General features: G+C 38.4%; 3 protein-coding genes across 11 annotated transcripts; all 3 read left to right on the top strand.

The window, feature by feature from the left end:
• The first annotated feature begins 1,658 nt into the window (after nucleotides 1–1,658).
• On the top strand, nucleotides 1,659–3,733 carry LOC103145507 (cell death-inducing p53-target protein 1 homolog). Its single transcript, XM_016676787.1, has 4 exons — nucleotides 1,659–1,883; nucleotides 2,079–2,224; nucleotides 3,367–3,511; nucleotides 3,628–3,733. Exons 1-4 carry the CDS (start codon nucleotides 1,726–1,728, stop codon nucleotides 3,731–3,733), a joined length of 555 nt encoding a protein of 184 aa, XP_016532273.1. The 5' UTR covers nucleotides 1,659–1,725.
• Nucleotides 3,734–6,743: 3,010 nt separating this feature from the next.
• LOC103145460 (lipopolysaccharide-induced tumor necrosis factor-alpha factor homolog) lies at nucleotides 6,744–13,947 on the top strand. The gene is made up of 5 exons (XM_007562907.2): nucleotides 6,744–6,912; nucleotides 11,397–11,637; nucleotides 11,775–11,810; nucleotides 13,370–13,514; nucleotides 13,628–13,947. Exons 2-5 carry the CDS (start codon nucleotides 11,412–11,414, stop codon nucleotides 13,731–13,733), a joined length of 513 nt encoding a protein of 170 aa, XP_007562969.1. The 5' UTR covers nucleotides 6,744–6,912; nucleotides 11,397–11,411; the 3' UTR covers nucleotides 13,734–13,947.
• Nucleotides 13,948–15,617: 1,670 nt separating this feature from the next.
• On the top strand, nucleotides 15,618–39,351 carry spag9a (sperm associated antigen 9a). Of its 9 annotated transcripts, none has more exons than XM_016676864.1 (32): nucleotides 15,618–16,126; nucleotides 19,404–19,524; nucleotides 21,577–21,647; nucleotides 21,732–21,820; nucleotides 21,943–22,093; nucleotides 25,050–25,136; nucleotides 25,824–25,959; nucleotides 26,696–26,789; nucleotides 26,872–26,993; nucleotides 28,134–28,145; nucleotides 28,612–28,626; nucleotides 28,872–28,929; nucleotides 29,017–29,169; nucleotides 30,068–30,119; nucleotides 30,210–30,340; nucleotides 30,427–30,483; nucleotides 31,360–31,524; nucleotides 31,603–31,732; nucleotides 32,398–32,487; nucleotides 32,608–32,724; nucleotides 32,799–32,976; nucleotides 33,065–33,280; nucleotides 33,540–33,750; nucleotides 33,876–33,992; nucleotides 34,208–34,288; nucleotides 34,760–34,827; nucleotides 34,983–35,131; nucleotides 35,218–35,389; nucleotides 35,545–35,658; nucleotides 36,487–36,663; nucleotides 37,432–37,569; nucleotides 37,873–39,351. In XM_016676864.1, exons 1-32 carry the CDS (start codon nucleotides 15,827–15,829, stop codon nucleotides 37,989–37,991), a joined length of 3,891 nt encoding a protein of 1,296 aa, XP_016532350.1. In that variant the 5' UTR covers nucleotides 15,618–15,826; the 3' UTR covers nucleotides 37,992–39,351. The 9 variants fall into 9 exon arrangements, with proteins under 9 accessions (XP_016532350.1, XP_016532351.1, XP_016532349.1 ...); XM_016676865.1 differs by having other exon boundaries at nucleotides 25,047–25,136; nucleotides 32,802–32,976; XM_016676863.1 differs by having other exon boundaries at nucleotides 25,047–25,136.
• Nucleotides 39,352–59,046: the final 19,695 nt, after the last annotated feature.

Genomic DNA, 59,046 nt, shown 5'->3' with positions numbered 1-59,046 from the left:
CTCACCGCTTGCGAGCTAGCTTTCACAACGCGATCTGGAGAAGAATCGTTTCTGATGTTTGTAAAGATGTTCCGATGCTTTAAAATTAACATCCATATTTTCTGCTTCTTGCTCAGCCCAGTAAGCTCACACTGTTTTTGCCCAAAGCGCAGGATCAGTACTGTAGGGATTATCCGTGGTCGTCGCTCCACCTGGCGTAGATGTTCCCCCTTTCCGCCGCCTCAGTCCAGGTTCTGGCGGACCATAGAACCGCTGTTGGCAACAGCTCAAGGGACGATGTTTCTGTCCAGTATGAGTTTAAAAAAACAAACCCTGTTGGCTTGGATATTTTCTTCATATCCTCTCGGTCGCGCTCTTCTTTTTATTTCGTTCCTGCGCTCGGCTGATGACTTTCACCATACTTAAACATTTAGGGCAGTGAACATCTTTGGTTAAAACATATAGAAATTGTTTGTATTTGTCAAACTTTTGCAGGTTTATTACTCGGCAAAAACTGTTTTAGCTAACAGGTGTGATACCACAGGAAGATGATGACTAGACAGGAAAGAACTGTGGTTACACACTGGGTGTTTGGTCTAATAAGGTTTAAAATGGAAAATAAAAAGATTTGAATGCGTTTTGATCACTGAGTTGTTCTTTGCAGTAAGCTTTTTCACTCACAGATTTGGCTGACAGTTCAGCTTCCAAGAGAACAAGACAATCTTGGACAGATAAAAATCCACTGCATGAAATGTTCTATTTTCATTTGATGTGCACGTTGCACTGCTTATTTTTTTAGTGCAGTCTATGCCTGGTTACAAAGGTGGAGAAAAGAAGAAGGTGGAGCCTTGTATAGTTCCAGGAAATAAAATCAGTTGTTTTACAAGAAGTGTCAGATGCTCTTTTATTAATTAGCCACTTTTCAGCCTGGGATTTTCTTGAGTTTCTCATCACTCAGGACTAAGAAGACTCGCTAGAAAAACAGTTTATCCTCCCTTTTCTACAAAAAATTAACTTGTAAGTTAAACTTATTTTATATTTACCCAATAACGTTGAGCTGCTACTGTCATGTTTATTCATTTCAGTGTTTTGAAATGCCCTTTTATACAGATGCATTAAAAAACAGGCCTTTTCTCCTGAACCACACAGGGGGATGCAGATACACAATGTTCCACAGAAAGAGGCTGCTTCATGAGTGGACTGCTCATTATGCTTTATTTGATTTAGGAGAAATTCACATTGAGGTTAAAGCAAGGCTTTTTATCAACACAGTCGGCCTGTCTGCAATGAAACAGGGATATTCCATCAAGAAAGTGTTTCTTTTTGTTGTTGTTTGAACATTCAACCTGGGTACATTTGTGAAAAGTGCAATTTCCTCTAAATGACTTAAATTTCAAAAAAGAATGCTAAGTTTGTGCTACTTAAATCTTCATTGGGAGTTAGCTTATATAAGAACAAAGTTAAGCCACAACAGGCGTTTGCACAGGATTAGTTGCTTAAAAAGGCCATTAAAATGTCAACATTTTAATGGAACCACATACCCACTTGCATCATTATGTGGCTGATCGTTCTCATATAATTTGAGATAAAAGCATTCCGTGTGTGAATGTATGCATGAATGACTGAATGTAGTGTGAAGTTTGCTTTCATTTGTTTGCTCTTCCTGTACAACACAAAGGTCATAGTGGATGGTGTTCATAAAATGGTTAATAAATAATATTTGATTTATAGGTTGGATTTCTGAAGATGGAAAAAGAATCCTACCCACAGGAATCGGCACCACCGTACCCTGGCCCTCCAATGGATTATGGCCAGCCACCAATGTACGCTCCACCAGGCTTCCCCACTCCACCAGGCTTCCCCACTCAACCTGCTGTTCCTGCTGGACACCATGGAGGTATGTGGTCATTCCTTTCGTTCTTGTGTTTAACAGCATTCTGTATTTTACATAATTTTGACAAAAATATTGAAAACGTATGGATGTTATTTAAAAAAAAATATAAAAATCCATACCCACTATGGTGCATATGCTTGTTATTTATAGTGTTTTGAGACGCTTAGTTCCTTGTTTTGCTTAACTGTGTCTGTCATCTTTGCAGGTATTGCTTTTGGAAAAAGGATCCCACCCACAGGAATCTGCACCACCAAACCCTGGCCTTCCAGTGGGCCAGGGTTTGGTGGTGCATGTTTTGTACAAGCATGCAAAACTCCTACTCCTGCAGATACTGGTTGAGAAGCTACAGCAGTAGGTGTTTTGATGGTTTGTACAGGAATATGCTAAACAAAAGCACGCAAAACGTTCTACTTCAACTTCAAATGACGTATTCACATGGTAACATTTCTGATTCTGTTTCCGTTCTATTTTGGAAACCACAACCACTGAAGCACAGTTGCAGCATGACTGATATATCCCATTTTGAAAGAATGAAACTCTAGAGAAGTCTGAAACACTAGCCAAAGTCCTAATTATTATTATTTTATTTTTTTACATTTTTGACTTGGGTTCTTTTATTTCCCTGCTCATTAGATCACAACATATATTTAGAGGTCTCACCATGAAAAGTTGTCATTGCTCAGAGGATTATCACAAATTGTTGCACCTCCGCCCTCTGCTGGTGACATCTAGTCACTGCAAACACTGTTTTATCCTCCTATAATTGTGACTTCCTATGGGCCAGAGCTAATTAACCAGTAGTGCCTTCTATGTCATATTTTGCTTCCTTGCAAAATATTCCTCACACAAAGGTTCACTGCAGTTGCTCTGAGGCAACAAACTTCTGCCTACATCCACTATGGGGCAGTATTTCTCCTTATAATGAAACTCACTGACGGAATGGAAACATGATAATGCCAAAGGTCCGGTAACACATTTACTGTCCAAAAAGAACCCATTAGATTCTTGATGATAAATAAAATACAGTATGTATCGTGCAGTACCTTGCAAAAGTATTTATAACTTCTGACATTTTTTTTCTTTTTTTTTTTCATGTTTGATGAGTATATTTGTATTTTATAAGGATTCTTTGGGACAGACCAACACATACTGGCACATTATTGTAAAGTAGAAGTAGCATGATTTATGGTTTTCAAAGATTTTCATGAATAGAGCTCTGAAAAATGTAGTGCATTTTCTATTCTGGCCTATTTACAATGACATTTTAGAGCAAATGAGTGATTTCATAGAGTAAGAGTATCATCTGGGGTAAAATTTATAAAAGCTTTTGTACATTTTTATACAGATTTATTATATATACACTACTTCTAATGAAAATCATTCTCATCTTAGAAGAGAAAGCAAGAAAGAATTTGACAAACTTTTAAATTATTTAATCATTTTTGAAAGAATATGTATGTATTTTTAATTAAAGTGTGTTTTGTGAATTTCAGTAACTCCTATGGTAGTATCAACTGTACTGTCAGATGTTCCTGGACAAACTTTATGTCCTCACTGCCAGCAAACGGTGATGACCCGTACAAGGAGAACTGCAGGACTGTTCGCCTGGGCTGTCTGTGCAGGGTTGTGTTTGCTTGGGTAAAAACCTGTTAGATATTTAACACCTTACAGGAGAAAACTACATTTCTTTAAAAATACAAATAACTGTAGTTGCAAGAAGCCTAACAGAATCCAATATTCATTTCCCCGTCCAGGTGCTGGCTTTGCTGCAGTATCCCGTTCTGCCTCGATTCCTGTAATGATGTGAAGCATCATTGTCCAGTTTGCCAGCATGTCCTCTACATTTACAAACGGATGTGAAACTAGTCCTACGAGGGATTGGGGTGGTTAGGAGGATGGCACTGCTCTTATTTTACTTAAAGAAAAAAAGAGGAATAATATGCATATACAGACTAAAACCAGATATGTGAGTTGCTCTTGTACATGTGGGCAGGCATTTTAAAATACGTTAGGATTAGGACATGAGAGTTAACTTTATTTTCACTTTCACAAAGAAAGGAAATTGCTTGCTTTCAATTTCAAGTATTTTAATAGTATTTCCAATTCTATGCATGATTTTGTTTATTTATTATTATTTCCCAGATTTGCTGTGAAAAAGTAAATTTAACACAAACTTATTTTATAAAATTACATTGTAACATATAATTAATTTTATATATTTTGTAGAGGACATTTCTAAACTTGAATATCTCCCACCCACTGTGTACTACTGAATTAATTCCTTTTGGTATCTGGAGAGGACACTTAGGGCTTTTCAATGATACCACATGTGAAGGGGGGGGACTGTTGTCCGTACCTTTTTCTCATTCATAAAAATGGCGTTCATCAGCAAAAGCACATTTTATGGGAAGAGAAAAAGTAAGTGCATAAAACTTTTTATTGTGCAAATTTTGGTTTAAAATTTTGTTGGAATATTCTAAATAAGTCTCTTGGCAGCATAATAAAACATTCTACGAATTTTTTTTCACTGTATTTTATCGTAGTATTTAAAAGTTGAAAAATTGTCCTCTGTAGTGGACATTTGTAATTATGTTCTGTTTTTTTTCTGTATCCATCCATCCATCCATCCATCCATCCATCCATCCATCCATCCATCCATCCATCCATCCATCCATCCATCCATACATCTATCCATCCATCCATCCATCCATCCATACATACATACATACATACATTTTCTGTACGCACTTGTCCCCTACTAGGGTCAGGAGGTGCTGGTGCCTCTCCAGCTAATGTTCCAGGCGAGAGGCAGGTCGCCAGTCTGTCGCACACAGAGACAGACAGGACAAACAACCATGCACACTCACACCTAGGTAGAATTTAGAGAGGCCAATTAACCTGACAGTCATGTTTTTGGACTGGGAGGAAGCCGGAGAACCCAGAGAGAACCCGCCATGCACAGGGAGAACATGCAAACTCCATGCAGGAAGACCCCAGGCTGGAAATCAAACCCAGAACCTTCTTTCTAGGCAACAGTGCTCAGTTTTGTCAATGTTAAATTCATTCTTATGTTGATGTTTGGATATTTTCTTTGGGACAAATTGGTGGCCATCAAGGTTCAATTTCAAATGTATGGGGTTCCGATGTCCACTGCAGTGGACACATCATATTTCAAAAATACAAACGTTTTTCCAAAACAATTGTTTTCAGTATTCTAATTACCTTACAAAGATTGTGGAATTAAAAAAAATGGTGATTGGACAATATTTTTTTTCCTTACCTTACCTAAAGTTTAAAAGCTTTATAAAAGACATTATGGCATTGGCTGGTTGATTTATTTATTTATTTGTTTGGCACTCTGGTTCCCCGTGCAGATGAATGAAATAAAAAAAAAAGACAAGGTTACAGACTTAAATAGGAGGTTAGCTTAAAATATTATCCCAAAATTTGGATTTAGTTATATTTCTTGTTTTTGGTTCATAAAAATCTGTCACTCATAAGGAGATTACTGAACATATATATTTTTAACACTTCTATGTATTGCATTGGACATAAATTAAATATATGCTTTGCAGAGAGAAGCATATATTTATTAAAAATATAGAAGTTGGTCAGTTATGTTCCCTTGACTTCAACAACCTTAACATGTTGTGCTGCGCAGTTCAGTATGTTTTTGTTCAGTTAAATTAAGGCGACCCTCGCACCAACTCTCTGACAGATGAGTGTTATAATTTTATATATGTTATAATTACTTATTGATTTTGGAACACAAAAGACCCATCTGAGAGCTAAAACAGGGTCATCACTTGGACTACAATACCATAGACATCAGTAATCCATAAAATAATCTCATAATCAAAGTGTTTCATCAGCCAAGTCAAAGTCCATCTCTCTAACTGATAGAAAAACTGATGGTGGACCTTGAGAGAGCTACACAGAAACAAAACCTGGGGAGAACTGAAACAATGTTGCAAAGACAAATGGGACAAAATTTCTCAAAAACAAGAGAGACTGACAAAGTCAAGCAGTAGTCAGCTACTTCAAATTACTGCAGGTTAAGCTTGTCCTACACGCTATTGATTAATAGGAGGCACTTTGTGTTACTCATGATTGCATTAAATATCATGGAAACTTTATTTATTTAATTCCATCTTTCAACTTTAAATGCAGAGAACACAAAACACTTGTTCACGAGACGGTACCTATGCTTTATGAAGAATGTTACTCGAGTTAAATTAAATATCAGAGTGCAATAAAGCTACTCCTAAAATTAGTTTTTTTTTTCCCCCCCGCCAAAAAAACTTACTCAAGGAAATCTGACAGACAACATTTAACTAGTTACTACCCATCTCTACTGAAACTTAATATAAGCAGAGACACAACCAAAAGCTACATGTTTTCATCTTATAATAATTGCAAAACATTTCTAAAACAATAACAATAGGTAATTTATTCTTGCTTAACATAGAAAATATTGTATTTTAATTTGCAATTCACTCCCTGGTGATTAGCATGAGGTTTCCATGACAGTCCTGTGACCTTTGAAGCACTTTAGCCTGTTTTGCTGTCACAGGAAAATCATGTGTTAAGATGAATCATTTTCACTTAAGTTGTCAAAGTTGTGGCCATAGTGGGGAAACTGACAAGTATTGATATGAGTGCAAGGTAAAGCACTGAGGGTTATAAGACATTTCAGCTTGTTTAAAAAATGTTGAAATCCACTGAACATGTAACCGTTATTGAATTGATTTGATTTGATAATGAGAGATTTACATTTGAAAAGCTTTAACCTGAATATGTCACTGTTTCTTTTTATTGCTCTCTGGTCCAAGTCACATGGGAGGAGGGGAAATAAAAGAGGGCGGAACATTGTCGGCTCTGGTAAAAACCACCGATCTGTGAAAGGCAGATCTTGGTTCTATAAGCTGTTATTTAGTCTGGGATTTCCTGCACTTCCTCACCATAAAGGATCAGACTTAACAGAAAAAAAAAACGTATCGCTCTCCTTTGTTGCTGTTTTTTCTAATTGAAATTTACTGGTAAGTTCAACCAATTTTATTCTTCTACCCTCCTAATATTGAGCTGCTGCTGTTATAGTAATTCCTATTGGTGTTTTCTACTGCTTTTATATTTAAGTACAGTAAAAAAAAAAAAAACAGGCCATATCTCCTGAACCAAACAGGGCGAGGCAGATACACAATGCTCTACTGACAGAGGTTGCTTCATGAGGAGTTTGCTCATGTTGCTCTAATTGATTTAGGATGAATTTACAATGATTTGTACTAATAGAGTAGGCCTGTTTGCATTGCTATACTCCCAGGAAAGCACTTACCCACTGTTGTTTGGATAAACAACGGTGGTCAAGATGGGTAAAGTGCTCTAAAGCTCCAACTTCGAGCCTCTCCCACAAAGTAAATGACTTACAGAGTAAATTACTTCCTTACTATTGCTGCATACTGCCATCGGTGTTTCTCCATTTTGCGTATCATTTTAGCTGTTCTCTAACAATTTTGAAGTCATATTATAGTACAGTTTGAGCACTTTGGTTAAAAACATGCGCTATTTGAAGAAGAAATGTTAGATAATAACAGCTACGTAAAATAATACAATAAACAAAAGTTAGACAGCTTTCATATACACCAGTTAAATTTTTAAAACTTCAGCAATGGGAACAAAATGAAAAAAGAAAAAAGAAAGAAATCAGGCCTCTTATGTAACACCCTGATAAGTAGAATTGACTTCTCCATGTCAACATATAGCGTTTTGTGACAGAGAGCACAACAAAAAAGGGAAGGGAATTACCAATTAAAGGTGAAAAAGAGGACGTTAAGTTCATTTTAGAGTTTGTATATTTAGAAAACAATTAAGTCACGTCTGGTTAAGCGTGACATGAAACTGTTTCCTTAAACAGTTTCATGTTTCATAAAAATAAATACTAAGCTTCATCTGCTACCAGCATTTAAATTGGTGCCTCTTCTTGGTCCACAGACATAGCAAAAAATAAAAACAGTAAAAAAAAAATGTCCACTACTATTTATTTCCTTGCAACTATGACGGAAACAACTATGAAGGAGGGGTAGACAACTTGGACAAGGTCACAGGGTCATGTGTGTCATTTACGCCAATGCGTAGTCATTGGTCATCGCTTGCATCACTGATGTATCAGCACTGATGTGTCAGCATACAACACGTTTGTCATTTGGGCGGAAACCTTTCCGGAGTGGAATGTGTCAAAGCTGTACCAGAGGCGCATTTTCTTAGATGAGGTGGGCAAGGCGCTTGTGGTACCACAACGAAAACAGCAACTACTGCAATAATAGAGGAGATCCAGGAGAGGACTACAACCAGTATAGCAATGCACGAGGTAAGTAAAAGTGTGTGTTTGTGTGGGAGCATGTTGTGTGTGGCTTAGGAGTATCAAAAAACATAGTAACCATTTTATTCTTCTTTTGAGGTTGCTACGGGAGGAAAAAGGAAGAGGAGGAGGTACCAGGTTTAAAGCCTTCTGATGAAGTCAAGATGACCTTGACTTGTGTGAAGTGTGAAAAATTCATTTGCACAAAGCGCACTGTGATGACATGTCCCTCATGTGCCCTGCAGATGACAAAACTAAACCCTCTAGTTCATTTCCATCAATCCATTTTTGTGGTATTTCAGAATGTACTCGTTGCACATTGTTTACTATCACATCATGGTGACAGATTACTTGTGGGCTGTAGAGATTCACAGACATACATGCACTGTGTTCGTGTTCCTAATATCTTATTTTGTTGTTGTTTTGTTCATTTGTGGTTCAAAAACAGTGGTTGAATAAAGTTTACTTTCAATACAAATCTTCATGACTCATTTGTCTTGACTTTTAATCAGTCAGTTTGACCCAGAACAGAACAGGGTGTCTCAAGTTCAAATATAAAGTTAACTCCTTAAAAAAATAAATAAAAAAATAAAATTGGATATAAAAAAATCTAAAATAATAATAATAAATAAGAAAGTCAGTTTCAAGAATAATCATTGTTTTTTGTGTCTAGGTTTTTTTTCAGTGGACATAAAAACTATAATGAACATTTTTAAGGAAAAGTGTCAATTGTTGTCATTGATTCTTTATCTGTGAGAAAAAAACAAAACATCAATGCACAAAAATAGACTGAAATGGTTAGTATTGGAGTTTTGGATACAAAAATGTCTTGGGGAATTTTTTTTTTTATTTTTGGTTTCTGACAGTACTGCATGATTAAACATTTTACTGGTCAAATTGACCCAGGAATGTTCCAGAGTTAAGAAATCAGCATGGTCAGCATAGAAATCAGCCAGTTTAGAAAGTTTTCTAATTCTGACTGGAAGAGTGGTCAAACATCTGAGCAGAATTATATCAGAAACTTCTTCATTGTTACAAATACGAGCATGGAAACAATGGTAATTATAGTGTTTAACAGGTTGATCATTTTGCACTTGTCAATAGGATTTTATGACCTTCGAATTGGAAAAGAGTTGAACTAAAATTCTCTCAGAAGAATGAAACAATAAAATAAGTTGAGTTCCCCAAGCAGCCCTGACCTTAACATCAAAAACTGCTGACACTGTGGCAAAAGAAACAAAATATTCCCACAGCTGGAGATTGACATCTCAAATAAATCAGTCACCGACAAAGTCATTCAACAAGTCTGAAGGAATACATTTTCTGGTCATTCAGCACAGCAGATCCTTTTTGTTCTCCTTTAAGGAACTTGAAATTTACATTTTTTTATATACAATCTGTCATTATGCATGTTTCTTTTTAAAATGTCAATGAAATGCTATATATTCTCTCTATATAAAATAAAAAGAGGTAACACTTTATTTGAAGGGGTGTGCATAAGACTGACATGACACTGTCATAAACATGACATAAAGCCTGTCATGAACATAAAGAAGTCTTTATGAATGTTTATGACAGTGGTCATGAAGTGTCATTTGGTAATGCAAAGTTGCTCTAAAAGTTGCATTGAAAGTCCATTAAAAATGCCAACTTTGCATTAAATTATCATAATTCACAAAATCATGCAAAGTTGGCACTTTTAATGGACTTTTAATGCAACTTTTAGAGCAACTTTGCATTACCAAATGACACTTCATGACCACTGTCATAAACATTCATAAAGACTTATTTATGTTCATGACAGGCTTTATGTCATGTTTATGACAGTGTCATGTAAGTCTTATGCACACCCCTTCAAATAAAGTGTAACCTAAAAAGGTCTAAAGGTCTAAAGTATTTTCCACTCATCGGTTACACCCTCTAACAAAATGCAACTGTAAATCCCCAGAAGGAAATTGAAAAAAAGCCTCCCATATTGCATAAACAGAGAAAAACCAGTATAGCAGTCTTTTACAGTGTCTCTTTGGGACAAGCTTGGGATGATTGTCCCGTGTATTGGCAAAATAGAAACTATGTCTTAATTACTGGGAAAGAACGGAAGCTGATAACAAAAGTTTCAGTCAAATGTTTTTCTTCTTTAGCGAAACTCCTTTGAGCCAGGCTTTGGTTCAGTGCCACAGGCATTTTAAGAAGCCTGACAAAAAGCAGTAGCAAAACATAAACAGTAAATACTGGTTTGACACATTTGTTAAAAAAAACGTAATACTGTCCATTATATTAGTAGATAAACTAATATGAACATTATATAAATGATGCATACCCTTGATAAAAATATATGTTCTCCTTTTGATAATGGGGCTCCCTTTGCATTCACTCAGAGGGAGGCACTACGGCCCAAAGCCTTTCATGCACAAACTGGGCTTAAATGTTTAGATGACACCAAGTTACCAAGTTTTATATGAGGCCACATTATTTAAAACAGATGCGTTCAAGCAGAAAATATCTAAGACATTAAAGAGACTTGAAACATCACGTTTCCGAGCATCTGTTTCCGCCCTCAGTCTAAATGTCATGGGGAATTCATGATGTCGGATGGACCTTTGGGACTAGTAATTTGTCTGACTGTGCCTTGTCGTTCAAAAGTGGGATATAGCTACGCTCACATTTCCCTGCATCTATTATCAAGAAAAAACTGAACAACTCAGAAACAGAGTCAATGCTGTTAAATCTACTTTTGCAAAAAAAAACAAAAAACAAAAACAAAACAGAGCATGTGAGTAATAGTAAAAGAGGATGCAGTTCAAAATGTACAGTTTCCACCACTTTGGTTAAATGGTTATAAAAAATGTCTTACATCCTCTATCTATTGGTCTTCAGCTCAGAGGCGTCTTCACACACCTTCATCACATGACATGAAGCCCCTTTTTTTCACTCAAAACTCGAAACTGTCAGTTGTATCAGGTTTGCATGTTACAAAGCATGTGCTCTCACTTCTCCTTTCACATGTTTAGGATCAAAACTTCAGTTTCAGTGACACAAATAATTAATGTTCAAATGAGTTTGCATTGCTTTGTTTGTGCTTTCTGTATCATCCCAGAAATGCCACAGTCTGTGGTTTTAATCGTTAACTTTTATATAGTGGTTTCATAAATCATATTTGTTTTACAGGTGGAATTTCTGAAGATGGAAAAAGGAACCCAACCACAGGATATGGCTCCACCCTACCCTGGCCCTCCAATGAATTATGGCGGTATTGCGCCACAACCTGGCTTCCCCGCTCAACCTGGCTTCCCCGCTCAACCTGGCTTCCCCGCTCAACCTGGCTTCTCCGCTCAACCTGGCTTCCCCGCTCAACCTGGCTTCCCCGCTCAACCAGGCTTCTCCCCTGCTCCTCCTGGATACCAGGGAGGCATGTGGTCATTTAAAAAATCTTAAAATATGGGAAATTTATGGGTGTAAACTTCAAAACAAAAGTTGAAACATACACTTTTTGTTTTTAGAGACAACCTGTCCTTGTTTTGCTGAGCTATTTCTCTCCTCTTGCAGGTGTTGCATTTGCTCCTGCTGTAGCTGCACCTGCAGGTGAGGCAGCCTGCTCCAGCAGCACACTGTTACATTGACAACACATGTCTTCCTATGAAAGCAAGCAGAACTTTGCAGTTTAGGTCACACATCACAATAAAATGCTCTTTCCGTTCCACCACCACTCCAGTGGGCCGACGCGTGATTGAAATCTTTCATCTTGAAAGAATGGGGCTATTTGTGGCATTTGGCACTTCACAGAAAGCTTTTGTTCTCAGTGTATTCCCAGCACAGTCACATTCTCAAAATTGATTTGTTGACAGGAAATTCCCAATCTTATTTTGTTTGTCCATTAAAGTAAAAGTGAAACATTATTTTTCCACTAGTCTGTCAGCAATATTTTGACCAAAAAGAGCAGTCTGACACACTCTAACCAAATTCCTAATTATCATATTTCACATCTTCCTCTGTTCTTTCCTCACTCTGTAAATCCTAACATAATATATGTTAAGACAAATGGCTGAGTGAGCGATACCAATCTGCCATTTCTTAGAGGATGTTTATATTATCACATAACAATTGTTACATCTACATCCTCTGCTGGTGACTTTTAGTCACTGCAAACACTGTTTTCTCCTAAGATATAATTGTGGTTGCTTATGGGGGTGGGGATTTTTTTTTAATTTATTTTATTCCCCATAAAATACAAACTGGAACTGTTTTAATATAAATTCCCACACAAAGGTTTACTCATTGAAGTTGTAGTTTTCCACATACATCCACTAGGGGTCAGGATTTCTCCTTATAATGAAAGTCACTGAAAGAACGAAAACTTGATATTGACAAATGTTTGACAAACAGCACCACAAAGATGCTGTTCTTAAAGAAACTCTCATTACATTTCTCATGTGACGAAGGGCTTTTTCAGCATACTGGAAAAATAATCATAACCATATCATATTTTCTTGCTTTCTTATGTTGCAGCCTTGAAATTTATGGTATTTGTTGTGACAGACGAGCACATGGTAGGGCATGATTGTTAAAGTAGAAGAATGACTTATCGGGAATAAAAATCTGAAGATTGTAGACTGTATTTTTATGGAGTCCCAGTTACTATGACCGATGGATTCCGGTAAATACAAGATATTTATGTGAAGCTTCACCTTCTCTAAATATACAACCACAAGCCTCTGCATATGTTAGAATGGCCCAGTCAAAGTCAAGACATAACGTTTGTCACAAGAATCTGTGGAAACGTTTAAAATAGCTGTCACAGAAGCTCCCGGTCCAGTCTGACTGAGTCTGAGCTAATTTGAACAGAAGAATGGGCATAAAATTAATTCCCTGGAATTTAAGGTCTTGAAGAAACATTTGTTGATATACTTTATTCAAACTGCGCACAGTTTGCACACGTGGAGCAAATGCTATCATACACAATTTGTCTGTTTTAAAAAATTATTTGTTTAAAATCTTTTTAAAACCTAGTATTCTACTTTTAATAAAAATCTATCTTTGACTGCTACTGCACATATAACAACAAAATCCATCAAATTCTTGAATTATTTTTGAAAGAATATTTAAGAATATTTTTTTATTTTATTGTGTTTTGTGTCTTTCAGTGTCTCACGTGGTAGTTGCTCCAACACTAGGAGACGTCCCTGGTCAGACTTTGTGTCCTCACTGTCAGCAAACTGTGATCACCCAGACAGAGTACATGCCAGGACTGTTGACCTGGGCTATTTGTGGAGGATTGACCATCCTGGGGTAAAAACCTGCTCATTATTCAGTATCTTGGAACTTAAATTTCTTTTAAAAATAAATACAAATAACCACATTTGCCTAGAATCTGACAGAATTTCTAATTTTTCCACACATAGATGCTGGCTTTGCTGTTGTATCCCGTTCTGCCTCGACTCCTGTAAAGATGTGGAGCATCGTTGTCCAAACTGCCAACAGATCCTCTACATATACAAACGGATGTGAAATCACAAAAAGAAAAAAAAGAAAAAGGAAAAAATCACTGCAATTCTCTTTCTTTACTTTATAAATAATAATAATAAAATATATGTTAAGTTCAAAGAGATACAAATTGCACTGGGATATGTATATGTGATGAGGTATTTTAAAAGAAGTTAGGATCACTCAATCAATGGAAATGTTGCTTTTAATTCTTCAATAAAAGAATTGTTTTCTTTCATTTTGGCTGTCACCTATTTTGTTCAGGATATTAGTGTTGCATTTTGTTATATGCTTCACACAGATTTTCTTAAATTAAAACAGATTATTATTTTTTATTTTTTTTTAAGTTATCTAGTAGCTACCCTAAGCCCTAAAATTATTAATATAATATAATATAATATAATATAATATAATATAATATAATATAATATAATATAATATAATATAATATAATATAATATAATATAATATAATATAATATAATGAAATAAATGTCACCATTATAAACAGTATAAAACTAACACAGTTTTATGCTGTGTTTCTTTAAAAAAACAGCATTTCAAAAACAATCCCATGCTTGCAGTCAAACATAGTGGTGGTAGTATGATGATATGGGCCTGCCTTCCAGCTAAAAGACCTGCATGATTTGCTGCGTTGTGTAATAACCATAAATTTTGCTCTCTTCCAAAAAATCCTGATGGAGACTACCAGATCTGGATGGAATAAGAACAAACAATGAACAGAGGGAGAAGTGAAGCTTAAGCTCATGTACTCTGACAGAACAATGATCAAAAACACACCATGAACTAAAGCAGGGTGACTTCAAGCTTTTGGAATCAGTCTCCCAAAGTGAGAACCGGTCTGTTGAATAATTGGCAAAACTCAGACAGTCAGTGCCAGCAAACCAAGGCTACTGATCTCCTTGTGCTTTTTATCTGTTTTTATTTATGCTCTGTATTAGACAGAGTTAAACTCCAGCACAAGAAAGATAGTTTATCTGAGTTGTTCTTCAAAGCTGTTGTTTTTTGTTTTTTTTTGCACAAATTTTTATATTACCGCATTATACTTGTACATTTCTTACAATCTTCTTTCCACTATTTTTCATAACTAGGATTTTTTTCCTGTGCGGCATAATTAGCCATACTGTATAGTCTCTCTTATTTTTATTGATAGTTGTATGTATCTGTGCGTTCGCCTGGAACTGCTGATGACACACAAAGGGTCAATGAAGGATAATTTTATATTATCCTATTCTAAGAGATGAAATATCTATTGTTCAACATGCCATGCTATCTAATCTGGTGAGTAATAATAGAACATAGCTTGAGTTACAGGTTTCTGTAATGCTTTGATTGTATTAGAACCTTCCATACGTTTCCAATCTATGAGCAAAAAGTAAAAATAAATAAATAAAAAAATAAAGAAAAATAATGGTAATACTTTTTTACTTTAAAAAAAAGGTATTGACGAAGTATGAGCACAACAGTTTGTCACAGCAAATGGTCTACGTTTGTAGCATGATGTGACGTCATCACGTGATCCAGTCAACGACTCAGCTGTTGGACGGTGGGTTCAAAGATCGTTGGATATGTTGTAAATTCAGACCTTCGCACGTGAACATACAATCTCAAATTAGGTATGTCATCTCTCTAATTACAACCGTATTGCACAAATAATAATAATAAAAAAGAAATCACTCGAACAAAAAAGAAAATAAATACATGAAAAAGATAAAGTTATATATATTTTTCGGTATAAACGACTTTTAGAAAATCGTTTATACCGATTTATAAATGACTAATGGGGATTTGTATTTGTGCTTTTTGGCAAATGTAAAACAATTTTGTGTCTGAACGCTAAACGTTGTGGTGTTTATCTAAGGATGAATTGGAAGCCCAAACTTTCGGAGAGCACTTGAAGGGAGCACGAGACGAGCTTGGAATAAATAGGAAGATATCCACGTAGCTTATATATCCGTACGCCGTTACAAATGTGTCCGTTTATTTAACGAAAACGTATTTTAATTTAGGGGATATATGCGTTCATAGTGGCGGGGTAACGCGGACAAAACCCCACACCGGCCGGTCCTTTTTTGCTGTAAGGGAAAAGGACTAAAAATGGAGCTGGAAGACGGAGTTGTGTACCAGGACGACCCGGGGACATCTGCGATGATGTCGGAGCGGGTCTCGGGCCTGGCCAGCTCCATCTACCGCGAGTTCGAGAGGCTCATCGGCAAGTACGACGAGGACGTGGTGAAGGAGCTGATGCCGCTGGTCGTGGCCGTGCTGGAGAACCTGGACTCGGTGTTCGCGGAGAACCAGGAGCACGAAGTGGAGCTGGAGCTGCTGAAGGAGGACAACGAGCAGCTCATCACCCAGTACGAGCGGGAGAAAGCGCTGAGGAAACATGCGGAGGAGGTGGGCTGAAAGGGAGACGGGGGACGAAACAAACAAGCAAACAAACAAAAAAAGCAACAAGCTGTTGTCTTTTTGGAGGTTAGCGAGAGCCGCCTGAGGTGCATTCTCCTCCCAGCATCCCTGAGTGGTGAATCCACGTGGCGTGGCAGCATCCACGGAGCTCACTGAGGATGTAAACAAGACTAACAGCAGACCCAGTAGTTATAGTCGACGTGTTTTCTGGTGAAGGAGTCAGTGCAATAATACAGTAGTCACTATGTAGTACATCAGCACATCCAAAAAAGCAATGTAGGCTCAGCCTCCTATCAGACGTACATTTGTAATATTCGATCTTGGTCATTGCATCAGATAGTGAAGTCACGTCTGAGTCCTGTGGGGACCAGAATGAAGGAGCAGGTGACGTGACTCAGCGATTTGGGCCCCTCACTCTCCTTTATTTGTGCATGTCTAAATGCCTGAAACAGATTGGCATAAACAACATGCAGCTGTTGATATAAATTTGCCTTAACCATCATCATTTATATTAGGTAGATTTTTAAATGGTTAAGAAACAAAAGGAAGGCATTTATTGCTAGTTTAATTAACACAAAGCTGAAGTACTTTCAGCTGGAGTAAGAATAATATGATAGTAACTGTGTAGTTTTTCCACTTTTGAGCATTATATATGCGTAAGTTCTGCTTTCAGGATGATGGAAGTAAATACAATGAAACCTTTATTGTTTATGTATTCTTAAATTTAAATAAATAATAATAATAAAAAGAATTCAGAATGTAAAATATAAGACTGAATTGTAAACAATAACTGGCTACACTTCAGTCATAAGTGGAACACCATAGAAAAAAATGCCGTTTTAATTAATGTACTAAAAAATGCCCACATACTTAGAAACATTCCCTAAAATTAGTAATATGAAATATAGTGGTATAGAAAAGCTGGAAAATGCTAAAACACAATGCAAATGTTCACACATTTTTGCCTGCCTCTATTTCATCTTTTTCTAACGTCAGTTCACACTAATATATGAACAAATATGCATTTATTTTATCTGAGTAGTTCTATTTTCAAGAATTATGGGGGGAAAAAAGTCACGAAAAGGTTCAAATCTGTTTGTTATGTTCTGAAAACGTTGCGTTTTATAACTTGTCAACTCTTACATGACATGAGAGATTGCGACTACCGGTCAAACCAAAACAACTGCAAACATCCTATTATTTATTAGCGTTGTACAACCACTTATCTTTACAACAAACTACCAGGAGAATATAGGGAATTACTTTATATCGTAGGCTGTCAAAACAGGGACAAAACTCCTGTTGAAGGCAACTCAAGACAACAAAAGTCGGATACAAAATGACCAAAACAAAGAAGGTCTGAAGCTGCAGTGGAGGCAGTTAACTGTGGTTCAGCTTTAACCTGCTTAACAAAGTATTATTTCAGATTGTCAGTTCATGATTATTGTTATGTTTTTATTGGTTAGGTCAGTTACAAAAATCCTCCCAGCCTCACGCTTTCCTTTCTCCAGCAGTGGTTGCAAGCTATATTTTTATTGTTTTTTTTATTATTGTACTATTACATTATTAAGAGCTGATGAAGCTTGAAATCGATGATCCCTGCTTGCGGTTTTTGAGTGAAGCAGTAAAATGCTGCTTCTTCAAAGCACAAAGTGTGATGCTTTTTTATCATCTTTGAGCATCCATCATGCAAACCTCTATTTTATAATCTCTGTCTTTTCTCTTCCATCATGGTAATTTAAAAGCTTTAGTAGAAACATCACAGATAAGCAATCACATTCCTTTTTAGGGATTTGGAAAGCTCATTGAAGGCTGCTGTAATGAAGCCTATATGTTTAAAAAAAAAGTGAAGTAGCCTATGCATTTTAAAAGGTAAAGCTCCTTTCACAGCACATTTGCATGGTAAACGTGCGTTTTCTTCATCTGTTTTAAATATTTTCATTCCCAACTTGTGCTCGTGTTTGTTTGTGGTGTCTGCAGTGTGCCACAGTGTTGTTTAAACGTCGATGTGATGCGAGTCGGAGCGTCTGCCACAGTTTGTGTCTTTGGCCCACGGCTCTGCCACAGTGGGGAAGCTGTCCCAGAATGCAACACAGAAGCAGGGAGACAGGAGACACAAACACACACAGACAGTAAATTCAGTCCAAACACAAATGGTTTAAAATAATAAAAAAAGATGTTTGCTTGATTATTAATGGCAATTTTTTTTTTCTTAATATCTCTGTGGAAGAGTGAAGGGACACATCCAGCCTCCTGGTTACTTCCAGGTCATGTGATCCTTTGTCAAATTAGAAACATCTTCCAGCCTCCATTTTCTTTTTCTTTTCCTATTGTCTTACTGTTTTGGTGTTAAGCCTCAGCAGACAAGAGCCCAAGTGCACTAGAAGAAGGATGCTGCTTCCAGATGAACCTAATTTTATTTATTTATTTACTTTTTATTTACTGAATTCATGGCTTGTAGTGAAGTGAGAAAGTAAGCTTCCACAAACTGGCCTTTACAGCAGGATTAGCTTTTATCTGACGCTATTCTCATGTTATTAAAAGACGCAGAGATAAAATTAAATTATGGAAATTGATTACTAGATGAAAGTAATTGGTTTTGTGTACGTTCAGGGATCTATCCAGCAGAACGAATAATGTATCCCAGTTCGTAACTTTGTCATTGAATCAGCAGTAAGATTATGGATTTGATTTTCCTTCCAAGTTAGCTTTAGTAACTCTTTAAGACCAGAGGGTTGCTTTTATTGATAATACAACATTTTTACTTTAGATATGTAATAAACACATTTATTTTTAAAGCAATTGACATTTAATGAAGGTATTGTTTTAACTTTGCATTCATTCTAAGTGCAAGGCTGTTTCAGTATTTGTTTTTCAAAGCAAAGGAAGAGCTGTGTGCCAACAGGAAGCAGGAGAGCGACATCAGGGTCTTGGCTTGCTTGGCTGGACAGGAAGTGGACGTATGCAGACCTATTTTCCCATCAGGGAGCCCGCCCAGAGGGGACCAGAAAAAACTGAAACATCTTATCTATAATTCAGACATTTCTAAATCATTTAGCATAAAACAGTTAATGGTTCCTTATAATCCTGTGGCAACCCTGGGTATCAGTGGCGTTGCTACTGAAAAGCAAAACAAAACAAAGCCTTTACTCGTTTCAAATTGTGAACGCTAGACAAGATTTTTGTTGACTTTTCATACAAACTGAAATGAATTCCAGTTTGTATGACTGAGCCTTCTGCGTTTGTCTGTGTTTGTTTCAAGTAGAAGTTCATTGAATTTGAAGACACTCATGAGCAGGAGAAGAAGGACCTGCAGAACCATGTGGACCGGATGGAGTCTCATTCACGGCAACTGGAGCTCAAAATCAAGAACTATGCAGACCAGAGTAAGCTCTCACAGACAAAAACACTGATTCTCATGGCAGGGGTGGGCGATATGGACTCAGAATTTTATCGCAAGATATTGTGATAACTATAAAGATTATGACTAGAAAAAAACAATTTATTACGTACATTATAGGTAACTGTATGACTGTGTGTCACATAAACAAATACTGGGTTTGAAAAATCTTCCCATTTGAAGTAGGGTTCTTAAAAACGCTACATACTTTAAAAAAAAGGTGTGGTTTTATATCACTAAAATGCACACAGCAACTGCATTTAATGATGTTTTTGAAATTACTATTTATTAATGCTTCGAAATGAAAAAGTGGACAAAATAGCAAAAATAACACTTCTGGAGATACTTTCATTTTTTTTCCCTCTTATTTAACATTAATTGAAATTTATCATGACAATAACAAATCAAAATTCTTATCATGATAAGAAATTTTTCACAATAATTGATAAACGATATGATAAATGCCATAATTGCTATTAATGTTTTCACTGTTATGTTGAGTCTGAAATTGTGTGGAACTTAACACTAAAAATATGTTGAAAACCTAAAAGTCGCTCCATGTAAATTTGGTCAGGAGGACTTGCCTGCATTAGGATATAAAGCCAAAATACCCCATACATACTTTTCAGATCTGTCTTTGTGCTGGGAAATAGTAATGAGATTATGGGATTTGTGTCATTTCCTATAATACTGCCGTGCATTACCACTCATCTCACTGGATTAAACGACTGAGAAGAATTTGGCTAATACTTTCTGTCTTGGTGGAAAAATTTGGATTTGCAGTCGGAGTTGTGCACAAAGCAGCAGAGCTGGTTGAAGTGAGTCATTCACTTAGAGCTTGGAAAAGGATAGATGCTCATTTATTCCCCCACGTCCTTGTATTCATGTGTCTCTTTGACTCACTGAGCGCTAAAATACATGTGGCCCTTTCAGTGAACACGCAGTTTGATCGGTCAGGAGTTGGAGCTAAATCACCGCCACTCCCTGTGGTAAATCATTCATCCATTCCTGCATGTTGAAGTGCTTGATCTGATTGCTTTTAGAGTCACTGTGCAGTCGATACGGTAATAGTCAGTGGAGGATTAAACACAATCTCAATGTGCCAGAGAACTGCCCAGACTCATTGCAGTGGTCTTATTGTTAAGACCACTGCAATCTGTGACCTTTAGCTCCTTAGCAGCGATCTCTTGAGCAGGAAGAATGTTCTCATGCCAAGCAGTTTTTTTAGATGGGCGACATTATAGCATTTTCCTAATATTCCTAAGCACAGTTATCTCTTGCCCAGTGAACACTGGAGATCGGCACCGCAAGCAGAAGCAAATGTCAGTAATCAGATTTTTATTTTTATTTTCATGCCAAAAATGTTTTCATTGTTCTTAAGCCCAACTAAACAGGTGCTATAATCAAAGCTATACATGATCCAATGGAAAGTGCAATGTAGCATCACCAGAACGTTTTTTTTTACATCAATTTGTCATATTCTCACTCAGGAAGTTGCGCAACCCATCTCTGGTCACTTCCATATTCGTTTCTTGAGATTTGATGAGTCAAACCAGCTAAATAAAATCCCTCCGTTTGTGTCAAAATCTGCACTCAAGTGAGACATCATCCGGCAACATGGTTACATCTGGAGCAGCTGTTATGGATAGTACTCAGGCTTTCCTCTGTAAATCTGTCTGCAGCAGCAGCAGCTCACAACACGGTTTAGTCTAGAGCTGGTTCACTGACAAGGGATTATGTCTTTTTGCCATTTTGTGCATCGACCCAACACCGAAACCCTGTTGGTTGATATTATTCCCTCTGCTTCCTGTAAGGTTAGCCTGGATGAGTGAAAAGTATTTATAAACTTGAATTTATAACATAGGGCATTACACATTTAAGTCAACAATCATGTACAGGCTTTAAAAATCATTAGTTATTTTTGTGTTGGTTTGGCCTTTCACATATTTTGGTATCCCATGTATTTCTGGCATCTCTCCCGGCTTTACATGTTTAAAAATGTCCATATGAAACTGAAAAGTGTTTCCGTCTTATTCAGTCAGCAGGTTAGAAGAGCGAGAGCTGGAACTGAAGAAGGAATACAACTCTCTGCATCAGCGGCACTCCGAGGTACAGAGAAAGAAAGAGGAGAGAAGGGACTATTATAAAGTAAATCACCAATATTCTCTGAGTATTTTGCCTTTACTTCTGCAGATGATCCATAATTACATGGAGCATGTGGAGAGGATCAAACTGCAGCAAATAAATGAAACATCAGAGTCGACGACTGGTGGCCGGGTCAGGTGAGGCGAAGTTGCGTTGCGATAGATGGACAGGAACTTGTTCACATTTAATCAGTCTCGTTTCTTTTGTCTGGGGACTTGCTACTTGTGATCTCAAGCCATTGTTTGAAACATCTCTTTAGGAGAGAGCGGCCTCTTTCTTTAGGGATTTTCCCCTCGTCTGGCGGAGCGTCTGTGATAATCCCAGATTCCCACACCAGAGTGGAGACGCCAGGCACAGACGGCTGGAGGTTTACCGACTCAGCTCAGCTGTGCTCCAACACTAGTCTGAAGGTGGGTGTCTTGGCCGGTCATCCCTGGATTATTTTAGTGAGATTCGTCCATCAGAGAGTAGTTTCACGTCTTATCCAGCTACATCAGGCTTCTGATACAGAAAGACATTTGGGAAAGGCTTTCTGTCATGCAGGAACCTTTGTCTTCACATGTCAGGTTCTGAGCTCCGTGGCGTCTCAAACTAGTCCATTGGTTGTCATTCTGAATTAGAAACATTATGAAAAACAAGCTGACATCTTCTCACATTAAAACATAAGTATACAAAAGTGATTAAACTATTTAACCACATGTATTGTCTGTTCCAGGTTTTTCTACTGAAGCATTTTGACCTATTATCTTGGGCTCAGATCCACTAAAAAAATAAGAGTGTCTTTGATTGGGGTTGTGTGTGTGTTTTAGTTGGTCTCTGACAAGGCCACCTCTGTTGTCAGACTCTCCTCTAACCACTGATGAATATGCAAGCTGCCTCTCCCTTAGTGGCCAGCGGAGATAATTAAATGTGTCACTTAAATGTTTATTGTTATTACCTTTTTCACTACAGTTGGATTCTACTAATAATTTACAGTTCTGTGAAAAAAGTGCTTTGTCCCCTTTACAGATGTGTTACCATTTTTTTCTTGTCGCATTTAAAGGGCAGTATTATGTCAAGTCAACTTTTTAGAGCTTTACATCATGTTTTGATGTTATTTATCATCATAAACACACCTGGAGTGTTTCCTTGATTCTTTCATACATGTTTGAGAAATCCTTGAATCTCCCATAGCAACCATTCAGCTGTACAAAATGGTTGGAAGGACCGAGCGTCCACTTTTCCAAGTTTCCGAGTTTCGGATTGCTGACTTTCCAAAAACACAGTTTGTATAGTTTCTTCCCTTAATAAATGTAACTTTAATTTAAATACAGAATTCTGTAATTACTTAGTAATAGTTGTCTGATTATAAAATTAGTTTGATGATTCAAAACATTCCAGTTTGACAAAGAAGCAAACTGGAGTCTGTAATAGCTGAGCAGATTGTTTTCCACAACATTGTGTGTTGCGAGGTTTTAATTGATGTATATCTAGAAACTGGGATTAATTTTAAGCGTTAAGTTTCTTTTTTGTTTCAATAACACAGTAATATTAGAACACATATTTTTCCTCAGTATGTTAGAGTGTGTGGCAGTTCGGACCAGGAGCGCGGCAGCATTATTTCATCACTTCGCAGTTTTCTTTTATTTTTAACTGTTGTTGTTAAAAATGGGACATTAGCGCTGCAGAGCAAAGCATGATGGGAGCGATGCTGATGCATGGTCCATATCCAGTCACATAGAGAGAAAGCTGCAATCCGATTGGCTGTTATATAATCGCAGGAGGTTAATTGTAAAAGCTTGGGACTTTTTTTTAACATGAGTAGCTTTTTTTATGAACAATGGCTTTTTTGTTTTAACAGTGAGGTCATATTTATTTATAGCTCAGAGTTTTCCTGCAGCCTAAAGATAGATTTAATTAAATGCATGTAGCTGCATGTTAGTCATTGTCTGCAATATCATTTATTTTGATAAAACCATTTCATTGCATCTAAAAATTGCATATTTACAGTATTATTTTTTTTAAATAGTACTTTTGCAGCAATTAAATATCTCTCCTTAATGCTAATAGTGATTCAGCAAGTGATTGACTGAAGTGCTAACTTACTAACAACTCTATCTTGCCTGTGAAGCTTTGATGCAAAATAATGTTTTTTTCCAGAGGTAATCATGGTTGACAAATGGAGAATGGTTTCAAGCACTGTTTCCTTTTAAAGCAAGCATCCTGCAGCTGTTCTGTCCTCATTAACACTTTCCTGTGAGCTAACAATAAGGTCATTGAAAAGAAGCCAGCAGGTCACTCCAAGGCAGAGCTATAACACAGTTCAAATGAGATTTTAGTCAATTAAAGCTGCAAAATATATCAAATTTAATCTCTCAGTACATATGATAGTGCAGTTACAACTTTATGGTTGTATTTGAGGTTCTCTGCATTTATACTTTTAATGCTAATGGTTTTCTGACATGGATTAAGACACTGAAGCTTATAGAGTGGTGAGGACATGAGAAGAAAGGATGAGAATAAATGTGAAATGTTGGTTAATCAGAATATTTAGACATAATATTCTGATTGCAGGTTTAATTTTGTGCAATCCTGAAATTTATTTTTGAACACTCCCTCATTTCAATCAAGATTTGAAGCAAATTCCCGCCATAAAAAAGCTAAAGTGGTAGAGTTTTGGCAACATCTGCAGAGGTTAGAGTGTTTAGTTCATTCCACTTCATAAATATCTTAACCTTCCTCAAATAAAATGATTATGCATTATTTTGAATATAATACGTATCATTTTTCAGTTCTCTGGTTTCAGAGACTGGACAAAATTGTTGCAAGTAAGAATTACAGTAACTTGATGACGACAAAGTTTTAATTGTGGGCTGGAAATCATTTTTATTAGATTTATTTGTGTTTCAAATGCTGTTTTCTCTTTTTATATTTAGCTAATTTAAATAATTTGTGGTTCTTTATTTGCGGTAATATGCTGAGGTAAAATGAGAGGCGAGCTGAGTAAAGACGTTTCAGTTGAACAGTCATTGGTAGCTGAACTATACAAACACAGCTATTAAATGAAAGTGAAAGATACTTTTACGACACAAACAGCCTCAACAATCTGTTGTAAAAAAACAAAAAAAGTACTAGTGTTTTTGTTGTCTCGTTGTTTCGCCCTTTTAATTTTTAAGCTAAATTTGATTTCTTGAGATCATCTCAAAACACTCAGCCTCCCCTGAGCCAAACAGTGAGAACCACTAATAGTTTTCCACATAGGCTCACAGGCTTTCCATTCACTTCACCGTCATGCACACTTTTCAGTGTCTGCATTTCTGCTGAACTGCTTCTGCACATGCAAGCTTCATTCTTACTCTCCCCCCCTTACCCCACTCCTGCAAGCAGTTGGACTTTGTCGACCCTCAAAAGGAAAAGGAGGGTAAGAGTGCGCAGGACCCTGCTTGGGGAAAATCACTGGCAGACGACTGCAAGGTAGTTGGACGAGTGTCTGTGCCGGCCGGCCGGCACTCTGACTGCCGACGCCACAGTTTGTTGTTTGCATGCGTGTCTGCTGTAGTTTCATCTTTTTCCAAAGAGTTGCATCACTTAGAGAACCTCACAAGACCCCCTGTGCTGTGCAGCGCCACATGCAACCATGCCTCTGTCTGAAGGCAAAGCCAACGTGCACAAATGGGAACTGCTTAATTATTTATGTGTTAACGCCAACAACAGCCTGGTTGCATCTGGCCTCTTTTTATTTCAATTAAAAAGGCGTGAGTTTTGAATTTTGGCTGCTTCCTGCTTGTGCTTCATTCGTGTTCATTAACCATCATGCCACTGTACAGTAACAAACCTTTAAAGCCTGCTCTCTGTCTTCCAAATGCTGTAGTTTTGTACCAGGTTTCTTCTGAAGCAGCTTTTAGTTTATGATCCTCTGTGGATTAATGTCGTGTAGATTCATCCTGCTGTGTAAATCCCTTCTGTGTAGCTGTTTGTGGATGTTGTGTTAAGCCCTCCACAGTCTGTAGTGGTGTGTCGACTTTGTATTTTATCTGTTTGTTCTGTTTGTGTTGTGATCTGAATCTGCCCTTTCACTTTATAATATTTTGGCTTAATTTGCCATTTCATTTAGATCCTTTAACATTTTCTCTTTCTAACTAATTGCCTATTCCGTAAAAGGATGAACTGTCAAACATCACTGGCTCCAAACTGGCAACACCGATGTCGACCACGCTCGCAGACATAGAGAGAGAAGATGGGGACAGTAAGAGTACAGAGGTGCAGGTTGCACCAGGAACCAGATCCATATCAGTCGGTACGTTCTTACATCCAGTGCCTCATTCAGTTGTTGTTTAACTTCAAAGTATTTTATTCAGATTTGATCTGATTTGCCAACGAGATGGGGAGCCAAAACTAAATCCGCTGCAAACCGATGCATGTTTTTTACATGCAAAACTTTGAGAAAGGTGGTTTGAGTTTCAATTCTGCTAATTAATATTCTGCAGAAGCACCTTTTGTTGCAATTACAGCTGAGTGTGGTAAAGCGAGTCTTTCCCAGCAAGTCTCTGCACGTCTTTGACAAACATTTTCTCCACTCTTCTTAAAATCTAGCTCAAGCTCACTCACATTGAATGGAAATCATATGTTTGCAGTTAAATTTAGGTTTGGGCTTTGACTGGGCCATTGTAATATATGAATACACTTTAATCTTCCCCATTCAATTGTGACTGTATTTGGAAGCTGTGGGTTTAGTTTTACACAGATAGACTCTGTAAAAACATCAGATTAAATTGGGCTCAGCTCTCTTTTAAGATTTTATTTTTAAAAAAACTTGTTGAACATTATGTATATTCAGCTGAAAATAGATGCTGCTTTTCTAGGTAGTTGACCTTTTTTTATTACTTTAGGTTTTCTCGTTCATGTACAATGACGCATATTTAAACTGCATATATAAAAATATTTTTCTTTACTGCCACCTATAAACTTTTTAGTGTTCAACAAGACGTGTTCTCTTGCTTCTCTTAGTTGTGTTTGCTCTCTTTCCTGTGTAGGTTTGCCAGACAATGAGGAAAACTCAGAGGTGCAGGACATTATTGAGTCCACACCAGAGCTGGACATGGATCTGATTGCATACAAACCCTGCAGGTAGAGCAACAGGCGCTCAGGTTTGCATCAAGTTTTCTCTGTGTTCTAAAACAGAGTTTTCTCATTACGGCTACTCTCCCAGCACTCCCACGAAAGGTATCGAAAACCTGGCGTTTGACCGAAACACAGACTCCCTGTTTGAGGAGCTGTCGTCTGCTGGCACGGGGCTCATAGGGGACGTGGATGAAGGGGCCGACCTGCTGGGTGAGTTAAAACTACGTTTGAACAGAAGCCATTCCTGGGGGATATTCCAACTGATTTGTAAGGAAAAAGCTGCTATGAGATGCTTGGATTTGAAAGTGATTGCTTTTTATCCTGTAATATTTACAACATTTGTCTAATGAAGCTTCATTTTCAGTTTTTGGATGCCATGTTAAACACTACAGCATGGTCAAAGAAAAAATATAAACAGCATTCACATTTTGTGTGTTTTCTGAGTCGTCAAGATAAAATGTTTCACACTGTTCTATTTTTTTTTTTTTGTCTTTCACACATTTTAAGAAGGGAAGGTGAACTGTGGGTCCTGGATTTTTACTCTTTACCATCACAATGAGTGACTTTGATCTATTTTTAACTTTGCCATGTAGTTCATAACAGTTATATATATATATATACTTGGCACTAACATTATATTATTGCTATTGTTAACCTGTTTAACTTTACTGCCAGCTGCAGAGCTTAAGGAAATTATTTATACCTTGAACCTTTTGTCACTTTACAACCACAAACTTCTGTGTTTCCTTTTCTTTGTTCTAGACCAAATGAAAGCAGTGACAAACTGTAAAATGGGAGGGAAATGAAAAAAAAAAAAAGTTATATCATTTTTAATTAAAATAAACTTCTGGAAAGTGTGGCCTGTACATGCATTCAGCCCAATCTACTCTGATACCTAGAATCAATCTAGTTATTGAATTGGGTCTGCCTGCTTATAATTTGATTTATGATTATTATCAATCCATCCTGGATTTTGTGATTGTTTTTGTTATTTGTTGTAATCAAAATCACTAATTTTGTGGAGTCAGAATGACTCATTTCTTTGTGTTGGTCTGTGACAAGAAATAACAATATATACAAATATTGGTTTCCACGTTTTGTGACAAAATGAGGCATAAATATTTCTGCAAATTACTATAAATACTAGTTGTCCTAACTGGTATATTATAAAATAAACCACCAGCAGCAGCATAATATTGTTAATAGAGGCCAGTTTCACCTGCTCCACACTTCTGTTCCCCACTGTGTGCTTTGGTCCAGCTGTTATATACTCTCCCAGCCCTGTATCCATGGTAACATCACCTCTCTCTCTCCTGTATCCCATTCTCTGGCTTTTATCCATAATCCCAGTGGAGTACTCTGGTGTGTATAATCTCAACCTTTTCCTCTGATTTACAGTTTTCTGTCATGCCCCCTTGACTTCTACTCTTTAGTCACCGTCTTTCATATGCACCATTGTTATACCTCAAACCTTCATTTTCATTATGTCAGTAAAACACGGTTTATTCTTCGGCTTTTTTTTTTTTTTACAAGGTTTCCTGCATGAACGATGAAGTTGAATCCTTTCTTTTTTCAGCGGTAGCCGTATATTTTTAGCCTCGTGTTTTTATTCCTGACTTCTGATGCTTTAATAATCAAATGTAACCAGCCTGAGAGATTTGGCAGCAGCTCTTCCTTTATGGTTCATGGAGTCTGCTGCTACATATTTATCTCTGGCTCCTTCATCATTTTGATCATTTCACTGTCTCATGCTTTTCTCCATTTCTCTATCTCTCTCTTTCTCTCTTTCTTACTCTTCTGCCTGGCTCGGATTGCATGGTTTTCTCAGACCTTAGTTTGATTGGTAAGACTTCACCTGCTCTATCCATTTCTCCCCGGTCAGTCATGTGACCTGTGCTGTGCTGCTGTGCGTCATTGTTGTTTTGTGAATGTAGTAGGTATCCCAGTAGAGGTTTTCTGTGTTTAATATTAGATTACATTTTGTAGTTGTAGTGCTAAAATATTAGATCTTTAGATTCATGTTCATTTTTTAAAGCAGATTTAATGTCTCCTGAAACATGAGTATTGCTCTCTCTCTCTTCTGTTCAGGAATGGGTCGCGAAGTCGAGAATCTAATCCAAGAAAATTCACAGCTGCTTGAGACAAAGTCAGTATGCAAAAACACAAGAGTGTTTGAATATACTTAAGTTTACCTGTGCAATAACTTCATTTTGACTGTCTCTTATTTTTCCAGGAATGCTCTGAATGTGGTTAATAAAGACTTGATCCTGAAAGTGGATGAGTTGACCTGTGAGAAAGAGGTGCTGCAGGGAGAGATGGAGGCTTTGGTGCTGGCAAAAAACAAGATGGAGGAGAAAAACAGAGAGTTGGAGGATGAACTGAAAAAGTAAGATGTAACACGTTGGACACTTATATAACTCCCAGATCTGTTATGTCTCCAATTAATATATTCAGGAACTTTGAACTGTATCCCTACATTTCTGCCAAGATTTGAAGTACGGGGTAAGTTTATCAAATATTGTTGTCTAACAATTATTTGACCCCTTAAGGGCAGAGAAAATAATTCCCAGACATCAGTTGATGTTGTAATATGAAAATAAACATAAAGATGTATTGGTCATATCATTGCAAAGTCATGACGCAGCAGAACGCTGTGAATTTCACCCATGGATCTCAGTGAAACTAGACATGAAGGACATACAAAATGACTCATATGCTTCAAAAATATAGCAGGACTTGATGTCCTAACCTCCCTTTCCCCTTGTTTTTCTCACCTTTACACAAACATCTCACGTTATTCTGCGGTAGCATACGAGGCAACAATGTGACAGGAAAGCCACAGTTGCACAAAAACTTTAGAGACTTGACTCTACTTTGCTTTAGAATCTGACCAATGTCAACCAAACGTTGGTCTCTCGTCTCATCTCGCTCTGCTGCTGCAGCTGAAGGGATTTGTTTTGTCTCAGCTGATTTAAGCTGAATAAATTTGCTTCAATTTCTTTGTTGTTATTGTACGTTAAATAAATAATGTTTCTCTGCTGGTGCACTGAAAAACATGACAGATTTTATTAAACCAAAAAAATACGTGAAGACAATATGAGGATAGCATATCACCCATGAAGACCTATGAAGACTATGCATTAGTCATAGTCTTTGTTGTGATTTAGATATTAGCCTATGACAACAGTGTTAGTTTTTGATCGTAGCTCTTTAGAACTACAAACTAATAAACAGCTAAATATTTCTGGTACATCCAGTTAAGTGCAGTAATTGATCTTTTCCAGAGTGCGACAGGAGATAGAGGAAGTGAAGCAGAAAAGCAAAGATGAAGAAGATGTGAGTATCTTTTGCTTTCATCTGCACTGCAGACGTTTCCTGCTTTTATCCTAAAACTAAAGACTGCATTTCTGTGTTGCCTTGCCACAGAGTGAGGTACCAACAGCTCAGAGGAAGCGCTTCACCAGGGTGGAGATGGCCAGAGTGTTGATGGAGAGGAATCAGTACAAGGAGCGGCTGATGGAGCTCCAGGAAGCTGTGAGGTGGACGGAGATGATCAGGTCACTAAAATAACTGCATGTGCTTTCAATTGCGCGTCTGTAGACTTCAGCCAACACGACAGTCATAATAATGTCTTCTCCTGCAGGGCTTCAAGAGAAAATCCGGCTCTATCAGAAAAAAAGAAATCGAGCATCTGGCAGTTGTGAGTCCTTCTAAACGTGCTTCATTACATACTTTCCTCACGACTTTACTCAGAAAACCAAGTTTTTCTTCAAGCTAACTTTTCTTTAAAACCCATAAATCTGCTCTTTTCTTTTCTGGATTTGGTTTTGAATGGACAGCATTAGGTAAAGAGGATTTGACCTTATTGAACCTTGTTAAACTTCCCTCTGACAAAGAACTGTTCCTAAGTTTTAAATGTATCTTCATCCAAAGCCATTGCACTGATTGGTTGCTGATGTTACTAACTTCTTAGAGAACGACTCTCCTTGTGTTCCTGGATCTTTCTTGTCTCCTGCTTGCTTTGTGCCTTTTGATGTTTTTTTCTATTCTGTCTGCTCACAGAAAGCTGCAGGTAGACCACATATGCAAATGCTTCTCGCTTAAAATCCCCGTTCATGACTCCATAATAAGAACATTTCTGCTCTATATATAGATCTTTTTAAAGAGATAATTAGATGTATTATTTAGTATTAAGAGGAGTAGTTCAGTAAGGACCCAAACATCTTCAGCAGATATGTTTGATGCTTTATTTTATTTAATTAGAGTTAAAATCAGAATGTGACTTAATGCACAGTCAGTTACATCTGATGTGTTTAAATTAGATTTCTTTTTTAAACAGTCAATGATCCAAATTTGGAAATCACCATTATTTGGTCGTTTTGTTGTTAGCTGGACTGTATGCAGATATAGAAAGTGTTACACTAAAACTCCTAGCATGCTTCCTTGTTTGTCGTGGTACAGCAAATGTTGGTGCTCCTCTACTGTCTGGTTGGTGACCACCCTGCCTTGCTCTTCCCCTGCACCCCTTGTTTGCTTTGTGTCCCTCTCGGCTTTCTGTAACCTCACCCCCCTGCAGCTTCAGCAGACTGTTTAGCTCCTCCTCCAGCTCCTCGGCCATGAAGACCGTCGAGGATCCGTCCAAATTAAAGTACAACTCCCCAGGGAGCCTGGTGAAGAGGAGCAGCACCTTTTCACAGTTCCCCACTGAGAAGTCCAAGATATTCGACTTCATGAATGAAGGGTGAGTGGCGAAACGACACGGAATACGCGTGAATACGGCGCGCCTGCTGGCTCACGACGTTTCTCTACGCTTACGTAGAACGGAGCAGTGCAGCTCACCCTCGCACAAGGAGAAGAAGAAAGCCCAGTACCGGCAGGTTAAGGCCCACATGCAGAAAGAGGACGGCCGGGTCACTGTGCACGGATGGAGCCTGCCGAGCAAACACAAGGTGAGAAATGTTTTTTTTTTTTTTAAACAGATTTGTGACGGTATAATCGCAATGCGCACTACTGAGATTTTATTTTAGGTTGTTTCAGTAAGCAAAATATCAAGAAGAAGAAAACGGATATATAGTTTAACTTAAGTTTGTTTCAGATGTAAATCTGAAAAGTGTGGTGTGGATCTGTACTTAGCTCCTCTGGGTTAATACTTTGCACAATCGCTCAAAATATGTCAGATTGGATGAATCTGTGAACATCGCTTTTTTTTAAAGTTTTCCACTGATTCCCAGTTGGATATTGAAAAATCTGAAAAAATTATAATTTGCTGCCTTGTGCTGCTGTTTCGAACTTAAAGGTCCTAGTAAAATAGGTGAGAAATTGTGGGTATAAAATGATAAAATGTGAAAATGTTCAAGTATGAATCCTGTTCAAGGCAGTGTTGACACAAGTAAGACTGATTGTCATCCATTTTGTTTCATCTCACCTTTTTGTATCTCTTTAAAATGTTTTCATCTCATTGCCTTAATTTTTGATCCATGTTCTGAATTTTAACATTAGCTTCTTGCGTTGATTATCAGAGGAGGCATATTTTATATGCTTTCTTATGTATTTATTTTTGTCTAATTGCTCTTCCACGATGTTTGGTTTCTTCTACATGGTTTTGTTTCTCCAGGTTGCAAATGGAGGGCAGATGGAAAACAAAATGAACTTACCGGTCCCAGTCTACCTGCGACCTCTGGACCAGAAAGATGCTTCTATGAAGGTAAACAAGTGAAGAGTTTTGAAAACACACAAACTAAAGCAGCAAATTGTAAGACTTTTCATGTGTAATTTTTTTTTTTTTCTGAAAATATATTTTTAACTAACTTTCTCTGTTCGTCAGCTGTGGTGCGCGGCAGGGGTCAACCTGTCTGGGGGTCGGATGGTTTCCTCCTTAGAGGCGTCGAAGCAGATAAAGGGTTCCCAGAGCAGCCTGGACCAGCTGGAGCAAGAGAACAAGGTGAGGAGTTCATAGAAGTGATGTTTAAATGAGAGACGAGTGTCGGTTTATCTTTATTTGGTTGCGTTGGAAAGCAGGAGAAAGGGGAGAAGGAGCTGATCGTCCAGGACGAGATGTCCAGTCGTGTGTGGGTGTGCATGAGCACCAGTTCCTCCACTAAAGTCATGGTAGTGGACGCCACCCAGCCCACTGAGCTGCTCGACAGCTTCTACGCCTGCAACACCCATGTGGTCTGCATCGCTAGCGTGCCTGGTAGGCGAAAGGCTCACACTTCATATTCCGTTTGATTTGGCACATATTTTAAATAGTTTAGAAAAACAATCTTGTGTGTTGCTTTCAGGTGTGTTGGATTCAGATTACCCTGCGGGGGAGGAGGTCCCCCAGGACCCAGAGGCCAGTCAGGGGGACGGGGTGTCGCTGGCCGGCAGCGTGGCCAGTGTGGGCTCTACGGGCAGCGATGGGACGGCGGCAGCTGAAGGCGTCACCGCCGTTCCTCAGACGGCGAGCTCAGGTGTCAATGAGCAGCCAGCGGAGTACAGCGCCACTTCAGGCTCAGGTAGCTGTACATCTTAAAGGGACATGAACATAGCGTACCTATGCACAGCCAAAAAAAAAAAAAAGAAAAAACAACTTTTAAAACACTTAGTTTCAGTGGATGTGACATCTTTAGATTCAGTATAATTTAGTTTGATTGCTTCCAACAATGTGCTGTGACATAATAGCATCGCTATTTCAACACTTGTGTCGTATAAATCTCTAGACATCAGTCTTTGAGTTTGAAATACTAACAATCAATTAACTCTCTCTTCCCTCAGTTGAATTGTCCAGAGAGACAAGTCCAACAGAGGACGGGGTCCCGACTGCCGAAGAGGCAACAGAAGCGACGGAGGCCAACGCCGGTGTTGGTGAGGAAGGAGAGGAGGATCAGGGAGCAGATCCAAACCAGCCGAGGATTTACACAGAACACGTGTTTACGGACCCTCTGGGGGTGGGGCCCGCTGACTCCTGTCCTGCTGAAGAACAGAGGTGAGAATGATCAGCTCTGAAAAGGACGGGACTTGAGACAGAGGGTACAGCAATGGGATTTACTCTGATAGCATTTATTGGTAAATTATTATGTCTGAGACACTTGCTGATTTCTTTCCCTTCAGAGGTTCTGGGCAGGACGGAGAGCCTTCACTGCCAGAAGTCATGGAAACGTCCGATAGTGAAGTCCTGAGGATGAGCAGCGCTCTTCCAACCATGTGGCTGGGAGCTCAGAACGGATGGTGAGCACAGGAGCCTACAGCAGAGGGCGCTGTTTGTTTGGCTAATATGAAAAGGCAGCGCCTCCGTTAATGAGAAAGTTTGTTGAAAGGAAGTTAAGACACCTTCATAATAAATGCAGATTTGTTTACTGTTGTTATTTATGACCTAAATTATTTGTTTTTCTTTCAAAAGCCACTACTAAAGTCTTACATTCATCTCTCTGTTCCTCCTGAAGCCTGTATGTCCACTCGTCTGTGGCACGATGGAGAAAGTGTCTTCATGCCATCAAGCTCAAAGACTCCATCCTCGGCATTGTGTAAGTACAGCGTCAGAACCACCCACAGTTATTGGCACCTCGCTGTACCAATCAAGTAATCAATCAATCAGTTAATTCACTCAATGCTTCCTCTTACAACACTTACTATGCACGAGTGAAAAGGGAGCAGGAAGAAGAAAAAGCATTCTGTGAAATGAGTCTTTCACTGAACTTGTGTACTAGCATATAAAAAAAAAAACTGTATTTAATATCGGTACATTTATTAAATGCTGAACAACATTAAAAACGTTTTGTTTTTTCCTAGTGATGTGACACTCACTAGCAGCACATATTTTTTTTCCTTCTTTGAAATGTGATCAAGTTATGGTGGAATTTTTTTTTTTATCAATATTGATACTGTAGTTAAATATTAACTTTTTTTTAAGGCTTTATTCCAGAAGTGCCAATAATTGTGGAGAATACACCAACATACAAGAGATCTCTCTAAATTATATGATTTCCTTTTCGCAGGCATGTTAAAGGGAGGGTGCTGGTAGCTTTGGCTGATGGGACATTAGCAATTTTCCACAGAGGAACCAGTAAGTGTGTGACATGCAGCGTCTGAAGAGTTAACATTAGTTTTATCTTTAGATCATGTAGAATTGATTTCTTTTACAATTTTCTTTGCTAAAACTTCAAATTCTCATGATGACGATTCTGTTTTTTGTTTTTTTTACTCTATTTTTATTTCCAGATGGTCAGTGGGATCTGACCAACTACCACCTGTTGGATTTGGGGCGGCCTCATCACTCTATCCGCTGCATGACGGTAGTCCATGACAAGGTGTGGTGCGGCTACAGAAATAAGATCTACGTCATCCAGCCCAAAGCCATGAGGATAGAGGTACCCCAGTTCTATGAACCCTGTTAGCAAGAGGTATGTAATGCTTGACATTCATCATTGCTCTTTATTTTTTTTTTAAATTTCAGAAATCTTTTGACGCTCATCCTCGAAAAGAGAGTCAGGTGCGCCAACTGGCCTGGGTTGGAGACGGCATCTGGGTGTCCATCCGCCTGGATTCAACGCTGCGCTTGTTTCACGCCCACACCTACCAGCACCTGCAAGACGTGGACATCGAGCCTTACGTCAGCAAAATGCTGGGTATGAATGTTGTTTACGACCCAGATTCGTTACATAAAACCATATAAAAGTTGTCTGAGATCTTGGTTTTATCGCTCTGGAACACGGTTATTACAGTTTTACCACCCGTGAGTCCTGAACTCGCTTCTCTCTGCTTCTTCTCACTTCCATTCCAGGTACCGGTAAACTGGGCTTCTCTTTTGTAAGAATCACGGCTCTGGTGGTTTCCTGCAACCGACTGTGGGTGGGAACAGGAAATGGAGTCATCATCTCCATCCCGTTATCTGACGGTACCACAAGCATTCATAACAACGTCACCCAAAGATGTAGAGCATTGAATTAGAGCAAAACCATTTGCATCCAGAACCAAAATTGCCTGACTTTGCCAAATTGCTAAGCTAACCCTAAAATGTTTACTCTCAGTTTTGATACGACTCATTGATGATTTGACTTGGTATATTTCAGTGCGGTTCCGGTTCATAATTTGCAGGCAGAACTTCAAATAAAAGTTGTTTGAGCATCTTATCTATTAAGAAGCAGCATTTTAGCTGCTCTCTCTCACACCTACTGGGGATATTTAAGCAGTTCTTAGAGAGTGAATCACTAATAGAAGGCAAAATAATTTACGTACTTATTGTAAAAAAAAACTATTTGGTATTCAGGTAAAATGTATGTTCCTTAATGCAAAAACACACCTGTTGTTCTGCAAGCGAGCCACATAAAAATATGCTGTAATTTTTAAAATCTGCTCTAAAAAAGCAGTAATATAATCATACAGGATATAAACAATGTGTATCAAGAGTTGAGCTCCTTTAGACCAGGATACCAACATGTTTTCTCCTTCCGTTCCTGCTTTTCCAGCCACTCTATTTATTCTACTTTCCTGCCTCTCACATATATTTAATCTAAAACAAGGTCAGACAGTGCAGAAATGATTGCAATCCTGGCCACAATTAGAAAGAAAACTTTCATTGCCATGGACACTGCTCTCTGAATGGCTGGATTTTTGTCATGTTTACTTTAACAAGGCCCTTTTATTAGCCCTTTTTTTTTTTCAAAATACACACATTTTGTGCATCTGCAGGTTTTATTAACATCTTCCTCTCTTCCCTCTTCAGCTAATAAGACCACAGGTATAGTGCCAAATCGCCCTGGCAGCGCTGTCCGGGTTTACAGTGATGACTGCTCAGAAGGCGCCGTGCCGTGCGGCTTCGTGCCGTACTGCTCCATGGCCCACGCCCAGCTCTGCTTCCACGGACATCGGGATGCGGTGAAGTTCTTTGTCACAGTTCAAGGTGAGAGTCGAGGGCTGACGAGGCAAATGTTGGTAAGAAAAGGCAGACTGTAATGTCAGGCGCGAATATTTGTATTATAACATCTTCTTTCTTTTACGCTTATTCTTTGTTCTCTTCTTTCCGTCTTTCCTTTCATGTCCTCTAAGGCACTTTGGATTACCTTGTGTATGAATAGTGCTACATAAATAAGTAATAAACTTGCTTTGCCTTATAAGCGATGACGTAAAACAGCTGTGTTTGCTTTGTAAAACAAACATAAAAACTAAATTTTACTAAGTATTTTCTGCCTAGTTTCGAGTGCAAATAAGTTGAAATAAAACTAACTTTAAAGTAAGTTTTCTGCAAGATAAATGAGTTTGTTCAAAGTAAATCATTTCTTAATATTGGTGAAAAAGTACTAGTTCCAGTGGCAGATTAATTCACTCACAAGTTGGTAAAAATTTATTGTTATAAGTGAATTATTGACTTAAAACAAGCTCCCACTCCTACATAAAGCTGAAAACGTACTTGTTAGTTGTCTTATTTCAAGTTTACTAAGATTTTCATTAGTTTTAGTGATGTTACATTTTCCAGCTGAAATTTAGGTGAGAAATTTTGCTGAGAAGATTTATTTTCAGAGCTGCAGTTTTAATGTAATGTAAGGGATTAGTTTTGCAATTGTGCATGCAAGAAATTAAATCTGTACAAAAAGTCTTTCTGTTTTTTTTTTTATCATAATAATAATAATAACAATTATTATTATTATTATTATTTGTCTTTCTGTCCCAGGTCAAGCGGTGCCACCTCCAGGCTGTGCAGATTCAGGTTCTGATGATCCTCCGTCTGAATCCTCAGACACGGCAACATCTGAGCCCAAAACGTTCCTGGTCATGAGCGGAGGAGAAGGCTACATTGATTTTAGAATCGGTGAGTCCAACACGCTGCCTAACACAGCGGCTCATAAATGTCTGCAAAGCTCTACCGTAATGCCCGGTGCTTCTCTGGTGAATTGTCCAGTATTATGTCTCATTAAATGTCGAAAATGTTTTTAAATGATTTGTCATTCACTCATTTATTTAACATCACCACATCCAAGCATTTTACCAGGGTGTGTTTTGCATTTTTGTACACAGTGAAGAAACACATTTCAAGTAAAAACACTACAGCTGATGTCCCGCCTGTTTACCGTGACAAAACATTGTTTATCTGACTCATCTTCTTCCTCCGCAGGCGATGAAGGCAGCGAGCTGGACGATTTGTCCGAGCAGGCCGGCACCCAGCCAGTGGCGCCCGCCAAGGCCGAGCGAAGCCACCTCATCGTCTGGCAGGTCGCGACCCCTCACGACTGAAAAACATCGCAGACCGCTGCATCAGCCGCGGGGCCGTCCAGCGAGCCCGCATGTCCTGCTTCGAGTTTTTCCACTATCCTCTCTGCCTGACTAGACGACTTCTTTGTAAAGAAAACAAAACAATTACAAAAAAAAGGAAAAAATACTAATTATTTTTATTCAGTGTTTTGTACCATTTTATTCCTCATAAATTTGAAACATGTAAGCTCATGCTTATGTTAACCCGTGGAAACTGTCCAAATGCCCCCTGCTGCTGGTATAGAAGAAGAAGAAGGAGAAGAAGAAGAAGAAGATCGCACTACAGCATGATTGGAATGATCATGTTAATGTTTACCTAAAAGGATTCATCTATGAAAGATTAAAGGGATATTTTCGTAGTTTTCTGCATTGTCAGAGTAAAACGTAATGGGATAAAACGTTGTTTCAGAGACCAGTTTACTATTTAAATTCTAAAATCCAGGTTGTCACAAGAAAAAAAACCCCGACATCCGTGCACTTTGGTGAGGTTTTCCTGTGAATAGAAGAACCCGGTTAGCATTAGTTAGCATGAGGAAGTCCTGTGTCCTCACTAAAATCTGTTTGCCCATGTTAGAGTTAAACTTCCGTCCCGTTGGTGAAAAGAAATCAAAAAATAAATAAATGGCTGCCGGTGCCATCAGCTCAGTGCTTCCTGTTTGCGTCAGCTCATTGGCACTTTAAAATGTTAAATGTAAGTCACCTACAGTCTGGAGGAATACGAGTGTAAGTAATGTAATTTACCGCGTCTTAATTTTGTGAAGGGAAAAGAAAAAAACAAAAACGTTTAAATGTTTTCTTTTTTTCAGGGACGTCACAGTAACCAAATGATTGAAGAAGAAGAAGGGACATTTTTATTTGTGACTCGAGGGATTTATGAGTTAATAGGTGGTTTTAAGTTTTATTGGTGTGACCACACACTAGAATCTCCCCGTCCATCTCTTTTGTTTTTTTTATTTGTTCCTGTATTGGAGGTCTTAAAGGCAATTTTCATACATTTATTGCTTTTTTTGTGTTACTTTTGGAAGACACATCCATAAAGAGTGCTTTTAAAGACTGACTGTAACATGATAGCAGGATGGCTCTACGAATGCAGATGTTTTAATTTGTTTTTATATCAACAGAGCTGGGAAAAGTCTGACACCAAGTCCACTTCATAGCAGTAACTTTATATTGTGCGTGTGTGCCATTCCAGTATTTATTTTCTCCTCTGTTAAGGAGCCCGTTTGGACTCAGAATGTAACTTTCTACATGAACAAAATATCATAGGAGGCTATTGGGAACAAAATAGTCCAATGAGTTTACATGATTGTTAATAATGGTTAAATAAATTAGATTAATGCGAGCAAGTGTGTGTTTGTGTTGTTTTGAATTAAACAGCTACCATCTGGGAAATCTTCACTTAAATCTGCCACATTGGATGTGAGTTTGGATTGAGATTTTATGCTGGTAGATTTGTGCTAAATTGTCCCTTCTTTTTAAAAAAAATGCTCTTAAGCTCTTACAACTTTGCTTGAACAATGGTTCCCCCTATGGAAGGTAGATATTTCCCCCCTTATGCTTTCCTTTTTTTTGTTGTTGCTTTTGTGTAATATGTGAATATTTCAAATCATTAGGCAAACTATGATTTCATTTTATTTTTTAGAAAAATTTATATCCGAACCAACCTGGCTAATATAAAAAAGTCATTGCTCTGTGCTTAACTTATGAGAATCACAAATGTGATTATTAACCAGAGTTTGGGGTTCAGTTTCTTGATCCCCAGCCAGGTTTTGTTGATGCTAAACCTGTAAATCCAAGTTACTTAAATGGAACCTGTTTAATTGCATGAAGTAATCTAAGAAAAACCCGAACAGATCAACAGATCATGCTTCTATTTTTGGAACTGTTAGAATAAATGGGATAGGAAGTCTATGACATAAAGCCTATAAAGGTTAACTAAACCATTTTTTGAGATTTTGGACCGTAAATGAACCACAGTGAGAGCCATTATGCACAATTAGAAAAAAATGACTCCATAACCACAGCTATGAATCCTCCAGGATGTTGGAAAAGAACACAAAACAACATCTAAATCAAATACACTGCTGCTCCAGGACATGAATGACCAACTGTAATTGATGGAAACATGAATTATGCGGCCTCATAAAGAATAAGGGGATAGAAAGAGTACCATTTAAAGTTCATCAGAATATTTAACTTCTTGCAAACAGCCCATAACATCCTGCTTCCCAGGAGTATAAACATGATGCGACACAAAGGCCTAAGTGTCTTAGCCCATCTTCAAAATGGGAAAGACAAAAGAACACGTGATTAAAGTAAAACTTTTTTAGTCAAAGGGAATAAAGAAAAAGAATAGCCAGCTCCCACCCTGAGGAAGGAGAGAGAAAAAAAAAATCTACAAAACTCTAAAATAAACCTGCAGCAAATTTTTACATGTCAAATTATGCTTCTGCAAAAAAAAACATGTTTTCACAATTTTAAACATCTTTTTTTCAGATATGCCATTAAATGTGGAGGACCCTGAGTGCCGTTTAAAAACTATAACATGATTTCATCCACAGGGGGGCGGTATAAGCTTAGCTATTTTTTCCAAGACAGCATGCATTGTTTCCAAATGACTTGACAGGTAAAAAGTTTACACGTTTTCATCCTTTAAGGATCACAAAGAGTAACTGTTTAACCAAACCTGACAATGGGGTTAAATAGAAGCCTGAATGGTCATTAAGTGGAATATGACTGATTTCCACATATAAAGCACACCTATTTTTCCAAAACTGTATTTGTATCACCTGAAATAATAAAGCATCATTTTTTCTGGACGTCCTCTCCATGGTGCACACAGGAAACAAACAGACAGTCCATGTGGTTTCCTCTCAGCCAGTAGGAGGCTGTCAAGCTTGTGTCGATGCAGCATCTCCACACATAATCAACTCCCTGACATCACAGTGCAGAGCCCACCTCCCACCCACTCTCATCCTCTTCAGCCACACATGAGCCGACAACGATGCCGCAAACAGGCACACAATGAGCGTTCTGACGTCACGCAGGCGAGGGATTCTGTGCCTGGATGACAGACTGAATTACAGCTGGGAGGCTGGATAGGATCAACTCGTTTCATTTTCAACGTGGAAAAAGAAACAAAACAAAAAAAAACTCATTGTATTCAGCTTTAAAGACAGAAACATGAGAATGAAATGTAAACAAATTAGGAAAAATGAGGTTTTGCTATGTAATACGTCCTAATATTACAGCTGCAAGCGTGGCTTTAGCTGTTTCAGGCTGAAAACAACAATCATTTCTGTCCTTCAAGTTGTAGCATTTCGTCTCTAATGACTCAGTCTGGCAGAAATGTGGCCTGCACAAAGATGAAACAATTGGAGCTTTGCATTGACTCAGACAGGCAGGTGGTCAGTGCTACCTTCACCTGCCTGCTGTGAAAATACCTTCCTGTCCTCTGACTGCAGTCTGCCTAATCAGCAGGCCTTAGAAATGGGGCACCATGGGAACATTCAGTCTGTTCAGTGTTTCCGCTGTTCCCTCCTGCACCCTCCCGCTGTTTTCTTTGGTTAGATTTCAGTTTGTTGATCTTTGGTTGACCATAATGAGGCTTGCATGCTTGTATAAAACTATTGTCATTGCAACACTTCTTGTCATATAAAACAAATGCAATTGTGTTTTTGTTCTGGGCCCTGACTGATAAATGTGTGCAGTGAGCTCGTTTCGAGCCACTGTGACCTCTCTGTAAACTCTAGCTGAGGATGCAAATTAGCAACTATCAGACAAATTCTACTGGGAGAACTGACATGCATTTTTATCATCATCATCATTATTATCCCTGGCAAATGCTGTGCAGCTAATAAAGCTGAAGGCTATGTTTCAATCAAAAGGGCGTTCAAACAAATTTTAGCTTAAATGTGTGCAGACACATGCAACCTTCTTAATTCTTTACCTCTCTTCTAGCTGACTGTTTTTTTTTTTTTTATTTTTGTATGATTCTTGAGTTGAACAATAAACTTCTGAGAGCCATTGTATTTCCAGGGTATTGTAAAACTTTAGAAATGGTGTCAAATCCATTTTATGCAAAAATAAATAAATAAATAAATAAATAAATAAATAAATAAATAAATAAATAAATAAATTTCTTATAAGATTTCTTGAAAGAAAAGGGGGTGGGGCCAATGTTGCTTCATGAATTGCTCCACTGGTTATTGGCCCATAGTCAGAGCTAAATCTTTTGATCATTTATGCAGTGAAAGTTGACACCTGTACCTGGTTCGGGTTTGAATATTGTTTTGACTACCATGACGTTAATGTAAAAAAGGATAGACGCAAACTAAAGAGGAAGAAATTCAAGAAGTCTGGAAAAACAAGGGAGTGGAGGATGTCTGCACAGTGCAGCTTTAGCAAACAACAATGGAGTGAAATGGATATGTTGATATTGTGATATGTTGATCAGGAATCCGGCTGGTAGCTGCTGTACCCCATAATCGACGCTCATAACTGTAGTGAATGCTGCACTTTAATAATATGTGTTCTATGAGATTCTTCGATCTCAAGCTATTAAAAGTTGACAAAAAAAAAAAAACCTGGCAGAAATAAATAGCATGCTTTCATCTACCAGCAACTTAAAACTGAGAGACCTCATAGTAAAGGTGGGACTCCTAAGAACATACGTTCACATGTTGAAACAAGCACGGCTTCCAGGAATCTGAAGCTTCCACCGACAGTGTAGGAGATTCTGATTCAGACGTCTTTCATTTCTTTAAGAAATCTTTAAATGCATAGACATTACATTAGGAAACAAAAATGTTTAATACAGGCAGAGAGAGTGTCACTTCTGAAGAAGGCAAACGATTTTGTGCCAAAAAGATATTCATTGATTTGTGTTTTTGCTGTAACCCCATTAACCGTTCGGCCAATCGAATCCACATTAAACTAATAGACAGAGGCAGCAGTTGTGTACACCACCCAGCTCTGCAGCACACAGTGTTCCCCCACTCGGATCTAAAAGCTTCCTCTGGTCACGGCAGCGGCGTCCTTGGTCTCCCATTCAGGTGCTGCAGTATTTTCCTTTGACGGGCCGGGCTAAAGTGTTTTCAGATCCAACGCAGCCATTCGTCATCGTGACTCCCTCTGTCGTGCTGTATATGAAGCGCCAGGTGAGGCCTGATCGCAGCTGGATGAAATAAGGCGGGGGCCATGGGGGTGATATGGGCTGGCTCGAGTGGGAGACTATTTATAGAGGAGGAGTAAAAGTGCTGAGTGGGGTTGAAAACGGGGACAGGGTTTGATGTGACATCAAACAGCAGCAGCAGCAGCAGCGAGGCAGAGTGGAAGTGTGGGTGCAAGGCTGTTCCTCATCCTGCTTTTTCAGAGAAATTCACACAAGCATCTTGGTGAATTGAGCTTAGTTTTATTTGTATTCACCCATTTACTTCACTCTATAAAGGAGAAGCCAGAAACTATTTACCATAAGTATGGGTGAGTAACCACAGGATGCGTACGCTTATTATTATTATTATTGGATGGTGCTCCGTACGTGAGGCACAAGTGTTTGTGTATAGTACTTCAGTGACGTGCAGGACAGAGTGACATCACTGCCCAGCAGAGTGTGACAGGCAAGCAGGGAGAAGTGGATAATATTACCTCCAATTCCCCTCCACATCACCCACTCACCCTCTCACACACAGACGCACACACACCTTATTTATCCCACCCCACCCCAAGGCTCTGGTGTTTCTTTTACCAGTGACGCAGGCGATGAACTGTGATCGTTCTCCTTCGTTTTTTCCTCCATCTCCCCTTATTTGTAAATTTTTTCTTGTTTTTTTTTTTCTTTTTACACAAATGTGCTTCTGGAATCAGACAGGTTTTAGTCTTATGAGTCACTGTGTTTTTACTTTTAAATGATGTGATTCATGCAGATGGCGTTTTTTTTTTTTTTTTTTTTAAAAGGGAAGGGTAATTTAGACCTTTAGGCCATCTGTGCTCTTTGTGATGTGTGTTTATCTGAGATAAACAGAAGAACTGAGCAAAAAAGAAAGAAAAAAAAAACAGGAATATCTTTAAAGGTAAAGTAAAAAGTTGCAGAAAACAAACATACTTCTGGAAATCTGAAGGTTGAATGCATCCTCTGGTCACGAAGCATTCGTAGTCTTAGAATTTTACACTGTTTAAATAGATTTAAACTTTAATTTGTTTTATTAAACACAATCTCTTGCGACTCTTTGCCCGCAGAAACAATCCAATCAATAAATTTAACTTCTGAAAGACCACTCTTTAAAGTCACAATCTGAAAATAAAAGTAATATGTCACAACAGATCTAATATGTGGCCGTCCACTGACATAATTTCACTCTGGAGGTGTAGAAATCTGTCGCTAGGACAACTTTATAAATCTTGTCTTTTTGGAAGAGTGGTAAGAAGAGAGCTGAAGTGACGAAAAGTCCTGCTTGTAGTCCTCGCTCACCAAGCAACAGAGTCATAAATGAAAAATGTATTGACCAGATGCAGGCCACATGTGGGATGATCCCATTTCCAGCTATTTTCTATCCTCTCTAAAACCTCGTATCTCCTGCTTCCTCTGCAGCTTCTTCTCATCCAAGCCGCCTTTCATCATCCTCCGTCTCAGCCAGACTTTCTGCCTCTGTGATGTCACACCGGGAGATCCCACTGTTCTGGTTTTGATGCCCCAGTGTTATGTCTGATGTGCTCCCACCGGGGAGCCACAGCAGTGCTGACCTTTCCACAGATGCCCCCCCGACCCTCCTCCTGTGTCAGACTCACTTGAAGACCTCCACAGAGACAGAAAAGAAAATACTGAAGAGGTGCCCCGCCTCACCAGAAGAAACAACAAGCTTACATCACTCTTGTGTAGGTGTATGTCCATGTGTGACTAAGGAAAATGAATGATTCCTCCTCCTTTTTACATCTTCTTGAGGCGCCCCCTGCCTACCACACTGTATGGCATCAGCCATGATGTTGCGTCATCTCTCTGGGTGTCACAAAGCTCTGGATTGGACGGTTCCCGAGCTTTCTCTGACAACGAGAATGAAAATGATGATTTTTTTCTGTTACATTTCAGTTTTTAAAATCCCAGTAGATCAGCGGCTTCTGGAAAAAGTCTTTTGTGACTTGTCTGACTCGTGTAAAGTCACTTCAATCTTATTTCTCCATGTTCAGTGCAACCAGATGGCTAACATTGTGTAATGTGGGCTGTTCTATGTTTGCGCAATAGGAAATTGAGGAAATTATCGTTCTCACTGTTTCTTGAATGTATGACGGGGTTTGGAAATGGACACTTTGTAGTCAGTACCATTCCTCAAATGTGTGCACATACTATATGATAAATATAGACAGACTAAACCAAAGGGTTTACTGGTGTGAACTCTTTTTTTGTTTTGTTTTGTTTTTTGTTTTTAATCAACCTTACTTGTACAAGGTGCTTTGGTTAAATTCACTCTTTTGCCAAGTCCAAACAGCCATTTCCATTCCACATGTTGCCATTTTATTCCTTCCTTCTGCCAAATTGCATCCATAAACAATCTGGTAGCCTTGTGTTTGCATGCCAGCTTACTTGTGCTTGTGCTTTATTGTTTTCCTAAATAGCAGAGATAACTTTTAAAATAGTGCAATTTCAGATTACTCTATTGATCTATGCTTTATTCTGAACCCTGTTTGGGACGGTTAACCCTTACCCCCCCATAAAAATGAATTAACTCTAATAAATAACTTGTAGGATGAGAGTTAGAGGTGATGTAAAGAAATGGAAAGCAAGTACAAAGTGTTCCCCTTAAGGATGTGAGGTGAAGCCTGCTCTGCCGTAAACAACCAGCTGCACATGGCTCCGTTGTTTACCAAAAAGTTTGGATAGTTGGTAAGAAAGTGGGCTGAGTGAGCAGCGTTCAGATAAATGACCTCAAATAGTAAACCTGTCTGCAGATCACAAAGGTTTGTTCATGTTGATGCTGAAATGTGTCAAATTGTGAGGTTGATTGTTTACTGTGCTGGTTCTGTTCAACTTTTTTTATTTGACATCATTGGAGTTCCCTATAAAATCACCTGCTCTGTTCAAAATTCAAAAAGGCAAAGGACAGCTGCAGACGGTTTACATCGCTGCTCTTTAGTCTTCACAAGTAGTAAATAAATGAAACAACATTTAAACTTGGACACGAAACTAAGAATGACAGTATAATCATCAGGTTCCTGAAAATATTGCATACCATTTGAAAAATTCACAGAGATCGGGCCATGCTTCAGTTTTTAGCCATATCCGGGGAGCCAGGATCTGTGATCAGTTATCAACAGGCTAACATGTTGCCACACAGGGACACAGTCTTGGCCGATTCAGCCGTCCTCCACGGCTTGTGAAAAGGAGGCAGTTCTCGTTTTCTCCTTCCAATGTCTGCACTTTCTATGCCTCCTGCGTGGATATTTTTTGTGTGCGTGAGCTGAAAACTGTCAAAAGATGGGTTCCCATGGCAACCTCAACCCAGCAAAAGAAGCGCGTTAGGTCAAGGAACATCCACGTGTTGAATGTGTGTGTGTATGTGTGTGTGTCGGTGAGTGAAACAGACAATGAAGGTAAAGAAATACCCAGAGGCACCGAGAAACTTCACATAAATACAAAGCATACATGTAGATGCATGTCTTTGTAAGCCTGCATGCTGATCAAGGCCACTGTCTAATGTGCTTGATTGTTTCTCTATATGTCATTTTTCAAGTGCAAGATTTTACTGATTTCTTTTATGCAAAGTGCAAATTAGCACCTCTAAAGAATAAGACGTGTCAGGACATTCATATTTTCTTTCAAGCTGGTGCAACAAAGAGACCTTTCATTAAATTTGTAAAGCAGGTTTTTGTCATTAGCGTCTCAACTAGAGCCCAGATGAAAAATCAACACTCTCCATGTTTCTATACATTTTAAAACAAGCGCCACAGGGTCTTGGCCTGGGTCAGAATGCTGGGAAAGGGGTAGCATTCTGCTTGTTTGTTTTTTTCAAATTTTGTATCCAAAAAAAAAACAAGCAAAAAATTATCAAATATCACTGCATTAATGGTGGACGGGTGTGATTTAGTTACGTCTTCAATCTTTACTCAGACTTCCATATTTCTAAGTTTGAAATTGAAATATTTCAGCACAAAGGTTCTCTTAAGCTAAAAAGTTCCCAGTAAGAAATCAAGAATTTTCTCATTAACCCAGACCTCAAAACACAAGATACTAAAGATAGGAGCAGTAAACAGCAAACTGCTTATTCACATAAGCAGTGAATATGTGCTGAAGATTTTAAAAATCTTCAGGATTTTTAAAATCTCATTTAGCAAAAAAAAAAAAATGTCTCCAATTGTCAAATAGATAACTAATGTCTGAAAGTAAGCAATTAGGAGAACAACATCATTAGTTTGCATTGCTAAATGTAATTAGCATTGTCAACTGGCATATCAATTAGCAAACCTAAATGGATTTTAAACTTATTACAGGAGAGTAATTCATTTGCTCCTCACTTTACTTCCTACTGAAAAGTTTTAAAGGTTTCTGATGAAGCAAAAAAAACACACACTTTGCTAAATAACTCATATTTAATAATAAATATGCCGATTTTTTTTCTTTATTCCAGTAAAGGCAGGCCAAGAACCACGCACTTATATATGAGGAACTGTTTTCTTCTCCATTAAAGTTCCTCTATTTCTCCAAACTCTGAGATCAGCCTGACTGCTGTCCACTCTAAGCTAAGATGCAAACTGCTCATGACATTTTCATCCAAACACATTTTCAATAAAATAGAAGTCGGTGAATACATAAGACAAACTCTGCTTTTGCAAATAGAAAATACTTAATTTCCCCTACTTCACTTCCTGGGAATAGACTGATATCACTATTTGTGTTTTATGGAGAATTGTATAAACTTTGCAGGAAGCCAGCGAAAAGCCAGGAGGTTTCCAACACGTGCTTTGTGACAGGATCTGATTTAATATGATTTCTTGTTTTATTCTAACTTGTACTAAATAGATTGTAATGCCTAGATTAAATAACTGAGGGGAAAATAAAGTGTAGTTCAGAATAAGAAATAAGCTAAGGAGATGAAATGGCAGGCGTTTGTTCTTTGATGACCCAGTGTAGTCGTCAGATTCTCAGATGGCCTGTGTTGTTTTACGTTTCTCCTCGTTTCCTTTTCTCTTTCAGTCTCGCATCAGGTTATTCTCCATTTCTCATTCCTTCCTCATTTTTTTCCCCCCCCGAGGTGCATTTTAATAACAGAAACGGTAAATGTTGCTGTCATTCTTTCCATGTTTATTTAACATGCAACTCTTGAAACCAAGCCCATTTTTAAAGCTGAAACTTCGAGATAAAATCCTGCTGAAGCTCCACATCATAAACCATCTCCTCAGGCATGCGACCTCATATGTGTCAAACTAAATTAATCTCCCCTCGTGTGTGTGTGTGTCTCTCTCTCTCTTTCACGCACATTTATATGAAATTTAACGTGAGCAGCTATGGATTCTTTCGTGTATTTTTATTTTTTTTTTTACTGCACACTGAAGACATTAAGCAGAGGTGAAGGAAATTTACAGTATCTGCCAAGGTTGAGCTGCAGAGGTGGAACGTGTCTGCACGACCTCTGAGCCGCCTTGCTGGAAAAAGAACATCCGTCTCTTTTGTGACAGCATGAGGTGAGCAGCTGGTGCAACTTAGCTGAATGGGAAAATACTATTTCTGTGAGTTGGTTAGCGTTTTCATGAGACACGGTGCCCTAGTATTTGTAAAGGTGGAGCAAAAATAGACGTATGGAGTTAAAATATATCTGCAGTGGAGAAAGAGTGGGTGATGAGGCTTAAAAATACTCCGATTACATTCCATAAATTTAAAAGAAGCCTCATGACTGCTAAAGAGAAATGTGCAATAGCTCTATGTCATAGCTCTGTGTGTGTTTGCATGCATTTCACTAGGTTGCAGATTTCTGGGGACAGGCAGGATGGCACCTCTCACTGCAGGTTGACTGATTAGGCAGCGGTGGATATGAGGAGCTGGCTAACAACCACTTCACCTGATGAGCGACCATTTTTAAAATAATCAAGCTTCCTTTTGTAGTCGCCCTTTCGGTTATGTGTCCTCTGTGCTTCCCAGGGTCGTTCCTGTGAATCTCTCCTGAGACCACTGAGCTCTGGAAGCACCTGGACTCCCCTCTGAGCCACGTTTCCCCACCTGAGAAGTACGTTGAACTTCCATTATACTCGACTCCCATCAAAAAGTTTTGACCGCAGTACTTTCTCTTCCAGACGCCACCTGAAAGCAGAAAACAGCAGTCACTGAAAACAGAAAAGCCTGTTGCCAAGGCCATAAAATAAAACTACTTTTGTGAAAATTAGTCCATCTGATGACTCTGTTTAATTGGGGTTGTTACATTCTACCAGTCCAAGTTTGGACTTATCAGTTCTATCTTCAAGACCAACTGTCCTGCATGTATTGCATGTTTCCCTGCTGATACACCCATGAATAGATGTGATTGCCAGGTTTTTGTAGCCCTTGTGGCATCCCAAGGAGATAATGCTACAATTTGAATCAGGTGTGGTGGTGACACATAAAAACATGAAAGACAATGATCCCTGACGAACAGGGCTGAGAACTAATGACCTACACCTTTTGAATGATGTTTTCCTCTCCTCTCTTGTGGTAAAAATATCAAAGATTCTTCATCCCAGGGAACCTTATGTTTTCTCTAAAAACGACCAGCTTCTGCTTCTTCCTCTCTGTACATGGATATTAAGATAGTTGAACTATTAAAATAGGTTATCATAAGCACGTTCTGCAGTTATGGTCCCCGACCATGTGAAAATTTGGGGTCCACATATCAGTAATTTGTCAAGCAACTTTTCCACCAACCAAAATAATATTTCACAGTCTCTTTTCTGACATGACCTCACCACTCATTCACACTTTCCTCACCTTATTTGGCGCAAATGCGAACACGCCGCTGGAAGCCGAGTGAGTCATTTTGGGAACGTCTCCAGGAGATTTGAGAGGCAACAATAACAGAAACTGGCTCTGTTTCACCGAATGCCACCTTTGAGAGAGCAGCATGATGATGATGATGATATCACAGCTAATATCAGATTATCAATCAAGAGAGGAGGCATGACCTTTACATAAGCCAATATGGGTTTGTTTGTGTGTGCTTGTCTGTTTCCAGGCAGTTGCCACAGGCTGGTTGTGTCACAGCGCTCATCCCTTTATAGCTGCTCGCCTGATCGCTCTCTTGGTTGTAACAACATGTTCAGTTTTATTGTTTTTTTAAGAGCAAAGACTCCCTGCTTTAAACTGATTTTGTTTTGCATTTTGCTCATTGTCCCTGCTTTTTTTTTTTTTTTTTTTTTTTGGCTACCCATGTGGTTTTAAAACCAATACATTTAAACTGTCCTTCAAGTTCAAACCTATCGAGTTTTCGCGTCTTGTCTGCAAACGAAGAGGGCTTGAGAGAGAACCTTTGGTGGGGGAATAAAGAGTAAGGCTAAACACAGCAGCCATGGGAACCTTGACTTGCTGAAGGGCTGAAAACAAGCTGGATGGATGCCTTCTCTGAAAAACAACCAAGGGCTGCTCAACTGGTTAGGATCCTCAGTGGGAGGGGATTGAGGTCAGCCAGAGCCAGATCCAGCTGAAACAGAAAAGCCCCGGAGCTTATTTCATTGGAAACAGAAGCGAAGGAGTTTGAGTCGTACTTTTACCAATTATCTGTCTGGACAACAGTTTAAGGCTGTGGTCTCAAACTGCATTCCTCGAGGGCCAGAGTCCCGCAACTTTGAGATGTCGCTCTGCTTCAGCACACCTGGCTCCAATATAAGCTCATCAGTAGAGGTGTGTGAGGCTTGACTGCATGCTAGTGAGACAGTTTCACTATTTAGTTCAACCGTGTAGGACAAGGGATACATCTAAAAGTTTCAGGATTGTTGTTTGGATGTTCCTTCAGAAAGATTGGATCAATATTAGGTAACTCCACTGCCATTTTCACAGTTGAAATACAAAGCATACACTTGTCTCTCTGAGAGAGTGTGTGTTAGACGTATTGTAATTTAGGTCACGAAAGATAAGCACACTTATTTCTATTTCCTAGATGCCAGAGTTAAGTAATGAGATAGACATTTATAAAAAAAAATGTTTTGTCCTCAAACTCACATGTGATGTAGTGGTTTTGTATTCATCTGGTATTACATAATACACTTGATTTAAGATCCAGTCAATTATTTGAGTTATATAGAGGCTTTTCCACGCAACTGCAAAAGAAAATCTGCCAATATTGAAGGATGAGAATTAGAAAAGACATTTCTAACAAATACCAAGAGAAATGAAAGTAAAGAAATTTATTTTCTCTCATTATTCTGTCTTGCCCTAATCCAAGCTTTAGCCTGATTTCAGTCAGAAATTTACATGTCCACCTAATAAAAAATGTATACTGTATGCTTTGAAGAGTATTGTGTCTTTATTTCGAAGGTGTGAGTTTGGTAACATTAGAGTCTATTTCATAAAGTCTCCAAAGCGATGCATCCTTGTGTATAAACCACTGCTTAACATCAATACTTCCTAGTAAATCTCCTTGGTGCTCATTTCCTTGTGGATCGAAGAAATCCAGCACCTAACCTCCAATGAGTATCTTCCAAACTGAGACTCGCTTGAGCTCTAATTGAATCCTGTTGTTCTCAGTTTCACATGAGAGCACAGCATGTTCCACCCGGTCTCCATCTGCTCATCTCTCATTCAGCTTTTTCTGGTTTTGTGTCCTAGTGTATTTCATGACTGTTCTGACTTTTAAAAAATCGATGTTATGTTGTTTATAGAACAGTCATAACCAAGAACTCGCCGATTAAGGGAAACATCACAACTTAAATTATTATTTTTTTTCAACCTCCAACAACATAGGCTCCCCCGAATTTTCCGTGCGACTACTGATGAGACACCGCCTGGCAAAGGTCTGGTTGATATTTTTCAGATGCTGTGTGGAATAACCTGAACCAAAAACACCGGCAAATTCTTATGAGAAAAAAAAAAGGTTTAGAAGTGGCGAACATATTTCTGCATCTCATTCTATTTTGAATGCCATTCTTAGCTTCTGGTTTTATTAATCCCCTCCCCGGATTAATAAGAAGCTTGAAATGTGTGACATTTTTACCTTTTCATTTGCTTCTGAAGTCATCCAGACTGTCATTTCCAATTCCAGCTTGCGGGAAATGTTTTGTTGAATTGAAGCACAGCTGAAGGCCTTGAGAGTCAGAGATAAGGAGAGCAAGTGAGGGAGGTTCTTTTCTTAGCACAAAGACTGTGTGTTTTCAGAGGACTAGACCGTTTTAATAACTTTTATTTTGAAACTCCGATTCTCAATAATAATACTTGAGTCACGCTTAAATAATTGTGCTGTCCTTGAACGGCCATGAATTTCATTCTTTCACAGATTTTTAAAAGCTGATATTATTGTGGTGATAATTTCTGATGCGTTGATGGGTTTACTAACCTCGGGTGATTTTTCTGAAGTTTTGTGTGAGAGTGTTTCTATTGTGGATACATTTTAGATGGGGTTCATCACTCAAGGGTTTACACATCACCTCCAGTTTGAGTTTCCCAGCCGCATTTCTGACTTGGTTGGAAGATCTGGCACGAGAGGACACTTAAATACAGCTTCCCTCAATTCCACGTTGAAAGAAGAAGAAGGTGTGCGATATGTGAAGTTTCCATTAACCCAAGAGGTTTCACTCTTATCAGCTGTTTGTATCATGATAACTGAGATTCCTTTGTTTCGTCTATGTCAGCATCACTTGTTTCTGTGCTTGCTACCTTCCCCAGCCCTTTTCCTTTGAACCATTCCTAATGCACGTTTCATTACAAACACTCTTATCAGAGATTGTTTTTCTGTGCAACACCTAAGAGTTGACGTGTTTCCCTTATCGTCTGTTGGGGAACCTCCCGTAGCTCAACCCAATGCCAGGACTGCTGTCATTGCGATAGGACTGGAATCCTTCAACGGACATATAGATAGGAAGCTGGATGTTTATCCCGTCTGCTGATAGAGAGCTTGAGATCCTGGAAGTTTGTGATATTTCCAGGGCCTGGAGGTGGTGGGGCTTCTGTTGGGTGAGGAGAAAGGAAGTTAAAACCCTGTTTCCTTTTCACGCAGATCAGACAGAATCAGGAGACATTAACAACACTTTCCTATGAGGTAAAGTCTGATGAAGTTTAAATACCCAATATTTAAACCTCATAAGGTTTATAAAGGAACATAAATAGAATAAATTTATGTTCCTTTTTTTAACTGAGACATTTGTTTGCCTTATCAGTAGAAATACAGTGTTACTCTCTACTCATTCAGGATGAATCATTGTTAGTTCAGTTTGTTATTTGTTTGTAAATACTAAATATATCTATGGACATATTAGCTGGATTAATAATAGATTCATACGTTGATTTAATGAGTAACTCATAATGATTCATAGTGACAGTCTATAAATGATGTGTCTCTGATGGGAAATAAATCATTGCACCAAAATTTAAATACTCCTGGCATTTTTAAATGCCTGGTGTTAATGATGTCCCGGAAATGTCAAGGACTCATGTCGGAAGTATAGATAAGATACATAGAAGAGACTGATTAATAGATCACCTGCACAGAAGGGTTATGCATTATAATGTTGATATCCGTAGATATGGAAATAAAAATATACCTCATTTCATCTCTTCACATAAAGCAGCAAATTGACTTGTTTAGGAAATCAAAGCAACACACGCCCAGTTCACAATATTAGGGTTTTATGCCTGTCGTTGTCCTGATTTTCCCCTTCTGGCAACCTTAAGGATGCCCTGGTTGTTGGGATGGTTCCTAAGATAATCTTAAGAGTTATGTTAAGAGTGATCTGGTCTGCTTGGACAGACACTGTGACTGCTAGGGTCTAAGATGAGGGATATTCAATGTATTGGATTGTCTTGATCTGATATCACAGAGTGTGTGAGGTCCCCCAAGGACAAACGGAAACTCGCTCTGGTGACGGAAACGTGGAGGGTAATTCTAAATGAATATGACAAAACGGTTGACATTGTCATTATCTATTGTTTTTATTTATTTATTATATTCATTTACGGGCAATGGTCCACAAACCGTTGCCATTGGTTCTTGACCCGTTAGCCATGTTGGTTTGCTTTGAACTCATGTTTGGTCTCGAGAGTAATGTCAATGTCAGTCACTCACTTGAATAAATGTCTTTTTTTCCTCTTTTTTTTTTTTTTTTTACTTGAATGTCCTTTAGGTTTTGAAAATCAGATTTTAAAATCTTGACATGTGAATCAGGCATTTGTGGTCTGGAATGTCTGTCCACCAATGTCTGTCCACCAAACTGCATTCCATCTCCATGGCAACCAACTGTTTTTTATATATATATATATATTGAGTGGCACAATAGCAACAACCCAAATATTTAGCTCGTCTCCAGGTTCCTCAGCAGACTCGTTGTTTTGTCCGTTACTACATCCTGTTGGATGAAGAGACATTGTTATGGAGACGTTCAAGAATATTTATTCATCACACTCTCTGCATTCCCACGTTTAGCACAAATTTGACTCGTCTTGAGGAAGTACATTGAGATTAAACTAATTACTGGACTTCAGCCGTGGGTAGTTTTATTAGAAGCATTGAGGCGTCTGGATAGAACATGTTTGACAGTGATAGCTGGATGCCATACCTCGGAGCATTGGCCAGGAAACAGATGCCACCAGTGTTGGTGCTTTAGTAGAAAACAAACATTTTGTAATTTTTTATTTTTTAAATCTGTCCTCCAAACCCGAGTTACCTCTTTTTTTGCCATATGTTGCTGAAGGTTAGCCTTGATTGAATTGCTGAAAAAAAATAAACAACAAAACACTGGAGTTTTTCCTAAAGCAAGAAATCCAGCTCAGGGTGGTGGATTTGCATCAGATTTCTTTCTATATTTTACTTTGCCTTTATTTATAGTGTCTGTTTCTGCTTTGTTGACATTTCTCATATATTCTTGTTAGTTTTTAGATTTGTTTTCTTTGTGTCCATTTTCCTTCTTTTCTTTCATTTACTTCTTTTAAACTCTTTATTGCTAAGTAAAACTTGCAGACCTACCCTTCTCAAATATTTGCCCAAAAGAGGTTGACATCAGGCATGCAAAAGATAGAGTCTGACTTGAAAACGCCCCTAACGCCCCGCTCTTTCTCGGAAATGCTTTCTGCAACAACACATTTTACTGCTGGCTTCTCATAAGTGGGAATATATGGACAAATTTGTCAGGAATGCGCCGTTTCAGAAAGCCACTTCAAAGTCTGACATACAAATCTTAAACATATTTACGTGCAGCTTAAAAACAAACTTCCACAGAAAACCATTGTCAAGAGCAGTTTTCTCTGCAGCTCTGTTTACTTGACTTCCCTGCCTGCAGACAATCTGCAGTTGTGTTGACAGGAAAAACATAAGGGCATCAGTAGTGCACTCTGAAAGCGATGCCCTGGTTCAGATCCTATTTCTGTCCATATTAGCTGTGATTATGCTGCTGCTTAAGGAACCCTGCTCTGATCCGAAATAGATCTAAACCTTACTGGTGGCAAGTAACCTCATGCCCCAAGTAGCCTGAAGGGCATAATGATGTAAAGGAATGCTGAAGCATAAAATCATCCTTTCTTTTCCTTCTTTTTTAGCTGCTAATTCTTGAATCAGATTTGTTATTCATCAGTCTGAGGAAACCGTGCAAAAAATATACTGTCTCTGAATTTGGAGCAGAGCTCCTGCAGAAAAATGAATATTTCAGTGGTTGTTCTTATCTAAACAGAGATGGTTTTATGTATTCTGACTGTTGCACAGCGCAGTGCAAGCATTTACAAATTGGATTAAAATTTGACTGGCTTGCCTGACGAAATATTCTGACTGCAAATGTGGGGTGTAACTCCGCCTGTTCCTTCAAACTGTTGCAGTAAATTGAGGTCAGTAACTGTGAAGCATGCAGGATAGTTTTATGGAGGAGCTTGCATGAAATACAACACAAACATCTTCACTCTGTACAGTGAAAATGAGTTTGATCCCGCTTTTCTTTTCTTTTTTTTACTGCACATCATAACTCTCACACCTACACCTCGCACCCTGAGGTGTCAGCTCAGAGCGCGCTTTATGACAGTCTCTGAGGAATCTGAAAGATTGGGTGGACGTCCTTTAATACCTTGAAGGTCACCATGTTTCCTGTGTTGTTGTGAAACAGGTGTATGTTTCTGAATCTGATGTCACAACACAGTAGGGAAGCTACAAAGTTATTTAAATAGAAATGGCATGTAGATAAGTGTTCTTGCCTTTTCTGTCTATGATTTGAAAGCTAGCCTTGTTCCAGAGATTCAATATAAATTGAATTTAAAGCAGTGCACATTAATTGTAGTTCCATTTTCATTACCTCGATACAAATTCTTCTCTGGGACAAGTAAAAAAATTAAAATTACCTCAAATGGTCTCTCTTTGTTTTGGAAAATTCCTAGTTTGAAATATTCAGTAGTGTAAGCCAATATGGAAAGCTATCTGCAATAATTTTAGGGAAGCAACTCTTACTGCCCTCCGATCTGGGTAACGTTATATCTGCATTAAAAAAAAAAAAAAGTATTATTAATGTCCCTACAAATCTTAAAGAGCTTTTGTCTCTCGGCCGCTAAAGATAAATGTCATGTATGGACACTAAGGAGAGTCAGAGACCATCCAACTGGTCCAACATAAAAAAATATGTAGAGTGTAAAGGCTTGAAATATGAAATCAGAAATGTGGAAACAAAACAGGTTTAAACATGTAGCTTTACAACATGTCTGCCGTGTTAGCTAATACGGCCTCCGATGGATTGCTTTGACAGGAATGTTGACAGAAAGAACAAAGGGAGATTATATAAGCCACTCACCACCAATTCATCTGCTGTAAACACCGATCGCCTGTATGCAAGTGCAATTTAAAAGTCGTGGCACCTGCATCAGTCTATTTGCAATTTTATTATCTAATAATCAAATCCAACAGAGAAGGTGTCGCTGTGTGTTTAACTACAACAGTGTGTGACGGCGAGTGTGTTTTATTTTATTCATATTTAAACACCTTTAGAGTCCTTGGAACATTTTCCTGAGCACCAGATTCATTTTTAATTGAATATTCTTGCCAAAAAAGTAAATTTAGAGAATAGTCCACCCTTACCTTCAGAACATTCTTTACAGGAGTAAGAGTATAAGTCTCTTCCAAATTACAATCTTCTGGGCATTTCATATAAAATGCACCTTCTGATCAAAACTGCTGCAGGTAAATAGGTGGTGTTTACCTGTGACATATCTGTGACGTAGTACTGCTGTTTTCGTTTTGTCACCTGATAAAAGACAAACTTATTTAGCAGACACTGAATGATTACAGTCAACTGTAAATAAATGTTGTCATTGCAGAAACCCATCATCTAATTGACTGCTGTCCGTGCCAAAAGTAACAAAGCATACTAAGTGTTAATACTGAAATGATAAAGCCAAATGTTTATGGCATATATAATAAAATTTATTTGCATATTCCTTTCATATTATAATCTAAAATAATTTTTAAAAATGTGGAATTCAATAGTGGTTAATGTTTAAACCAGTAATATGTTAAAACCATATTCAAACAAACAAACAAACAAAGAAAAAACAAACAAACAGAAACAGTATAAACATTAGTGCTTATTTAGTTTCTGTATGTTGGCTCATTGTGCAATGGTTAAACTGTCATTGCTACATACAGCCTAACATCTGATTGGTTAACCTGCAAACAAGTTGACTTTAGGCCAATTAAAACTGAAAGGAGCAGTGGTAGCCCCGCCCATTTGTGGATGAGGTTCACAGATAAACTGTGTGGTGACATATTCAATTCATTGTATATTTATAAAAGAGCTGGGAGGAGCGGTGTTATGTATTTTCTGTTCAGATGGTGACATTTTGAACCACAATTAAGTATGTATGTTAAATTATATACATGAAAAACAACTTAAAAAAATTATTTGGCATCAAAGCCATATCTGATGCCTTAAAATCGGTCTCATCACAACAATGCTTCTCCATCCATTGATGCCGTTTTTAATGAGGGAATGACAATATAGCACAATATAAAGTCCAACAAAGTCAAAATACACATGTATTTGTTTTCTATTTTAATTATTTAAGGACATATTCTAGTATTTGTTTATTTGTTCTGTGTGTTTCTGTCAGATTTTAACCTCCACAGAACACCAGGCAGACATGGCTGCCATGGATCTCAGGCGCTCGCTTCTCTAAGCCTCAGCTTCTGGAAAATCAAACTACTTTTTTCTGACCGCATCATAAAAATGTCAGATCTCTGTCTGACTCGTGGCGGGAAGAAATATTTCAGCCCCAATCAGAAAATGTCAGTGCTGACAAAATGTATGCCTTCACTGCTTGATTCATGATGTTCTGTTGACATCTCTAATGTTTCCAGGAGATTAGAACTTATAACATTAATTATTCTTACTCTGCCATATTGGCGCAAAACTCTATTCATCTGCCTTTGATGCAGTGCAATACAAAACAATTGCTATTTGCTGATTCAATGTGTGCTTTCCTGTAGTGCTCAGACTTTTTGCTAATCTAATACTGATAAAGGATACTCAGCTGCTATCACTGCTGACCTGACTGTTTATTTTTCCTACTCCTATTTTTACACCCCACCCCCCTCCATCCATCCATCTGTCCCTCAGTTTTTTCCTCAGCTTGAGAACAGGAGCAGATGGAAAGGGAGCGTGTTGCCTAACGCCAGGTGGTCAACAGACAGAAAGAATACGGGAAGGAGGGACGGAGGGAGGGACAGTGTGCCTGCGTAGTCATGGCACAGCCTTGTAACCTGCACTGACCTGTGATAAGACAGAGGGGGGGACTTCTGTGATTTGTCTAGCTAAACCATATGAATATTTTGGGCTCTTTGACCTTGTTTGCTTTAGATAGGAGAGAAATCACCCGATGTTTCTTTCCACACGCTTATCATTTATATATATA

The sequence above is a fragment of the Poecilia formosa genome, unplaced genomic scaffold (genome assembly GCF_000485575.1).
Source record: "Poecilia formosa unplaced genomic scaffold, Poecilia_formosa-5.1.2 Scaffold142, whole genome shotgun sequence".
Taxonomy (NCBI): domain Eukaryota; kingdom Metazoa; phylum Chordata; class Actinopteri; order Cyprinodontiformes; family Poeciliidae; genus Poecilia; species Poecilia formosa.
The sequence above is the reverse complement of the archived record's forward strand: the minus strand, read 5'-3'. Positions and strand labels throughout refer to the sequence as shown.

What these genes read in the sequence shown, in the direction of transcription:
- LOC103145507 (XM_016676787.1), top strand. Translation starts at nt 1,726, where the DNA reads ATGGAAAAAGAATCCTACCCACAGGAATCGGCACCACCGTACCCTGGC. An exon ending in GGACACCATGGAGGTATGTG is followed by an intron (nt 1,884 to 2,078) that starts GTCATTCCTTTC and finishes TCATCTTTGCAG; the next exon opens with GTATTGCTTTTGGAAAAAGG. An exon ending in CTGGTTGAGAAGCTACAGCA is followed by an intron (nt 2,225 to 3,366) that starts GTAGGTGTTTTG and finishes TGTGAATTTCAG; the next exon opens with TAACTCCTATGGTAGTATCA.
- LOC103145460 (XM_007562907.2), top strand. Translation starts at nt 11,412, where the DNA reads ATGGAAAAAGGAACCCAACCACAGGATATGGCTCCACCCTACCCTGGC. An exon ending in TCCTCCTGGATACCAGGGAG is followed by an intron (nt 11,638 to 11,774) that starts GCATGTGGTCAT and finishes CTCCTCTTGCAG; the next exon opens with GTGTTGCATTTGCTCCTGCT. An exon ending in TGCTGTAGCTGCACCTGCAG is followed by an intron (nt 11,811 to 13,369) that starts GTGAGGCAGCCT and finishes TGTGTCTTTCAG; the next exon opens with TGTCTCACGTGGTAGTTGCT.
- spag9a (XM_016676863.1), top strand. Translation starts at nt 15,827, where the DNA reads ATGGAGCTGGAAGACGGAGTTGTGTACCAGGACGACCCGGGGACATCT. An exon ending in ACGACTGGTGGCCGGGTCAG is followed by an intron (nt 21,821 to 21,942) that starts GTGAGGCGAAGT and finishes ACATCTCTTTAG; the next exon opens with GAGAGAGCGGCCTCTTTCTT. An exon ending in TTCGACTTCATGAATGAAGG is followed by an intron (nt 31,525 to 31,602) that starts GTGAGTGGCGAA and finishes ACGCTTACGTAG; the next exon opens with AACGGAGCAGTGCAGCTCAC.